The 61,826-nt window shown below is 38.9% G+C and overlaps 2 protein-coding genes and 1 pseudogene across 8 annotated transcripts; 1 reads left to right on the plus strand and 2 right to left on the minus strand.

Moving 5' to 3' along the window:
* The first annotated feature begins 1,673 nt into the window (after window positions 1–1,673).
* Window positions 1,674–20,305, plus strand: LOC121309611 (annotated as a pseudogene).
* Window positions 20,306–21,372: 1,067 nt separating this feature from the next.
* On the minus strand, window positions 21,373–30,916 carry LOC121313658 (shugoshin 1-like). 2 transcript variants are annotated; one of them, XM_041246421.1, is made up of 9 exons: window positions 30,774–30,916; window positions 30,178–30,335; window positions 28,472–28,665; window positions 25,602–25,675; window positions 25,064–25,140; window positions 23,928–24,827; window positions 23,277–23,423; window positions 22,628–22,808; window positions 21,373–22,466 (listed from the first exon to the last, which is right to left on the minus strand). In XM_041246421.1, exons 2-9 carry the CDS (start codon window positions 30,323–30,325, stop codon window positions 22,328–22,330), a joined length of 1,860 nt encoding a protein of 619 aa, XP_041102355.1. In that variant the 5' UTR covers window positions 30,326–30,335; window positions 30,774–30,916; the 3' UTR covers window positions 21,373–22,327. The 2 variants fall into 2 exon arrangements, with proteins under 2 accessions (XP_041102355.1, XP_041102354.1); XM_041246420.1 differs by having other exon boundaries at window positions 22,628–22,811.
* An 872-nt stretch (window positions 30,917–31,788) lies between these two features.
* LOC121313659 (polypeptide N-acetylgalactosaminyltransferase 4-like) lies at window positions 31,789–58,575 on the minus strand. Of its 6 annotated transcripts, none has more exons than XM_041246422.1 (11): window positions 58,416–58,566; window positions 54,083–54,487; window positions 51,148–51,317; window positions 50,355–50,544; window positions 49,870–50,055; window positions 49,534–49,651; window positions 46,225–46,401; window positions 36,731–36,862; window positions 36,509–36,619; window positions 36,139–36,291; window positions 31,789–33,126 (listed from the first exon to the last, which is right to left on the minus strand). In XM_041246422.1, the coding sequence occupies exons 1-11, from the start codon at window positions 58,511–58,513 to the stop codon at window positions 32,998–33,000; spliced, it is 1,869 nt and encodes a 622-aa protein (XP_041102356.1). In that variant the 5' UTR covers window positions 58,514–58,566; the 3' UTR covers window positions 31,789–32,997. The 6 variants fall into 6 exon arrangements, with proteins under 6 accessions (XP_041102356.1, XP_041102357.1, XP_041102358.1 ...); XM_041246423.1 differs by having other exon boundaries at window positions 58,411–58,566; XM_041246424.1 differs by lacking the exon at window positions 58,416–58,566 and adding an exon at window positions 58,255–58,340.
* Between the last annotated feature and the right edge of the window lie 3,251 nt (window positions 58,576–61,826).

Genomic DNA, 61,826 nt, shown 5'->3' on the forward strand with positions numbered 1-61,826 from the left:
ATAAACGGAAGGAGTAACGATACTGCTTTGATTTGTTAAAACTTCCAATCGAATGAGTCTGTGTGAGCTTCTTGATTATTAAAAGTCATCTGGATACGTTGCAAGCTGGGCATCTGGAAGACCCACACCACCCCGCTCCACCCCCAAACTGATGGACTGGTGGAGCAATTCAACCAGACGATCTCCACCCATCTGGCCATCACCACCAGAATCCATGAAAAGGACGGACCTCCAACTCTCCTCATCCTAATGGCATACAGGAGTGCCAACCAGGAGTCCACGGGTTGCACGCCAGTCCTCCTCATGATCAAAAGAGATCTCCAGACCCCAGCTGAACTCCTATACGGCTGCCCCCCTGACCAGCAGCACCCATTACCTGGGCCCAAGTATGCCAGGCAACTACAGGACCGGCTGGACGCTGCGCACAGCTTCGCCAGGACCCAATTGCAAGCCGCTGGGATAAAACAAAAGAGGAACTACGACCTGGAAGGAAAAGAATCCCCCTGTCAAGCAGGAAAGCAAGTATGGGTCTAGAGCCCCAAGAGTAGGTGGAAGCACTGCTGCACGTCGATGACGGTGAACTCCAGCCCAGCACACTCGAGTTCCAGCCCCAGCCAAGCTCATTCTAACCATCACCTGTCACCGCCATGGTTTCCCACCGACAATGCATTGCATCATCCTCAAGCAACGGCCCTGCTCCTGTGGACCAGAGGACAGATCCCATGGCAAGTAGGTGACCCCAGCGTCAGTGACGTTTGCCCCTGTGTTTTCGGACCCAGGTCAGTTCTTCCCAGGCCGGGAAGTGTGTTACTGGGGGACAGTGTAAGCCTGGGTCAAACGGGCGCGAGCCCTGGAACTATCGGGACTGGTTTCAGGACTATCAGGGGGACTGGCGTTATTGGTTGATTTGTAAATTATTGATTATTGTGTTGGTTTATGTGTTGTGCAACTTGTAACCTGTTTTGCTGTGAATGTTTGATTGACTGATGTCAGAGCGAGGCGCCGCTCCTGACAGAATCCAGCAAATGAGATGAGAATTTAAACCTGCATGCTAATTGGTCCCCTATGATCTGGCGGGCAGCCCCCCTATAAAAGGACGGGCAGTCCCACTATCTAGGAGAGAGAGTTGTGCCGAGCGAGCTGCAGTATCGGAGAGAGACAGAGATGGTTTGTGAGTCCAGCGTCTGGTAATGCGAGCAGAGAACAAGTCCAACGGCGAAAGAGAGAGAGAGTGCAGAGCCCTACACTACCTCCGGAGACTGCCACACCCGCTGCTGACTGTGTACAGACAGCTGTCTACCTGCCTACCCAGAGACAGCGACCTTTCGACCCAACAGAGAGAGAGAGAGAGAGAGAGAGAGAGAGAGAGAGAGAGAGAGCAGCATGCCAATCCCGCTCTGTGACTGCGAGAACTAGTATCCATTTTCCCAAGAGCTGGAGATCCTATCCTAAAACAGCTGAAAATAAACAGTGGTTTTAACTGCCTTCAACTAGAAATCTGCCTACAGTGCCTTTCATTCTACACCTGCTGAGAACCCACACACACAACTCTTACACTAATAACAGTTTTCATATATTAAAATATGTTACAAACACAGTAGATGGATGTATACCCTAATAGTACCCAAACAGCAAAAGGCGCATCTTGCGAATAGAGTCCGTTTGGGCTCGGTACCCAGAATGTCTGAGGGCAGCGGGCTGCATCAGGGCTCCCCGGCGATGGGGGCAGCGGGCTTGGCCCCTGGTGCTCCCGGGGGAGGAGGAGGCGAAAAGGCGCATAGGTGCCGCTGCGGGATCAGATCTTTTTGCCGTGAAGAAAGCGCAGCTCCGCTCTGCTGCATGGCCAAAGAAACTGGAGAAGCTGGGAGTAGATTCTTCCTGTAAGGTACAGCGATCAAGGTGTGTTATTATTACTGCACAAGAAGAAGAAGAAGAAGAAGAAGAAGAAGAAGAAGAAGAAGAAGAAGAAGAAAATGGACATATACTCAAATAATGATATTAATAATGTGGGTTTGCCTTTTTACTATAAAAAGTAAACAAGCAGACATAATTTATTGTTTGAAGGAGAAAACTGGATGTAAACACAAATGTGGAATGATGCCAAATATGCAACATTATTATTTGTTCACAGTTTTATACTGGAGAGAAATCCCCTCCTTTTGTAATGTAAGTAATTCAGTGTCGTTGTTTCTGTCATTTTCTTTTTCGGGTTGTTGTGGAATGTGTAATTGTGTGTGGTTTGTCGGGTTGGTGTGGAATGTGTAATTGAGTGTGGTTTTTCGGGTTGGTGTGGAATGTGTAATTGAGTGTGGTTTTTCGGGTTGGTGTGGAATGTGTAATTGAGTGTGGTTTTTAGGGTTGGTGTGGAATGTGTCATTGAGTGTGGTTTGTCGGGTTGGTGTGGAATGTGTCATTGAGTGTGGTTTGTCGGGTTGGTGTGGAATGTGTAATTGAGTGTGGTTTGTCGGGTTGGTGTGGAATGTGTCATTGAGTGTGGTTTGTCGGGTTGTCGTGGAACGTGTCATCGAGTGTGGTTTGTCGGGTTGGTGGAATGTGTCATTGTTTGTCGGGTTGGTGTGGAATGTGTGTTTGTCGGGTTGGGGTGGAACGTGTCATCGAGTGTGGTTTGTCGGGTTGGGGTGGAACGTGTCATCGAGTGTGGTTTGTCGGGTTGGTCGTGGAATGTGTCATCGAGTGTGGTTTGTCGGGTTGGTGTGGAATGTGTCATTGAGTGTAATTGAGTGTGGTTTGTCGGGTTGGTGTGGAATGTGTCATTGAGTGTGGTTTGTCGGGTTGGTGTGGAATGTGTCATTGAGTGCGGTTTGTCGGGTTGGTGTGGAATGTGTCATTGAGTGCGGTTTGTCGGGTTGGTGTGGAATGTGTCATTGAGTGCGGTTTGTCGGGTTGGTGTGGAATGTGTCATTGAGTGCGGTTTGTCGGGTTGGTGTGGAATGTGTCATTGAGTGTGGTTTGTCGGGTTGGTGTGGAATGTGTCATTGAGTGTGGTTTGTCGGGTTGGTGTGGAATGTGTCATTGAGTGCGGTTTGTCGGGTTGGTGTGGAATGTGTCATTGAGTGCGGTTTGTCGGGTTGGTGTGGAATGTGTCATTGAGTGTGGTTTGTCGGGTTGGTGTGGAATGTGTCATTGAGTGCGGTTTGTCGGGTTGGTGTGGAATGTGTCATTGAGTGCGGTTTGTCGGGTTGGTGTGGAATGTGTCATTGAGTGCGGTTTGTCGGGTTGGTGTGGAATGTGTCATTGAGTGCGGTTTGTCGGGTTGGTGTGGAATGTGTCATTGAGTGCGGTTTGTCGGGTTGGTGTGGAATGTGTCATTGAGTGTGGTTTGTCGGGTTGGTGGTGGAATGTGTCATTGAGTGTGGTTTGTCGGGTTGGTGTGGAATGTGTCATTGAGTGCGGTTTGTCGGGTGTCGGGTTGACGTGGAACGTGTCATCGAGTGTGGTTTGTCGGGTTGGCGTGGAATGTGTCATTGAGTGTGGTTTGTCGGGTTGGTGTGGAATGTGTAATTGAGTGTGGTTTGTCGGGTTGGTGTGGAATGTGTCATTGAGTGTGGTTTGTCGGGTTGGTGTGGAACGTGTCATTGAGTGTGGTTTGTCGGGTTGGTGGTGGAACGTGTCATCGAGTGTGGTTTGTCGGGTTGGTGTGGAGGGTGGAACGTGTCATCGAGTGCGGTTTGTCGGGTTGGTGTGGAATGTGTAATTGAGTGTGGTTTGTCGGGTTGGTGTGGAATGTGTCATTGAGTGCGGTTTGTCGGGTTGGTGTGGAATGTGTCATTGAGTGCGGTTTGTCGGGTTGGTGTGGAATGTGTCATTGAGTGCGGTTTGTCGGGTTGGTGTGGAATGTGTCATTGAGTGTGGTTTGTCGGGTTGGTGTGGAATGTGTCATTGAGTGTGGTTTGTCGGGTTGGTGTGGAATGTGTCATTGAGTGTGGTTTGTCGGGTTGGTGTGGAATGTGTCATTGAGTGTGGTTTGTCGGGTTGGTGTGGAATGTGTCATTGAGTGCGGTTTGTCGGGTTGGTGTGGAATGTGTCATTGAGTGCGGTTTGTCGGGTTGGTGTGGAATGTGTCATTGAGTGCGGTTTGTCGGGTTGGTGTGGAATGTGTCATTGAGTGCGGTTTGTCGGGTTGGTGTGGAATGTGTCATTGAGTGTGGTTTGTCGGGTTGGTGTGGAATGTGTCATTGAGTGTGGTTTGTCGGGTTGGTGTGGAATGTGTCATTGAGTGTGGTTTGTCGGGTTGGTGTGGAATGTGTCATTGAGTGCGGTTTGTCGGGTTGGTGTGGAATGTGTCATTGAGTGCGGTTTGTCGGGTTGGTGTGGAATGTGTCATTGAGTGTGGTTTGTCGGGTTGGTGTGGAATGTGTCATTGAGTGTGGTTTGTCGGGTTGGTGTGGAATGTGTCATTGAGTGTGGTTTGTCGGGTTGGTGTGGAATGTGTCATTGAGTGTGGTTTGTCGGGTTGGTGTGGAATGTGTCATTGAGTGTGGTTTGTCGGGTTGGTGTGGAATGTGTCATTGAGTGCGGTTTGTCGGGTTGGTGTGGAATGTGTCATTGAGTGCGGTTTGTCGGGTTGGTGTGGAATGTGTCATTGAGTGCGGTTTGTCGGGTTGGGGTGGAACGTGTCATCGAGTGTGGTTTGTCGGGTTGGGGTGGAACGTGTCATCGAGTGTGGTTTGTCGGGTTGGGGTGGAACGTGTCATCGAGTGCGGTTTGTCGGGTTGGTGTGGAACGTGTCATTGAGTGCGGTTTGTCGGGTTGGTGGTGTCATTGAGTGCGGTTTGTCGGGTTGGTGTGGAATGTGTCATTGAGTGCGGTTTGTCGGGTTGGTGTGGAATGTGTCATTGAGTGCGGTTTGTCGGTTTGTGGAATGTGTATTGAGTGTGGTTTGTCGGGTTGGGTGGAATTGTCATTGAGTGTGGTTTGTCGGGTTGGGGTGGAACGTGTCATCGAGTGCGGTTTGTCGGGTTGGGGTGGAATGTGTCATTGAGTGCGGTTTGTCGGGTTGGTGTGGAATGTGAAGTGTGGTTTGTCATTGAGTGTTTGTCGGGTTGGTGTGGAATGTGTAATTGAGTGTGGTTTGTCGGGTTGGTGTGGAATGTGTCATCGAGTGCGGTTTGTCGGGTTGGTGTGGAATGTGTCATTGAGTGTGGTTTGTCGGGTTGGTGTGGAATGTGTCATTGAGTGTGGTTTGTCGGGTTGGTGTGGAATGTGTCATTGAGTGTCGGTTTTGGAATGTGTCGGGTTCGGGTTGGTGTGGAATGTGTCATTGAGTGCGGTTTGTCGGGTTGGTGTGGAATGTGTCATTGAGTGCGGTTTGTCGGGTTGGTGTGGAATGTGTCATTGAGTGCGGTTTGTCGGGTTGGTGTGGAATGTGTAACTGAGTGTGGTTTGTCGGGTTGGTGTGGAATGTGTAACTCAGTGTGGTTTGTCGGGTTGGTGTGGAATGGAACGTGTCATTGAGTGTGGTTTGTCGGGTTGGTGTGGAACGTGTCATTGAGTGTGGTTTGTCGGGTTGGTGTGGATGTGTAATTGAGTGTGGTTTGTCGGGTTGGTGTGGAATGTGTCATTGAGTGTGGTTTGTCGGGTTGGTGTGGAACGTGTCATTGAGTGTGGTTTGTCGGGTTGGGGTGGAACGTGTCATTGAGTGTGGTTTGTCGGGTTGGGGTGGAACGTGTCATTGAGTGTGGTTTGTCGGGTTGGTGTGGAATGTGTCATTGAGTGTGGTTTGTCGGGTTGGTGTGGAATGTGTAATTGAGTGTGGTCGGGTTGGTGTGGAATGTGATTGAGTGTGGTTTGTCGGGTTGGTGTGGAATGTGTCATTGAGTGTGGTTTGTCGGGTTGGTGTGGAATGTGTCATTGAGTGTGGTTTGTCGGGTTGGTGTGGAATGTGTCATTGAGTGTGGTTTGTCGGGTTGGTGTGGAATGTGTCATTGAGTGTGGTTTGTCGGGTTGGTGTGGAATGTGTCATTGAGTGTGGTTTGTCGGGTTGGTGTGGAATGTGTAACTGAGTGTGGTTTGTCGGGTTGGTGTGGAATGTGTCATTGAGTGCGGTTTGTCGGGTTGGTGGTGGAACGTGTCATCGAGTGTGGTTTGTAGGGTTGGGTGTGGAACGTGTCATTGAGTGTGGTTTGTCGGGTTGGTGTGGAATGTGTCATTGAGTGCGGTTTGTCGGGTTGGTGTGGAATGTGTCATTGAGTGTGGTTTGTCGGGTTGGGGTGGAACGTGTCATCGAGTGTGGTCGGGTTCAGTGTGGTTTGTCGGGTTGGTGTGGAATGTGTCATTGAGTGTGGTTTGTCGGGTTGGTGTGGAATGTGTCATTGAGTGTGGTTTGTCGGGTTGGTGTGGAATGTGTCATTGAGTGCGGTTTGTCGGGTTGGTGTGGAATGTGTCATTGAGTGTGGTTTGTCGGGTTGGTGTGGAATGTGTCATTGAGTGTGGTTTGTCGGGTTGGTGTGGAATGTGTAACTGAGTGTGGTTTGTCGGGTTGGTGTGGAATGTGTCATTGAGTGCGGTTTGTCGGGTTGGTGTGGAATGTGTCATTGAGTGCGGTTTGTCGGGTTGGTGTGGAATGTGTCATTGAGTGCGGTTTGTCGGGTTGGTGTGGAATGTGTCATTGAGTGCGGTTTGTCGGGTTGGTGTGGAATGTGTCATTGAGTGTGGTTTGTCGGGTTGGTGTGGAACGTGTCATTGAGTGTGGTTTGTCGGGTTGGTGTGGAATGTGTCATTGAGTGCGGGGTTTGTCGGGTTGGTGTGGAATGTGTCATTGAGTGTGGTTTGTCGGGTTGGTGTGGAATGTGTCATTGAGTGTGGTTTGTCGGGTTGGTGTGGAACGTGTCATTGAGTGTGGTTTGTCGGGTTGGTGTGGAACGTGTCATTGAGTGTGGTGTCGGGGTTTGTCGGGTTGGTGTGGAATGTGTCATTGAGTGTGGTTTGTCGGGTTGGTGTGGAATGTGTCATTGAGTGTGGTTTGTCGGGTTGGTGTGGAATGTGTCATTGAGTGTGGTTTGTCGGGTTGGTGTGGAATGTGAATTGAGTGTGGTTTGTCGGGTTGGTGTGGAATGTGTCATTGAGTGTGGTTTGTCGGGTTGGTGTGGAATGTGTCATTGAGTGCGGTTTGTCGGGTTGGTGTGGAATGTGTCATTGAGTGTGGTTTGTCGGGTTGGTGTGGAATGTGTCATTGAGTGTGGTTTGTCGGGTTGGTGTGGAATGTGTCATTGAGTGTGGTTTGTCGGGTTGGTGTGGAATGTGTCATTGAGTGTCGGGTTTTGTCGGGTTCGGGGTGTGGAATGTGTCATTGAGTGCGGTTTGTCGGGTTGGGGTGGAATGTGTCATTGAGTGTGGTTTGTCGGGTTGGTGTGGAATGTGTCATTGAGTGTGGTTTGTCGGGTTGGGTGTGGAATGTGTCATTGAGTGTGGTTTGTCGGGTTGGTGTGGAATGTGTGTTGAGTGTGGTTTGAGTTGTGGGTTTGTCGGGTTGGTGTGGAATGTGTCATTGAGTGTGGTTTGTCGGGTTGGTGTGGAATGTGTCATTGAGTGTGGTTTGTCGGGTTGGCGTGGAATGTGTCATTGAGTGTGGTTTGTCGGGTTGGTGTGGAATGTGTCATTGAGTGTGGTTTGTCGGGTTTGTGGAATGTGTCATTGAGTGTGGTTTGTCGGGTTGGTGTGGAATGTGTCATTGAGTGTGGTTTGTCGGGTTTGTGGAATGTGTCATTGAGTGGGTTTTCGGGTTGGTGTGGAATGTGTCATTGAGTGTGGTTTGTCGGGTTGGTGTGGAATGTGTCATTGAGTGTGGTTTGTCGGGTTGGTGTGGAATGTGTCATTGAGTGTGGTTTGTCGGGTTGGTGTGGAATGTGTCATTGAGTGTGGTTTGTCGGGTTGGTGTGGAATGTGTAACTGAGTGTGGTTTGTCGGGTTGGTGTGGAATGTGTCATTGAGTGTGGTTTGTCGGGTTGGTGTGGAATGTGTCATTGAGTGTGGTTTGTCGGGTTGGTGTGGAATGTGTCATTGAGTGTGGTTTGTCGGGTTGGGGTGGAACGTGTCATTGAGTGTGGTTTGTCGGGTTGTCGTGGAATGTGTCATCGAGTGTGGTTTGTAGGGTTGGGGTGGAACGTGTCATTGAGTGTGGTTTGTCGGGTTGGGGTGGAACGTGTCATCGAGTGTGGTTTGTCATGTGTCATTGAGTGTGGTTTGTCGGGTTGGTGGTGGATCGGGTGTGTCATTGAGTGCGGTTTGTCGGGTTGTTGGTGTGGAATGTGTCATTGAGTGCGGTTTGTCGGGTTGGGGTGGAATGTGTCATTGAGTGCGGTTTGTCGGGTTGGGGTGGAATGTGTCATTGAGTGCGGTTTGTCGGGTTGGGGTGGAATGTGTCATTGAGTGCGGTTTGTCGGGTTGGGGTGGAATGTGTCATTGAGTGCGGTTTGTCGGGTTGGTGTGGAATGTGTCATTGAGTGCGGTTTGTCGGGTTGGTGTGGAATGTGTCATTGAGTGGTGGTTTGAGCCGTGGTTTTTCGGGTGCTTTGGTGTGGATAGCACAGAATTGCAGTACATGTGACTATGTCATAGCGGTGGGATGATCATATATATATATAAATATAAATATATTCTATATTATCTAATCTATCAGGATTGCCAATGATACGCCCTTCTTCAATCTATTTTTTTTTAGCCAAAATATCAACCACAATCAGTGTGGTTTACGGGTACGTTACCTTTTTCTTTGATTTTATATATATGGCTCCTGTGAGCCAGTATATGTACCGTGGTTTGTCGGGTTGGTGTAACACACACAAGGCATTCCGTTGGTTTGTATACAATCTATGCCGATGTCTTTTGAAAACAAGACAGCCCCATAAACATTGTACTTTTTAACTATTGGACGAAATATTTACAGAATACTTAAAAACTGCTGCTACAACCAAGATTAATTTATTAGCGTTTTAATTAAATTATACCAAATCATGTTTTTATTTTCAATGAAGGGAACATACACTGTCGATCAAATGCTTATTATGAAAACATGTATTATGTTTTCCTTTCATTGTAAATAAAAACGTGATTTGGTATAATTTAATTAAAACCCAATTAATAATACTACGTAGAAAACGCGTAATTAATTTACATTTATTTAGAACTTGTAGTATTTTATGTATCCTGATTAGTCCAAATGAATACCTGTGCTAGGTATGCCTTTTTGACCCGTGTGGCCTTCCATAGCTCAGTGGTAATAAGAAGTATGGCACGCTGCACCTCAAGTCCTGAGTTTTGTGTATTAAGTCAGGCTGTTGGGAGTGGTAGTCGTGCTGTTGTGAGAACTGTTTTTTCACACTTTTTTGTTTTCCTTTTGAGACTTTTTTCAGTGTAAGATTGTTTCAGCATGGTCTCTTTCTTGGAGATTTGAGTATCTTTTTTATTAGTTCCATGGTGCTTATGTTTTCATAGCCTAGCCATCAAAAATGTAGCTGAGCATGTTCCAGGAATATAGAAACATACCTTATTGAATGCTGTGGACCATGTATCAGTAAATTACAAAATGCAAAGAGTTCAGTACATTTAGGTACAATTGTTATATAAGACATCTGTGATTCAACTAACCCATTATTTTACTCCAAAATTCGAGGGCCATTCATTGAACATGATATGTCTGTTACACATGTGAAAAAAGTCTAGGACTTGACAGTGGCCTAGGTCAGTTATCAAACCTTAACCACCCAGCTGCTGATTTATTTTGGCAATTTCCAGGAAAAAAATGATCTTGATGGCTTATCCATGTAACACAAGGTACATTTCCATGGACTCATCTTCCATCCCACCAGACAAAAACAGTTTCATGCAATTATATTTTGAGATATTAATTAGAGCTACAAAATGAGTTAATTCTGAAGAGGCCACACCTTTTTTTTTTTTTTATTTCGCAGACCTGCACAATCATAACAGGCTTGTCCACTAGGGGAGATCGTCAGCCAGTGGAAGCAGTTGTATCTCATTGCTGTGTTGGAATTGCAAATGCATGCAGTCCAGTGAAAAAAGAAATGATGCTGAATATGTTTCTGTTATTGCAGGCTGAAGAATCCTGAAAGTGTAATAGGTGAAAGAGCCAAACCCCGCCTCCTACTCCACCCAGGGTAGATTTACAGCAGAGCACAATTAGCCTGAGTGAACCCTGCCTCAGCTGCAGTCATTCGCTGGGTAAGTATCTACATATGAAGCAGTTATTACCTTAACTGATACAGTATGATCTGTGATCACAAGGCTAGTCATGTTGACACCACGCTGAACATTACATTTTGTTGCTTGGACTTGTTTCATTTCTTTACAAATGCAGTCAATTCTCATGAAGATGAACTGGAGTTATTATTATTATTTTTTTTTTTACAGGATCCCAGACAAATTAGCAGTTTGCTTATTGTAAATTACTTCTTAGAAGACAAATTTCCTGTTTGTACAAATTATTTTATAGCCCCCCTCAGGGAAGAAACAAATAAATAAAACAAATTGGGAAAAGGACATTGGGAAATGTATTAACTTGCATACAGATTAGTGCCTCTCTGCTGTATATTATTGCTGTTCTGGGCCTGATGATCCTATGATGCATTTCAAGTTGCCATAGTGCTCATGCATGAATGCCATTTCCATGAAGCATAGAAATAAGTGACAAGCACAAAAATATGCAAGTGTTGAAAGTGGTGGATAATGCACCATCATACAAGAAAAAGAAGGATGTAGCTGCAGATTTTCACATTTCCTCAAACACTTTCTCAACTATTCTGAAAACCAATACTAGCTGATGAACAGCAAAACTGTGGCTGCAGTGTGTCCGATCTGCTCAGTACCCTGGTGTAGAGGACACCTTACTTTTGTGGGTTAAAAATGCCCGTGATCAGAACGGGACATGCTGATTTCAAGCTGCAGCGTATAGTTTTTAAACATTGAAATAAAATGCATGCTCCTTTTAAATTGATAATACCTTTTATTCTTCTGTAATTGAAATTTGAGTTGGAAGTGGCTTAAACTACACTTTGCTTCAGTGTTACTATTAGACAATTACTAAAAGTATAATTTAGTAAACTTGCTGACAACAGTTTGTAATAATGGACTAAGTTGCACAGCTTCATCTTGATCCAGCTGCTAAGGTTCCCACTTTTTTTTTTATTTTGTAACCATTATCCAACATTTGGGGAAGAAACAGTACTTTGTGTTTAGTAGTAAGCAGTACATAATATACTTTTCCAGTAAGAAATGAAAATGTAATTTCTTAAAGAAAAGTGATTTCATTGCACGTGCTTCTGACCTATACAGAGCATTTGAAAAAGCGAATATCAATACACTACTGCACAATGTTAAGCACTGACCAACTGCCAGTTTTCCTTTCATTAATAACTCTACCATACTGCAAAATGATGCCGATCAGCAGAACTAACAATAACCACGACTGTCAAATACTATTTTGACAAAAAATTGCTAGATTTAGATTTTTAATTTTTTAACAAACAAAATGTTTTTGTATATGTTATTATGTGACAGGCTTTATATCATTATACATGAATTGTAGTATTTCTATGTTTTTTGCAGGTGGCTGTGCTACTGTAATGTCCCTCAGATTTGTGACAGCCTACCTTGCCACGAGACCACCCAGGTTTTTGGGAGAACACTACTTCGATCAGTATTTACAGTCTTGAGAAGGCAGTTACTGGAACAGGCCAAGCAAGAAATAGACAAGCTGGATGAAGAGTTTATGGCATCATCATCTAGGGATGGTCAGTTAGGGATACAGGCAGGTAAGTGACATCATTGTTCTCATTTAAACAGTATGCTTTGTTAGACACTCGCCAAGTTTAATAATAATAATAATAATAATAATAATAATAATAATAATAATAATAATACAAACAACTTCAGAGAGAAACAACACAGATTCACTTATTTGTATCAAGACAGTATAATGGTTAAGATATGACTTGACAGCAGTTTCATACAAAATGATCAAATCTTTAGATGATACTGTATTTGTCTTATTGTTAGCTTTGTTTGCTTCCATTTGTACAGATTTGTTTTTGTTATGTGTTTACTTCAGCATAGTGTTTTGTGTATGTTGTTTTTCTTCAGTGTAGTTGAATATCTTTTTCTCAATTTAATGTAGTTTTGTTTTGTTTTTTGTTTAAATATCCCCTTCTGTTGACAAATTACACAGATATCAAAAAAAAAAAAATTTAAACAAAAGATTAAAGTGTACTGCTAAATTAAAGCCTATAGATAACATTATGTAACACAATTTTTGTTCCTGGGTAGTAAGTGTTATTTCCTAATTGCTTATGCCTCAAAAGTATAGAAAATGGCTATTATTCCCCACAAACTTTGCTTTTGTGACCAGGACAGTGATATTTTGAAACGTACCTATTTCCAATGAGAAAACGGTCTTTTCGTTCACATAAAGTCAGAAAAAAACAACATATGAATCCAAATTAGCATGTATTTATACTAAAGTAATACAAAAATGACTACAAAAGATTTAGAAGTGAGTAGTTTTTCGGGATTTACGATTATACTGTAAATCACTTTCACGAATCAGCCCCCAAATGTAATTTACTCAGCACTGAATCTATCTGGAATGTTCTGGAAAATAGGTAAATTTCAAAATATCACTGTCTTGGTCACAAAAGCAAAGCAAACCAAATTGATGATTAATATTGTAGCGTGAACGGTGGAAGGCAGCAGGGCTGGTAGGTGATGTAATCACATACAAAGACATAAGCCCAATATACTCTTCTTGCAACGGAGCCGGCGCTTTTGTACAGCGGTATCGGCGCTATGCTGCAGACTTTTATAGCATACATTTACGAGTAAGAATATGCACAGAACAAAACATTAAATAGTTGAACAGAACTAACTTGCACTTATTATCCAGAGTCTGAGTTCCTCCCTCTCCTGCTTCAGCACAGCTGGACTCGCAGTCACTGGAAGGTAAGGCAGACGGGCCCGCTTCGTCCTGCCACGTAGAATTCATCTGTCAGTCAGGGGACTGTGCACAATATTCATTAAGTGTTTTCCTCTTGCGCACCATTTTCAAATGAAACTAGTAACTGTCACCGTATATGCCTATAGCTAAAGCTTATCTACACCTTAACCAGGTAATTTCAAAGTAGGCGCTTTGAATGACAGGCACTGCAGCTGGCAAATGACGGTGCAGGTCTTGGTGATTGATAGTAATTTAAACGAATGAGAACATTCTAGCGTTGCTTCAGTCATGATGTCAGAACAGGGTGAAAGTGACAGTGACAGTGAAGCTACAGTACTAACAGATCACTGAGATGACTGACAGCGACCCCTAGCCATTACCGATATTACCGATTTAATATCGAAAAGTAGCACACCTACTTATATAGCATTATTCTCATACGGGGTGTAGTGCTATATTTAGAGGTGAGGGGTCGCGATTATCAACCCTCAGCCCCACCCTCTGCCACGCCACTTGCCGCTTCCGTTTTCCCATACACTCAACAGAACCGCAGTGTATCACTCTACAGTAGTTATCATATTTGAAAGGGTTAACAAGTGTACCAATTCATTACAAATCCAGACAATCGGATATTGAGGTATTATTGTCAAGCAATAATACAAGCAAGGCACTAGACTTGCAGCTATTTATATTAAAGATAAATAAATACATAAATACAAAATTTCATAACCAGTTTCATACACTAATACACACATGATTAAAACAGTCATTATTATTATTATTATTATTATTATTATTATTATTAGTAGTAGTATTAGTATTATTATTATATATTGAATGGTTTCGTCCAGAATCAGCTTGTTTCACTGTCCTATTGCTGCTGATAAAGAGCGAATGAGACTGAGGTTTTGAAACAGAAGTGCATCCGTTTGCAAAAATAAAAATTGTGTAAGGCCCCAGGTACCTTTTATCTGTTTGTTGCGATTGAGTTTTGTCTTTTAGATAAATGTTTAGCTTATTTTATCTATTGATTTGTGATATATGGGTCTAAAAATAAGACCTGGTCCAATTATTACATCTAATTGTAAAACGCTGACACCTCAGCACAGCGCTGATACAGGTTCCCTTCACCTCTATTACTAATCATTCCAGACCAGGTGCGCTGTATTCAAACTGTTTCATTATTTATCTCTCAAGAGTTTGTTACAATTATTGTATTCTTTGCTTATTTGTATGGGTTATACACACATGTATATCTCAATATATTCTACACGTGAAGCACAGGAGCGGGGCTCCCTGCTGACCCTGCAGCTCTGCACCCATTCACATGTATTGCTGTTCCCTTGTTAGTCATTTAATAAAAGTGACCAACAAAAAATAAATCCCTGTAGGCCTTATGCCAAGAAAATGTGGTGGTACAATCAATGGTCCCTTTAATAGCTAAAAAGGCATATTTTTGTGTTGCAATAAGAGTATATAATAGAACCTTGATGAAACTAATCTGATACCATCACACATGAATCTTCAGATATACGTCTACTGTTTAAGCCACTTATTTCAATAGGTTTTATGAAATAATTGCGTAAGTTTTACCCTTATATTTTTATTGAAAAATATGTCTGGTATCGTAAGTTTAAAAAAAAAAACCTGTTTGAATGCCTTCCTTTAATGTCTTCAATAACAGAAATGTGTGTGCATGCCTGAGTAGTAATGACTAGGCTTTACTAGCTCAGCAAACCCAAGTGGCAAGTTCGTAGATGTAAACAACCCCATTGAAGTTTAAGTATGAATACTCATTCCACTCATTTGAAGCTGTCAGAAACGCTACCCTTCTCTGTGTAATTGCTGTGTTTGTGTCTCCTTGATAAAGACCAGTTTTCTGTCTGCACACTCAGCCAGAGAAGCTGCCGGGCTGGAAGAGAGACGGGGGGGGATGATTGAATTTCATGTTGTGGGAAACTCCCTAACCCAGAAGCCAAACAAAAACATCATGATCTGGCTGGTCGGTCTACAGAACGTGTTTTCACATCAACTTCCAAGAATGCCCAAGGAGTATATTACATGGCTTGTGTTTGACCCGTAGGTTTTATTTACTGCTGTCTGTGCATTTCATAGAAGGCCATTGGTGGGGGAGGTGTGGTGTGACATCATAATGAAATGGATAGATTATGACTAGAGGTCTTTGCAGGAACTTAGTTATTTTCTTGATTCCCCGCCACATCAATCCGAGCTCTATATCAGAAGTGTACTAAAAAAAAATTAAAAGAGTAAAATGCAGTTTATGCTATAAGTTGTGTATGTTATAGAACTTTAAACAATACTGCAATAAAAACGGGAGGACACGTTTGCCACAAGCAAGCTGTACACAAAACATAATGTGGTATTCAGTGGAAAGTGACGGAGATTCTAAAGATGATGCCCTAGCTGTGATTACATCTCCTTTCACAAGAAGCACCAAACCCTTGCACTGGTTAAAGATGGCCGTGTGATTGGAGGGATCTGTTTCAGAATGTTTCCTTCACAAGGCTTTACTGAAATTGTTTTCTGTGCCCTCACCCCAAATGAACAAGTTAAAGATGTGTTAATCAGTCCAGGAGTTACATGTTATACTCGCGAGTTTTCAATTCAGTAGCATTACACAATTGCAAGTGATTTACAAAAGTCAGTATTAGTGTAATGCCCCATGGTTTGTGGTGACTCTAAAGGCAGCCCAGACTTATCCTGTTGCCAGCTTGCACTGGAAATTCAGAAATAAGAAACTGCTTAGTCAATTACTATAACATTTCTTATTGACATGAAATTACAACAAAGTAGGGATTTTTTTATATAACATAAAAATGGCTACATTTTGGGCTCATCTTAACATTATAATTATTTTTTATTAAGGGCTATGGAACTCATCTAATGAATCACCTGAAGGAATACCACATCAAGCATAGTATTCTGAACTTTCTAACATATGCAGATGAATATGCCATTGGATACTTCAAAAAACAGGTACGTCTTTGTTATACAATGATAAGCAGCAATGAATTACAACATACATCTGAATACATCTTTTTTTATTATAATATAACTGGCAGCACAGTGGCTGAAAGCCACTCTTTCTGATATTTTTTACCATATAGTGTAAGTGAGTCTGCTACTCTGCTAGCAAAAGGCATTAAATATTGAACTTGATGACATGTTTACTTGTATTACTGATGGTGTGTGTGTGTGTGTGTGTGTGTATATATATATATATATATTTTTTTTTTTTATTTTTTTTATTTTTTATTTTTTTTGCAGTGATTTTCTAAGGACATAAAAGTACCAAAAGCAAAATATGTTGGTTATATCAAGGATTATGAATGTGCCACATTAATGGGTTGTGAACTGAATCCAAGAATCCCATACACAGAATTTTCTGTCATCGTAAAGAAACAAAAAGAGGTACCATCAATATGAGAGGTGTCATCGCTTGCAGTGTGGGGTGAGCTACAGGCTGCATAAACTGTGTCTCTTATCATGAAGCTAAACCCATTATAAACTTTAGAATTTCTTATAGGCGATTTACAGTATAATTGAATAAACTTCCCACATTACGTTTGTCATTGACATGGCATATACACATGTAAACCATTGAGGATTTGATTGCTTGAAATTGATGATGCAAGCACAGAGCTTTTGTATCAAGACTGCACAGATTACTCGTGTTACTCATGAAACAACATACAAGTGATAACTCTCTACTGGTAGAACTAATAAGACACAGTTCTCATTCTTTCACTAAGATACTTGTTAATATTTATTATGACTGTTAAAATATCGTGGCTGATTACTGTATGTACCAAGCTGAAGAACAAACTGCTGTAGTAATTTTATTAATTTTACTACGATCAATTAGTAGTAGTCTATCAGCAGCAAACTGATAATGTTTTGGTTATGAAACACCAGTTTAAAGCTGCATATTCTAATGGCACTATATCAGGAATTCAAAGTTATAGTAATATGTGGCACCATTTCTTGGCTGTGCCGATCCACTAAAAATCAACTGTTCTTCACAGATTATTAAAAAGCTGATTGAAAGGAAGCAAGCACAGATTCAAAATGTACATGCTGGACTATCCTGTTTTAAAGGAGGTGTGAGGCAGATCCCTATTGAGATCATTCCCGGCATAAGTATGTACGTTGTTAGGAATCAACCTATACATATGTAAAATATTGAATTTGATGTGTAGTAACAACATCTATTTTACATTGTGGTATGCAAAATGCAGTTCAAATTGCATGATGATCAGAAGATCTGACAAATTCTCTGCTGTTTTACATTTAAATTATTTATTTGGGTCTCTCATTGTTAACCAGTACATGTTACAGTACCTCAACACGCAGATTATTGATGTTATACAATTACTTAGTCTGACAATAAATAGTTATTTGTAACCCTAATGGGATTTCTCCTTTCTGCCCACAGGAGAAACTGGATGGAAACCTATTGCAAAAGGGTACATTTTTTTGACACGCTTTCTGTTTTTTTTTTTTTTTTTTTTTTTTTCGTGAGATGAAAAGTGGATTAAACGTAGTGGCTTCCTTTAAGCGTGCAACTTTCATTCTGGGATCTTCTGTTTTGAGCCATTGAGCAGCTCTATAGCATCCTAGAGTATACTCCAATTCTGAAGATTAAACACTGGTAAAATGGGGGGTTGGTTTAAAAGAAGAACAAAAAAATGATTATTACATTTAGTTTGTTATTAAAATTTGAAATTTCAGGAAGGAGCCTAAAGACCCTGATCAACTTTACAGCACCATAAAAAATATCCTGCACCAAGTGAAGGTGAGTGAATAACTGGAAAGCGATTAAACTTGCCATTTTCTAATGGTGTAGTTCACAGAACTCTTACAATTCTTTTTTAGAGCTATCAGAATGCATGGCCGTTCATGGAACCAGTCAAAAAAACAGAGGCTCCTGGGTATTATCAAGTGATACGCTTCCCCATGGGCACATACACATTGTCTTCTGATCAGATTACCTTCAACTAGCACACCATATTGGCGGTTTATGGATTAGTATAGTTGACATAGTATAAAGCAATATACTGTATCAACAAACACACTTGCAACACACTTACTTCTCGTAACACTATATCCAGCGCTCCAGGTAAGCTGCGTGTATGGTGTTTTACACATTGAACAAATATGATTTAAGTATGATATTTCAACTGAATGTGTAAGCCATGCAGTAGCTAGGGAATGAATTGTAGAAATGCTGGAACAGCTAATTGGAGTAGTCTGTCTGGGAATTGCCAGAAACATGTGACCAATAAGTCCAGTTTTACGATAAAAAAAAAAAAAAAATTAGTAAAAACATGAGTTTGAATCCACTCACTTGCAATTCGTGTTTGCGACTGGTAAACAAGCAATTGGATTCTTGATCGTTAGGATTTCTCAGCACCGTATTAGTCCCCCTCAACCTAACCTACAAATTTACTCTCAACCAGATTTTTGGAAGGTAAATCATATAATACAATATTCTGTATTTGGAGAGAAAATAAGGAATGCAATATTATAATTTCTTATTTGCATAGTGTAATATCGGTACAATATTATACATTTTTGGACATTTGTTTTTAATTTTTAGTGAAGCATGTCTGTCGACTAGGAAAGGGAGGGCAAAAGGAAGGAAGATTTATAGAAAACAGGAAACTGTTACAGACTGCATCTAGAGTAGAAGCTTCCCCTCTAATAATAATATTATTGTTATTAAAAGGCAAGACTAAATTGCAGCAAAAAAAGACATTGTTGGATTTTATTCAGGTAGAAAATAAGGAAAGCCATACATTGATTGAAAGGACTCATGACTTTGAGGTTATATTGCATTTTACTAACGTAGGGTGTAGATTGGAGAGTAATTTCCTCTGTGACCCAAAACCTTATCTGGAGCCCTGAGTAGAACTATCATAACTGATTCAGGACTAAGTATAATGACTACCTTAGAAGTAGTTTGTGTCTTATGATATAGACAGATAGATCTATGTATATACACAGTACCAGTCAAAAGTTTGAGTACGCATGCTGGAAACTAGGTTTTTTTCATAATTGACAATGTTTTACGTCATATATGTTTCTGTATATACTTGAAAATGAAAACACATGCTACAATATACAAAACAAAACCTAAGGAGTATTAAAGCAATGTTCAAGAAAATTGTCTCTAAATCTTGGATTCCTCAAACGCGCCACCCTTTGCCTTAATAACAGCCTCACAAACACGAGGCATTCGGTTAACAAGTTTCAGCAGGAAATCACCAGACATGTCTTCCCAGGTCTTCTGCAGCAATTCTTTTGCTTTGCCTCTTCTGTCCAGTTCGTCCCATACAAGTTCTATGGGATTAAGGTCTGGAGACTTGGTAGGCCAGGTCATTAGATTGAGTTGTCCTTCACTTTCCTTCTTCGCTAGATAGTTCTTGCACAATTTTGAGGTGTGTTTCAGGTCATTAGCTTGCTGAAGAATGAAGGACTGCCCAACTAGCCGTAATCCTGATGGAATGGCATGCCTCTGAAGTATGCTATGATAGCCATGCTGGTTGAGCTTGCCATGGACTTGGTAAAGATCACCAACTCTGTCACCAGCAAAGCAACCCCAGACCATGACACTGCCTCCTCCATGCTTGACAGTGTGAACTACACATGCAGAACTCATGCGCTCAGCCTCTCTGTGTTTTACAAATACTCAGCGGTTGGACCCAAATATTTCAAATTTTGACTCATCGGTCCATAAGACCGACTTCCACTCCTCAAACGTCCAGTTTCTGTGTTTTTTGGCCCAGGCAAGTCTCTTCCTCTTATTCTACACTCTTAACAATGGTTTCTTTGCAGCAATTCTTCCAGTTAGGCCAGCTTCACACAATCTCCTCTGAACAGTTGATGTTGAAACATCTGTACTTCTAGTAGCATTTAGCTGAGCTTGTATTTCAGGGGCAGTTAATCACCGGATTTGCAGACTTGTGACTGGAATGAACTTGTTCTCCGATTCTGAGGTCACCCTTGGCCTGCCTGACCTTGTTCGGTCCTCATGAGTGCCAGTTTCTTCAAATCGTTTGATGGTCTTGGCCACAGCAGCTACAGACACTTGCAAAATTCTTGCTATTTGTCTTAAAGATTGACCTTCATTTCTTAAAGTAATTACAGATCGTAACAAAAATCGGTACTGTTCGTCAAAGAAGCTGTTTGTGGCAGACATGGAACGGATCTTTACGAACTGTAGAGAGTACAATCCTCCAGAGAGTGAATACTACAAGTGTGCAAACATACGAGAAATGTTTTTATATTAAAATACAAGAAGCTGGTTTAACTGACAAATTAAGAAATAATAATAATAATAATAATAATAATAATAATAATAAATAATAATAATAATAATAAATGTGCCTCAGACAGACAAATAAATAAATAAATAAATCGAAAGAATCACTGGCACAAGATATAATCTCTTTATTTATTTAAAAATATATTTCACTCAGGTCAATATTTCTATAAAACAGGACTGCAACTGAAATACCAATGCTTAAAAAGATAAAGCCACACTAATACCAGGACTAAGGGCTCTCTCTCTCTCTCTCTCTCTCTCTATATATATATATATACACATACACACACACAAACACACTTTTTTTAGAATCCAATTTATCAAATGTTCAGTTTTGGAGAAATGGGCATTTTCTTACGCTTTGTGTCTGCATGGACATTTTGTACATAAAAACCATCTGTTACATGCTGATACTGATTTGGCATACATCTGTAATATATTGGCGAGTCTGTAAAAGCTGACCAAGCAGTGTTAAAAAAAAAAAAAAAAAAAAAAGAAAAAAAAACCCAGAAAGGAGCAAGTATCCATCCATTGTTTGCACATAGATCAAATACTATTCTAACTATTTAAGGGACAATACAGAATTTCCCCCACAAAATATATATTTTATCAAAAAAAAATTCCCTGTAGCATTGGACCCCAAAGGGATAAAAACCTGCATTTAATTATTCTACAGTACTTGCAAAACATTGCATAAATTAAAACGGGAGATAAGAGCATGTTTTACATTGTTTCAAGCTTACTGGTAATAAAACATGTTTCTAACTTAATTTAATCATCTAGACATTGCTGATGAATGTGTGATGTTATTTCAAGGGTTAGTATGTTAAAGTTGTGAAAGAGGTCTTAAATGTACTACTGTTTATGTTGGTGAATTTCAAGTTACTGTCTGCCTAATCTTATATATATATATATATATATATATATATATATATATATATATATATATATATATATATAGACATTTCTTTTTGATAAAGATGTGTACTAGAGTATTTTTGTAGTTTTGTAAAATGTTTGTATTTTTAAATAAAATATGGATTTTGATGCTATTTATACATTTGCTTTAAAATGTTTGCAGATTTTATAGTATGGTTTATTAGAATAATCAGAACAATACATTCTTGTTAACAGACTACATTTATAAATGGTATTGTTTTGCTTTTTTACTCTTATTATTTTACACATTGAGAAAGGAGTCAATATCTTGTATAATTTTAGTAAAATCTCTGAAAGTCAGCATATGTAATAACCACGCTTGTAATTTGCCCCAATCATTTTGTTAACACTATGCATGGTCATTGCTGTGGGAGGCAGTTCTATGCTACATGCTGTGAGAGTACAGGAAGCTTGGGGATTAAACAGAAAGGGTGCAAAAGGTATTGTACACTGAAATACCTTGCCACAGGTTATCACTGTCCACTATGGCCAATAGTGAGCACAGTGCTTCCCTAATATACAATAATAAACCAAGACAGGACCCGTATAAGCTACTGAGAGCACATCATTTAAGCAGTCTACATATCAATGAAATGGATTTCTGGAGCTCATAATTTAAACATTTTAACTCCACCCACGACTATATAACAGCAGCACCTTGTTCTCTGGAATGCAGCTACAGAAGGAATCGTTCACCACTTCAAAACAACCAAACAAATATACAAACAATTCAGTATTTTAGAGCTACCTTTGTCTACCTCCAATAGTCAAATATAAACTACACTACAACCTCACTCCCAATCCATTATTTGAAACATACAAGGGTAAGATCATCATTACTACAGAATACACTGCTTAATATTGTATTGGGTGGAGATAAATTTAATCTGTGGAATTACTCTCCAAAAGAAAATACCAATATGCCAACCTTTCCTTTCATTTAAAAATAATTCATATTTTCTACAGTCTATTATGGGGACAGTTTGAGTATGACAAGTTAATTCTGTACAGAAAAAAAAACAATGAATTCTTTGAAATGGCTTAAAAAAAAAAAAAAAAAAAAACACATAACATTAAGGGCGGCAGCCAACAAATGATTCGTTATATTTCACAAACTTCTCTGATTTTATGGATTTCCTCTTACATTCCTGTTTGAAGATTGGTGAATGTAAAAATTCAGTATCAGTGAATTTGTCCCCTCTGCGCAGTTTCCTATAAAATAAAATAAATATAGTTCAAGTTAGGATTAGTAAGGGGTTCTGTAAATATATACATAAAAAAGTCAATGAACCACTAAAGCAAAAAGCCCCTGATCTTAGTGATGATGCCTTTTAATTCTGGGATGGCAAGCCTGCTCTTCTGAAGATACTTACGCATTTAGAGTGGGTTCCTTGTAGGACACAGCAAGTGTGCATCTGCGCTTCCGAACAGGTGTGGCAGGCTTTACAGTCTTGCTGTTTAGGGGAGTGCTGAGTATCTTAAATTCTTTTTCACAGAAAGCAGAGGTAGTATTTGTGAAATCACAAAGGCTGGTTGGCAAAGAAAGGGCTTCACCTGCTGAAGAAAAGTTAATTGGAAAACGACATGGCACATTCCATCCAAGAGAAAATACTTCAGTGCAAGCTTACAATAGGATCTGGTCACTTTTCACTAGCCATTTGTTTTTACACTATTAAAAGCAAAATATGCAGCTTGCTGTTGCTCACTGGCAAGACAACATGGTCCTCTCTACTGTGCTGAATTAGTGTCTCCTGTGCATAACAAGCAAATTTAGAATTTGAGCAGGTATGAATTTTATTGGAACATGACAATGTCTTCTCACTGGAATGTTCAAGAGGTCAAAGGAAGATGTGAGAAACTTGATAATCATATGTAAACATGTACATGTAATTACTCCATCATCGTGGGCATACCAAAAGCTCCCCACACCATTAAATATGTAAACTAAAGCACTGCTTGAAATGAAAAAAAAATATGCAGCTTTTTATAGTCATCGTACTCTACAAATATCAGAATTCTTACCTGGACATTTTTCAGTCTCTTCAGTTCCATATATAGGTTTCTCTGTTTTTTGGCGTACATCCATAGAAAAGTTCACATCACGGCAGCAATCAGCTTTCATTTTGGGAGCTTGGGTTGCTGTAATCTTTAGCTTTTTGTGTCCTTTATCTGTTATAAAAAACACAGAAAATGGGATCAATTTCTTTTGATATTATTTAACGAGCCAAATGGGTTAATCTGCCTTAAGATAAGAGCCATGTAATAATAATAATAATAATAATAATAATAATAATAATAATAATAATAATAATAATAATAATAATAACTGAATGTGATATTTTTTTCCTCCACAAGAATGCAGTGTTGTGCAAAAAGTAATTTTCTCCAAAAATTAAAAATGACCCTGCGGGTTCCAAAAGAAAAGATGATCATACAAAACATGCTTTTTTTTAAAATTAGACAGATAGAAAGAATTAGAAAGAAAGCATACACATCCAACTGTCCAGTACTTTAAACTACAGCAGGTTTTGTTTTTAAAAAAAATGCATAAACAAGATATTATAGGGCAACATTAACCCAACAATAATGCAGTTGTATAAACTACATTATATGAATCTTGAGATCTTTGTCCTGTGTTTTTGACATGTCACAGAGAGACCAACACAAACATACCGACAGAAGATATTACTTCATTTGACCCAGCATCTATGTTTTCTTTTCCAGACCTCTGCCAGGACTGCACAATAGAGCTCCTTTTGGACCTGGGCCTTCTGGGAGGAATTTCTGCTTTCTCTGTGAGGTGGCTTGAATCTTGCCTGTTCTTCCTTCCCTTTCTGCTGCCAGGTTCGTAGACGCTGCAGTCTAAATCCTCTGAGGAACTGCTCTCAGAGTCACTCCTCTCTTCAGAAGCCCAGCCAGGGTCAGCCTCACTCACTGCAGTATCTTCCTCATCCTCCTTAGGCTTGTTACTGGGCCGGAAAGGTGTTGTGTGAATGACCTCCTCACAATTGAAGTCATAGGCATCATTTGATCCAATTGATACATTTATTTGGTCATTGGGCAGATTCTTAGGTTTAGTTTGAGTTCTATCTCTACTTTTAGACCTGGCTCTGGGTTGTTTAGTATCCCATGGCTTTTTCAAAAGAATTCTACTATCAGCTTTGTCTTTTCTGCCTCTTCCAGTCTTGGGATCTTGTTTTTCCTTGGATACAGAGACCTTGCCATGAAGCTCAGGTGTTGAATGTTTGGCATCACGTGGCTCAATGGATAACAGTTCCAGATCAAAGTCTTCCTGTAACATTGTCTCCTTGGCTTCATTCTCTCTTTCTGGAGTTCTCGTTTCATGGTTAACATTAACTTTTTCTTCTACACTGGCTCCTGAGGTTTTTCCTTCACAAGCTTTTCCAATTACAGGAGCAACTTCATGAAGTGTCTCATCTACACTCTCTCTAACGGCAGACGCATCTCTTCGACAGTCAGGCCCTCGTCGCCTGGACGTCACGTTTCTTAACAGAAGCGCACCCTTTACACTCCTATCATTACTCTCAGCACAATGTACATCATTGGACATTTCTGTAAAATAAAAACACATATCAAAATTTCATCAGATCAAATTGTTTTATAATACTAGTTATCATAAGCAAGCAGGTCCCTTTATTATACCCCACCCCCCCCCACCCCGTACAGTTACATTTTGCCCACAAGTTTTAGCCATATATAGTTTTTGTAAAATAGTTTTGAACAACATGCTAACAATAATAATTTGCATTTTAATACTGACTTTAAACATGGGCTTTGGTTGATCTTACCTCTATTTGCAGGACAATGACTTTGTAATCCATCTGTGGGACTTTTTGGATCAGTGGAATCAGTTACAGTAACCCACCTGGGAAGACACACAGAAAGTAAAATTCACCACATTATTACACATTATCTTTCTTAAAAAAAACAAAAAACAAAAACAAACAGTTAAAAATTATAAATCATCTAAACTTTAGCAGGTACCTACAGAATTTATAACACAATGTGATCTTACGTTGCTTAATGGTATAGTTACACATCTTTTGTATTTCAGATGTTTCAGCAGCAAGACAAAGCTGTCAATCAATAAGCACCATGCAATTTTACAAAGACGAGTGCATCATATCCAGTTAAAGTTTATTATACTGAAAAATACATTAAAATAGCCATAGATCATCTTATTACAAGTATATTAGATTTAATGATTCAAGTCTTGTACAAAGTGATTTTGTTCTACTACAACTTTGGCCTAAACTTAATGTTTGGTTTCGTCACAAATGTATCTGATTTACTGAAAGGGACAAAAAATATTTCTACAAAACTCACCTAAGCAGAGGCTTTGACGAAGGAGAATTGTGCAATTCCTTGTCAGTTTGGGTTGTGTCAGGTTTAGGACCGCTCTAAAACAGTCAAAGGGTTAGTTGTATTATTAAAATAGTTTACATTTACTGAATGCTTTTCTTTCAGAACATATTCCCACATTAAGACTCTTTCAGAAATGCATACAATTGAATGAATAAATAAATAAATAAATATATATATATATATATATATATATATATATATATATATATATATATATATATATATATATATATATATATATATATATATATATATATATACACAATACACACACATAATATATATATGTACACACACACACACACACAATCACATATATAACAGTACCAGTCAAAGGTTTGAGTACACCTGCTTGAAACCAGGTTTTTCATGATTATCTATGCTTTTAACTGTATAAACTTGTCTATAAACACTTAATATTTCATTATATGATACGTGTATTTACATAAGCTGATAATCATAAGTGAATTGCATTCAAAAATGTAATTTTTAAATGAAAATGTAAATCTTGTCAATTTCAATGAAATGGTCACCCAAAGCAAGGGGATTTCAGTCTGAACCCAAGTCAGTTAAAAGTCTGAAATGTGTATAACAGTGTTAGAACACTGGCCTAAGTATAAAAGTGTCTTTGATAGATGTTCTCTGAGTTAACTAGCATGTAATTACTTTAGGAAATGAAGGTCAATCTTTAAGACAAATCGCAAGAACTTTGCAAGTGTCTGGAACTGCTGTGGCCAAGACCAAACGATTTGAAGAAACTGGCACTCATGAGGACCGAACAAAGTCAGGCAAGCCAAGGGTGACCTCAGAATCAGAGAACAAGTTCATTCCAGTCACAAGTCTGCAAAACTGACAATTAACTGCCCCTGAAATACAAGCTCAGCTAAATTGCAAGAACTATCTGGCGAAGAAGGAAAGTGAAGGACAACTCAATATAATGACCTGGCCTGCCAAGTCTCCAGACCTCAATCCCATAGAACTTGTATGGGACGAACTAGACAGAAGAGTCAAAGCAAAGCTACCCACAAGTGCCCTACATCTCTGGGAATTGCTGCAGAAGAGCTGGGAAGACATGTCAGGTGATTTCCTGCTGAAACTTGATAACCGAATGCCTCGTGTTTGTGACGCTTATTAAGGCAAAGGGTGGCTATTTTGAGGAATCCAAGGTTTAGAGACAATTTTTAATTTTCTTGAACATTGCTTTGATACTCCTTATGTTTTGTTTTGTATATTGTAACATGTGTTTTCATTTTCAAGTATTTACAGAAACGTATACGACGTAAAACATTGTCAATTATGAAAAAAAAAACGAGTTTCCAGCAAGTGTACTCAAACTTTTGACTGGCACTGTATGTGTGTGTGTGTGTATATATATATATATATATATATATATATATATATATATATATATATATATATACACACACACACACACACACACACACACACACACACACACACACTCCGAGTGTACAAAACATTAGAAACACCTTCCTAATATTTAGTTGCACCCCCTTTTTGCCCTCAGAATAGCCTCAATTCGTCAGAGCATGGACTCTACAAGGTGTCAAAAGCATTCCACAGGAATGCTGGCCCATGTTGACTCCAATACTTCCCACAGTTGTGTCAAGTTGGCTGGTAGTGGATCTCTTCTCCGAATAGCTTGTTCCATCTCATCCCACAGATGCTCAATTGGATTGAGATCTGGTGACTGGACAGGACACTGCAGTAAGCTGAATTCACAGTCATGTTCGTGGAACCATTCCTGGACAATCCTAACCTTGTGGCACGAGGCATTATCCTGCTGAAAAAATCAATTTGCAGATGGATACACTTCTGCCATGAAGGGATACACCTGATTGGCAATGATTTTCAGATATCCTGTGACATTCAAACGTTGCTCCACTTTTATCAAGGGACCCAATGTGTGCCATGAAAACACACCATCACACCACCACCACCAGCCTGCAATGTTGACATACGGCATGATGGTTTTCTCCATACCCTAGTGATCCCATCAGTGTAAAACAGCAGGAACCGGGACTCATCAGACCTGGCAATGTTTTTCCAATTCTCCAGTGCCCAGTGTTTTCGTTCCTTAGCCCACTGCAACCAGAGTTTCTTGTGTTTTGCTGAAAAAAGTGGAACTCTGTTAGGTCATCGGCTACCATACCCCATTTGTGTCAAGGTACTGCAAGTTGTGCATTCTTTTATGGATCTTTCGGCACCAACGTTGTACTGGACTGTCAGTTGACTAACTGTAGCCCGTCTGTTGCTCTGCACAATTCGTGTCAGCCTCCTTTGGCCTCGTTCATCAATGAGCCGTTTTCGACCACTGGCCTGCCGTTGGCTGGATGTTCTTTGGGTGGTGGACTATCTTTGATACACATAGGAAACTACTGAACATGAAAAACCCAACAACGTTGCAGTTCTTGACACACTCAAACCGGCGCGCCTGGCACCTACTACCATACCCTGTTCATCTTTTGTCTTGCCCATTTACCCTCTGAATGGCACACATACATAATCCATGTCTCAATTGTGTCAAGGCTTAAGAATACATCTTTAACCTGTCCCCCCTTCATCTACACTGATTGAAGTGGATTTAACAGGTTACATCAATAAGGGATCATAGCTTTCACCTGGATTCACCTTGTCAGTCTATTTCATGGAAAGAGCAGGTGTTCCTAATGTTTTGTACACTCAGTGTATATCAAATGTTCATGCACTATTTAGTTGTTATTAAATGTAACCTTACTGTAAAGTAGTTATTCAAGTTTTAACTGCTTTACATTAAGGTTACAAAAATGTAGAAGCTGTGCGTATAATACCTGTACACTGTCCAGAGCTTCTTGAGCTTTGAGTTTTCTTTTCAACATCAGTATGTGAAATATCATAGCCTGCTGCTCCTTCTTCATATGCAATATGAGATCTTGAGCTTGTCTCACTTTTTCTTTCTCTGTTTGCACAGCCAACGCCAATGCCTTATTGTTAGTCTGAACTTTCAGCATGAATGAAGAGGTATCTGGGGGAGAAGTGTGTCTTATTGTACAGGATAGCTCATTTGACATTTACTCATCAACTTAGTGTTAATGTTCTACAGCCATTGTCAACTGACAGAATTTTAGCTTGAATTAAAAAAAAAAAAAGCACTTGGGTCTGTCACAGACAAAAAGTATTGTCACCCTATGACTATTACTATACCTAATTCAAGATAACAGATTAAGCATTTAGTAAATGTTAACCACTTTTTGATAAAACAAAAAGCAAAATACAGACTGTCTAGTAATTCAACAAATAGTCCAATCTTCATATATTTATATCTTTAAAAAAATCATTTAAAGTATTTTGTGTGGCCTCCTTTTGTGTTTATTACAGCTTTCAGGCATTTATGATCATTCTTAATTAGTATGTTACATCTTGTTGGTAAAATCTGAGCCCATTCTTTCTTGTTAGATCTGGTGATTGCAAAGGCCATTCAAGAGCTTTTATCTTCATTTTCTTCAAGAATTCCAGAGTTGACTTAGCTGTATGCTTTCAAACCACCTCCATGTTTAACTGTAGGCACCAAACATACTGTGGTCTATTTTTAGCAAAAGTTTTATTTTAGTCTTATTGGACCAGACACTTTCGTTGCAGAATGCTTCAGATTCCTGCTGATAATTCTTTGCAAATTTGAAACTGCTTGTTTTATGAATTTTCTTTAAAAGTGATTTGCAATGAGCGCTACATGTATACAGCTCTTCTGTGTTCAGATGTTTTTGTACAGTTCTTATGCCTGATGCTTCTAAATCTTTCTTTAAGTCCTTGGCTGTTAATCTTCTATCTGCTGTACTCGTAATGTTCTTTGGTTGTCCACTTCTTTCAAGCGTTTCAGCTGGATTTGTTGTGTGGTACTTCTTGATTATTGCTCCGATTGTGGATTTTGGAATTCCATATTTCTTTGATACTGCTCTGTAGCCATTTCCTTTGTTGTAGTTTGTCTATCAAATGTGAATCCAACTCACTTGTCTTGACCATCATCTGCTGTGTTTCCAAAATGTTAATCTCTAACAGATGCTGGAAATAATTACCTCTTTCTGGCTATTGACTTGATAATGTCTTTCAATCAATTAATAAATGTAATTAGTTATACTGCATTTGTACACACACCATAAATGTGTCACTACTTGAAATTATTTAAGTGCTTTTATCCTTTTTTTTTTTTAATAACGATGTTTGTCATATTAATTAGTTGGCTAATGTTCACTAAATGCTTGTATTGAACATGTTTTCTTCAATTACATTACATTAAGTGGCGTGCCAATATAAATATCCGAATTCTGACAGTATCAGACATCGGCATCAGTTATTTAAAGCTATCATGAAAAATTAATTCCATTGAAACACTGACTATTTTTTAATGTACTGAAATATTAAGAACATGCACCATTAGATCTGTATATTAAAATAACTTCTTATTACTCGCTTGCTCTAAAGTTTTATTGACTTAAGAAAACAAATGTAATGAATATAGCAGTACAGAAAGGTGTCTTACTTATGATCTGGGTTTTAAGCATGGCTGCTATTGCTTTTTTCCCCGTGGTAGCGCTGGCCAGTCGCTTGTTTCTTTTCTCCTTCATCTTCTCCTTGATGTCCGCCAGGCTCTCCTGGAAGGACTTCTTCTCCACCCTCTCTCGGACCATGGCTGCTTAACTTTACAGGCATTCATTTAAAGGACATTTTCCAAATCACTTCAGCACACAATTCAACTAGAGTTTATTTGAAACAATATACTGAACATTTAAAAAATGAATGTGACAGCTATTCTGTTACACCACACGGCTAAACCCGATCACGCTGACCCGATCGCCCACCCTCAGGTATGGCAAGCAAGTGTACATTTTTAAGTACTAAACGCTAAATGCAAACTGCAATACCTCACAGTACAGATGATGAAATTGATATACGTGAAAAATATAAACAGTATGGGACAATGCATATATAACTTAGCTAAACCCCTACAACTATGCCGTCTAAAAATAGATTAACACAATTCAGAAAACTGAACATTGACTGAAAAAAGCCATCTTGACGAAAAAAAGATAAGTTATGTACTTAATTGGGAGGAAAAACATTGGTATCAATTCCTACCTGTGAAAATACTATTATTCTTCTCGTTTCTGATCGCTCTTAATTACTCCTTTATTAAAAATCCCCAATGTATTTTCTCTGTCCAGTAGCGGTTTAAAACACAACAGCGAAGCATCACTACGTTTCACAACACCGCTTTTACGTTTCAATTCGAATCCCGTGTTCTGGGCTATGATTGGTTTTACAGAACGAGAACCGGCATGACTAATAAATTCGTCACCATCAGCGCCACGCCCAACCCCGAGTAAATATCGTATCTGTGAAAAAAGGAGTCGCGGTGCGGTGTGGGAAACAGGAAGACTAGAGACTGGGGGCTATTGCGTAAGTGTATTTGGCTCATTACACGGATAAAGTATGAGTTAACTACAAAATAAATAAATAAACAATCTTAACGTGTATATATATAGGAGCCTCGCAGCTGGCCAATCACTTTAATGGATGTTAAATGCATATTCATGAGTGTAAGGCCAGAACACAAACAGCCAAACTGAATAGTCAAGCGAAAAGCTCGAGCTGCAACACTGAGTGGTTATGATGATGTGCTTACAACTCTGCAGCTGAACTGTCTCCATTATGTCAACCCGTTTAAGCTCATATTATTGCTAGTGAATGTGATTTTATAATTAATTTCACATAAACGGTATGTATGCAAGCACTCTTGTCTTCTCAGTATTTGAATAATGACATGACTGTTAAAATTAAAGTCTGACAGATTGGGGTATAAAACGAAGTACAGTGTGGACAACAAATATTCTGGCATTGCTGCGTGTCCTACTTTGGGGCGTTCTCCTCGAGCCCTGTGACTGTCAGCTAAGATCAGCCCTACGCGCTATTTAACAAATAGGGTTGCTGTTCATTCTATTTTCTAAATAAAAAAAGCTACTATTTTGTGAGCTATATTTATTATTTGATTCTTACCGCCGCTACTATATATATAGACACACACACACACACACAAACGCACGCAGTTACGATCAGAGATCGCTCTGTGAAGGAAGACTCGGGGAGACCAGATTGACCAGTTTATTTATTTATTTTTTAAACAAGTAGAACAAGTCTCTGTTTAGGGCCGGTGTTCACGGCAAAGTAATACAAAGTTCCGACTCCCTCACTTATGCTGTCCTCTTTCCCTCACATGCACTCCCCTTTCTTCATCATGCACTCTCGTTTTCTGCTCTTCCCACTAGCTGTGGGTTCTTTCACTGCTTTATAGCTCAATACCTTCTCAATGTCCCTCAGTCAAAAAATGCAAACACAATTTTTACACAATCCCATTCAAGCCCCTTTACACTATAATAAACCATTTAGATTTAGCCCAAGGTATTGGATAAATCTTGCCATTACAGGTAATATGTAAACCTATTAGTCCACATGGAAGACAACAGTGCAGTTAAACTAGTCATTGTGAAGTAGAATTTTTTATTTTTTTAAAAAGCTCGGAAGAACATCCAAGATCATCAATCAATTAATTTGAGGTTGTCTTCCACACAGTAGTGCAGCTGTCATAACCAATGCTCCAGTCAGTCAGCAGCTGAACTGCAGTTAAAACCCAAATTGCCCACCCCACTGTAAAAATATATAGTATGATGTGAGAAATTTACACAGAGTGGCAATTCCACTGAATTTCTCAAACCATGCATATGTACTTGTTTTATTGTTCTTTAAGTCAAGCACAATCAATGAAAGTTTGCTTTATTTCTGTGTGTAAATCTGTGAGTGAGCAGTGATGTTGTAAATAGCACTTTACATGAATATTGGTCCACTTTTGTGTGAACTCTTTTGTGGCTAACTGCCTTCTATTATGATGGAGGAGTGCTGTCTGCTGGGTAAAGCCTCTCAATATTATATTACTTGACTCAAATAACTTGGCACTCTGGACTTAATTACAGTAAACACCAAAGTGTATTCACAATTCAAAACCATGAAACAGTCGTGCAACATTCTTTAACATTGTAACTGAACTAGCAGTGTATGTGTTCAAACTTCAGTCCAGCTGTGTTGGGAGAGGGTGATGGGCAGTCTGCAGAAACAGACCAGGCACAATCTTTTGTTTACTACCACAGGCACAAAGGTGACGGCACAAATACATTTTCACAGAAGACTTTCATTAGGAATGTAAGGACTCTGTGCTTGATGGTTTGCTGGTATAATTTTAATTTCTCCTCAATAGTCTGTCACAATATTTGCACTTCTCTCAGGCACTTGGTCACAGCAGAATATCCTTTTACTCAAAACTCCAGATCTGATTTGTGTCCTTCGGGTTGCAGAGTCTCATCTCAACGCCGGTCCTTCCATCTGAAGTGTGATGGGAGGTGATGCACATGTTGGAGTGAGGGTGATAGATAGTTCCATCCTAGGATGAAATACAGTAACAAATCAAAAAATTACTTTATTTTTATTTTTTATCATTTGATCAATATCTTGTCAATGTCAAATTCATTCCAGAGATACACAATGGGGGAAAAAAAACCTGCAATTTTATTTACATATGCAGAGTGATACAACTAGGGCTCCTGCTTTTCATTTTTAACTGATAAACAACAATAAAACACCCATGATACCAAAATTAAATAAATAAATGAAATCAGGGTATAGCCAATAAGCATTGGAAACACAGAACAACAAATGGAAATAGTTAATCAATTCGTGTTGACTTCATCCCTTTCCCATTAAAAAAAACCCCAAAAAACTACTGGTACAAAAAAAGCCCACATAAGCACGTCGCATCTCGAAGGCTTTCACACCGTCCGCTTAGCGTAAAACAGATAGCATCTTTCTCTGTGCTCATCCTGCCGTAATATAATTATTTTTATATATATATAGTGGAAAAGTAGTAGATGGGAGATACATTAGTGCAAGAGTCCAGATTCCAAATTTCCCCTTTAACTGGAGGCAGAGGAGAATGTAGTCCTGGGGATCTACTTAAAAACCATGACTACATTTATTAGCATGCACTGTACCAAGAGGCAGGTGAAGCCCCTGGGTCTCATGAGTTCCTGGGTAAAAGCAAGGGAAACCCTGATGGTATTGTCAGTGCTTAGGCGAGGCCTCATGGTGTAAAGGAATGAGACTCTGTGAATCAGAAGGTATTGTTTATGTTTTGATTAAGTTTGGGTTGAAAGTGCAGTGGGTGTTCTATGTTTTGATTCAGTTTGGGTTGAAAGTGCAGCAGCGTGTTCTATGTTTTGATTCAGTTTGGGTCGAAAGTGCAAGTGGGGTGTTATATGTTTTGCCACTGGTAAGCAGCCTAGCTGTCCAGTATTGATTGTAAGGAAACTAGAACTGTTTAGTTTAGGCTCGGGTACAAGCTAGGTTTTGTTTTGTCTTTTGTTAATTTATTTGTGAAAACCCTGCAAATAATAAAATATCCAGGTACTGCCCTGGTTTAAACTATTCCTGGGTGGACATCTACTGTTTTACGCACAAGAAGACAGTAAGCGAGTCCTGACTTCACTGTAAGAATCCCCTCTTCTTACCATATATACATATGTCCAAGGAACGGTGATCAGAAAGCTTAGTGAAAAAAGTTGAGAACTGATAAACCTCTCGTTTATCTACAAAGAAAAAAGATGTTCAACGACAGTGTGAAGAATTTTGTTCAGTGATGTTTAGTTTTGGAGAAAGTGAGTACTTATTTTCAACTAACTGGGTACTCTGCATTGTGTGCAAAAAGTTTCAATAAATAAAACAAGTGAGCACAATCAAGCGCCATGTGTTTATGATCTGTAAATGATCTGTGTTCAGAATTAATAGGTAGAAAGCAAGTGTTCAGACAGTTTTATAATTAATTATAAAATCAAGTCATTTTTGTGTGTGTGTCTGTGTGTGAAATGGGAAGGCACTTAATACACTGAAGACGTACAGTAAAGAGACTGCTTTTCGCACTTGAAACGGGAGGCTAACCAAATATCCATAACATATTCCCATTTGTATTTAATTTTTTTCTGCAAAAGACCCCATTTTAGTTTTCATGAGATAGTATTTATATTACAGTGGTTAGTGCTAAAGGGCACACGGATATTTAATGACAGGGCTTCAGATTGATTGATGCCTCTGGTATGAAACACCTTCACAAATCTGCCGGACCCTGATGCTGTGACGCGACAGTGAAAAGACCGTCATCGAAAACAATAATTTCATAGTATATAAAAAGCAAAAGCACGAGAGAAAAAAAAAAGTTTTACATAAACTCGAAAAATGAGCACCGAAAAATTAAATTAACAAAAACTAAAAAACAGAGGTCTTGATATAACACAACTCAATTAAAGTACATATTGGTGTTTATACATACATATAAGGTGCCTATAGAAAGTCTACACCCCCCTTCAAAATTTTCACCTTTTGTTGCCTTACAGCCTGGAATTAAAATGCATTAAAATAGTTTTTTAATGTGTAATCTGGCCTGTATGGTAGGGTGGCAAAAAGGAAGCCATTACTCAAAAAAGCCCACCTTAAATCCTGTTTGAAGTATGCACTCAGGAGATTCTGTAGCCATATGGCAAAAAGTTTTGTGGTCTGACGAAAATACAATGGAACTTTTTGGCATAAATGCAAAGAGTTATGTTTGGCACAAACCCAATGTCCTTGCAGGCCCAGTCAGATCCCCGGCCTAAATCCAATCGAACATTTGTGGCATGACTTGAAGATTGCTGTTCATCAACCCTCCCCAAGGAACTTGACAGAGGTTGAACAGTTTTGTAAAGAAGAATTGTCAAATATTGTCAAATAGGTGTGCAAAGTTGGTAGAGATCTATCACAAAAGACTCACAGCTGTAATTGCTGCCAAAGGCGCTTCTACCAAGCATTAACTCAGGGGGCTGGAGACTTATCCAATTATGATCTTTCAGTTTTGTATTTTTAATATATAATTTTTTTCTCAATAAAAATTTTTTTCCCCTTAACAGTGTGGAGTATGGTGTGTAGACAAGTGGAAAAAAATCCTCATTTAAATGCATGAAACGCTGAGGCACTGACACAACAAAATGTGAAAAAGTTCAAGGGGGTGTAGACTTTCTATAGGCACTTTCTATATATATATATGGAGGTTCTATAGCACTACCTGCTGGCTTCAATCTAGTAAGTATCTCTGCTTGGACTGCTAAAGTGGAATCTCTGCTTTGTGACTGAGTCATGGTTTGCATTTTATTCAAATTACCTCTAAAAGGATGGTGCCTCAGTAAACCACTGTACTGAAGAAGACTGTGACACTACAGTGCAATACTTCAGCCCAGAGCAGTCCAAGTTTTATATCACACACATGAATCTTAAATGTAACCTTAGTATTATTAATATTCTTAACTAAAAAAGTAGTAATAATCTGAATTTGAAGATCAGAATAAAAACGAAAACAGAGTTGTATTCTTACATTTCTGAACTCCCAGATGATGTTCTCAGGCACTGCAGTTCCATCTCGTGGACAATAGCTCACTGTAATGTATTTCTGTCTGTCTGGTACCTCCGCACAGATCTCCGTCACAGAGTTAAAACGGATTTCTTTTTTTGACGTGTACTCAAAGTACTACAAAAACAGAAAAAAAGTTGTTCAGCTTGGCAGTTTAGCACCCACGCTATATTGACATAATTGTTTGTCTAAAGGAAATAATCTGTTTTAAGAGTAATATTTCTGTTTGGTAATGATGGCTTTGTTTTAAGCACCCGTTACAAGTTTTCCACATCAAGCCTGATTATCTGACAGAATATCACGGAAATAAAAAGGCTATGAAAAAAATAAATACCTGGTTGCCTCCTTGCCCGTGGCATCCAAACAGAGACAGATGTGCTCCTGTGGGGTTGTGGTCCGGAGTGTTGTAATCCAGGCACTCTGTGTGAATCCCAGAGCTTCGCACCTACAAATAAACAATAAAAACACGATATCCAGGCAGTTCCTGAATTAGCTCACAAGGAAATAAATGACAAATGAAACAATAAAGTGGCAACTCAACAAAGAGATCACTTACTGCACCATGCCAGCCATGCCGATCCTCAGGAACATGCAGATCAGGATATACGTTTTTCAAATACCACTCAAAACTCTGGCACTTCAGTCTCTCCCGGATGAGTTTCCGTTCTGAAATGTCACCATACTTTTCCTAAAATAGGGAACATATAAAAAACAACAACAAATAAAAAAATTAGTACCTTCCAAAAAAACTGAACTTTAAATGTAGGCTTGATACCTGCCACACTGGCTGTCTACGTTCAAAGATCAGTTCTCTTTCTAATCATGAAGCCACCATTTTTCATTGATTTTGTATTGAAAACTACAGAACAATAGTCATTATATATATATATATATATATATATATATATATATATATATATATATATATATATATATATATACAGTGCCTATAGTAAGTATCCACTACCCTTGGATGTCGTCACAGTTTGTGTTACAACCTGAAATCTTGATGCTTTTAAATGGGATTTTTTTTCCTTTTGATTTACACAACCTACTCAAAAGTATTCACCCCCTTGGACTTTTCCACATTTTACTGTGTTACAAGATGGAATCAAAATTGATTTAATTAGGAGTTTTTGCCACTGATCAACACAAAAAAAGTCCATAATGTCAAAGTGAAAAATAAAATCTACAAATTGTTCTAAATAAATTACAAATATAAAAAGGAAAATAACTGATTGTGTAAGTATTCACCCCCTTTGCTATGACACACCTAAATAAGCTCTGGTGCAACCAATTGTCTTTAGAAGTCGCATAATTAGTTGAATGGAGTTAAGGTGCTATTAAGGTGTTTCACATGATTTCAGGTTAAATACACCTGTCTCTGGGAGGTCCCACAGTTGATTAGTACATTTCCTAATAAAGACTACATCATGAAGATGAAGGAACATTCAAATCAAATCCAGAATAAGGTTCTTCCAAAGCATCAATCAGGGGTAGGATATAAGAGCATTTCCAAGGCATTGAATATCCCCCGGAACACAGTAAAGTCCATTATTAGAAATGGAGAGAATATGGCACAACTTTGAATCTGTCTAGAACAGGCCGTCCTCAAAAACTAAGTATCTGGGCGAGAAGGGCACTAGTCAGGAAGGCCACCAAGACGCCTATGGCAACTCTAAAGGAGTTACAGTCTTCCACGGCTGAGCTGGGAGGCATTGTGCATACGGCAACAATATTACATCAACAAAAAAACAGAAGGGAGACCGCATCAAAACAAGAACAACAACTCAGGTAAGACAACCATTAAATGTATTTATCTAAATGCTAGAAGTATCAGAAACAAAATTCTAGAACTTGAAGCTACTGCACTAACAGGTAACTATGATGTGATAGGTGTTACAGAAACGTGGTTGTCTGAGAGTGATGGGGACGAATTTAATATTTGTGGGTATACACTGTATAGGAAAGACAGGCAGGACAGAAGAGGAGGAGGGGTAGCGCTATACATAAGAAACAGTCTTGAAGCCCAGGTGTTAAACCTGGACAAAGAAAATAAAACCGAATCAATATGGGTCAGAATAACAGACAAAAATTCAAAAGGCATAATAATAGGAGCATGCTATAGACCGCCAGATTCAGATGGTGAGCACAATAATCTGTTATACAATGACATTAGAAATGTGTGTAGCAAAGGAGAAGCCATACTAATGGGGGATTTCAACTTCCCCCAAATAAAATGGGAAAACCCGGTGGGTAGCGCGAAGGATGAAATAGAAATGGTGGAAATGACAAATGACTGCTTCCTAACACAATTTGTGAAGGCACCGACTAGAGGGGAGGCATGCCTTGATTTAGTCTTTTCAAATAACAAAGATAGAATAACTAAAACAGAGGTCAGAGAACCACTGGCAAACTCAGACCACAACATGGTCTCATTTGAAGTGTTTTTTAAATCCCCAAAAGTAAAGACTAAAGCTAAGGTTTACAATTTTAGAAAAGCAAACTATGAAGGTATGAAACAGAGACTAACAGAAGTAGATTGGAGTAAAATAGAGAAAACACCCACAGAAGAAGGATGGTTGTTCTTCAAAAATGTAGTACTAGAGGCACAAAACAATTATATCCCTAAAGTAGACAAATCTAAATGTAAAACTAAATTGCCAAAATGGTTTAATAGATCAATTAAAAAAAATATTCAGCGAAAAAAGGCACTTTACAGAGCATTAAAAAAGGACCAAAAAGAAAGTACGCAGAAAGAGTACACAGAACTGCAAACGCAAGTCAAAAAGGAAGTTAGAAAGGCCAAGAGAGAAATAGAAATAAACATTGCTAAGGGAGCTAAAACCAATTCCAAAATGTTTTTCCAATATTACAACAGCAAGAGAACATTCAAAGAGGAGATTAAATGTTTAAGAGATACAAATGGCAAAATTGTAGATGAAGAAAAAAAAATAGCAAATATGTTAAATGATTACTTTTCACAAGTTTTTACAAAGGAAGATACTGACAACATGCCCCACATGTCATCCAGTTCCTGTCCAGTTTTAAATAACTTTAGCATAACTGAGGCAGAAGTGTTAAAGGGACTAGGAGCTCTTAAAATAAACAAATCCCCTGGGCCGGATGAGATCCTCCCAGTAGTACTCAAAGAAATGAAAGAAGTAATTTACAAACCGCTAACCAAGATCATGCAGCAGTCTCTTGACACAGGGGTGGTACCGACAGACTGGAAAATTGCAAACGTAATACCGATCCACAAAAAGGGAAACAAAACTGAACCAGGTAACTACAGACCAGTAAGCCTGACTTCTATTATATGCAAACTTATGGAAACTATAATAAGATCCAAAATGGAAAATTACCTATATGGTAACAGGGTACTGGGAGACAGTCAACATGGTTTTAGGAAAGGGAGATCGTGCCTAACTAACTTGCTTGATTTTTTTGAGGATGCAACATCCATAATGGATAATTGCAAAGCATATGACATGGTTTATTTAGATTTCCAGAAAGCTTTTGACAAAGTCCCGCACAAAAGATTAATTCTCAAACTGAACGCAGTTGGGATTCAAGGAAACACATGTACATGGATTAGGGAGTGGTTAACATGTAGAAAACAGAAAGTACTGATTAGAGGAAAAACCTCAGAATGGAGTGTGGTAACCAGCGGTGTACCACAGGGATCAGTATTAGGTCCTCTGCTATTCCTAATCTACATTAATGATTTAGATTCTGGTATAGTAAGCAAACTTGTTAAATTTGCAGACGACACAAAAGTAGGAGGAGTGGCAAACACTGTTGCAGCAGCAAAGGTCATTCAAAATGATCTAGACAAGATTCAGAACTGGGCAGACACATGGCAAATGACATTTAATAGAGAAAAGTGTAAGGTACTGCACGCAGGAAATAAAAATGTACATTATAAATATCATATGGGAGATATTGAAATTGGAGAAGGAATCTATGAAAAAGACCTAGGAGTTTTTGTTGACTCAGAAATGTCTTCATCTAGACAATGTGGGGAAGCTATAAAAAAGGCTAACAAGATGCTCGGATACATTGTGAAAAGTGTTGAATTTAAATCAAGGGAAGTAATGTTAAAACTGTACAATGCACTAGTAAGACCTCATCTTGAATATTGTGTTCAGTTCTGGTCACCTCGCTATAAAAAAGATATTGCTGCTCTAGAAAGAGTGCAAAGAAGAGCAACCAGAATTATTCCGGGCTTAAAAGGCATGTCATATGCAGACAGGCTAAAAGAATTGAATCTGTTCAGTCTTGAACAAAGAAGACTACGTGGCGACCTAATTCAAGCATTCAAAATTCTAAAAGGTATTGACAGTGTCGACCCAAGGGACTTTTTCAGCCTGAAAAAAGAAACAAGGACCAGGGGTCACAAATGGAGTTTAGAAAAAGGGGCATTCAGAACAGAAAATAGGAGACACTTTTTTACACAGAGAATTGTGAGGGTCTGGAATCAACTCCCCAGTAATATTGTTGAAGCTGACACCCTGGGATCCTTCAAGAAGCTGCTTGATGAGATTTTGGGATCAATAAGCTACTAACAACCAAACGAGCAAGATGGGCCGAATGGCCTCCTCTCGTTTGTAAACTTTCTTATGTTCTTATGTTCTTAATAGCCCGGGTGATTCACAAAACTGGCCTTTATGGGAGAGTGGCAAAAAGAAAGCCATTGTTGAAAAAAACTCACATCAAATCTTGGCTTGAGTTTGCCAGAAGGCATGTGGGAGACTGTGAGACCAAGTGGAGGAAGATTCTATGGTCTGATGAGACCAAAATAGAGCTTTTTGGCCTCAACGCTAAGTGCTATGTTTGGTGCAAGTCTAACACCGCACATCATCCTGAGAACACCATCCCTACTGTGAAGCATGGTGGTGGCAGCATCATGCTATGGAAATGTTTCTCTGCATCAGGGCCTGGAAAGCTTGTGAAGATAGAGGGCAAAATAGATGCAGCAACGTACAGAGAAATCCTGGAGGAAAACATGCTGAAGTCTGCAAGAGACCTGGGACTTGGGAGAAGATTCATCTTCCAGCAGGACAATGACGCCAACCATACAGCCAAAGCCACACTGGAGTGGCTTAAAAACAAAAAGGTCAATATCCTGGAGTGGCCCAGTCAAAGCCCAGACCTCAATCCAATTGAGAATATGTGGAAAGAGTTGAAAATTGCTGTTATAGTTTGGGAAATAGTTTGGGAACTGGAATCAGACTAAAAATACCAGGTTCCAAAGACAGATACCCGGCTCGGACCCAATTCCAAAAATCTCCTCAGATGCACATCATAGTTTTACTAGTTGTGGGCGTCACTGATTGTACTTACATCAACTGAGGTGGTCATCCAACAGGAAATGCAGACGGAGCATGCAGCCCGGTTTGAAAAATACATTGAAAAAAACTATATTATTTCCAGGTTTAACAGTTCATTCTGAAACTTCAAAGAAGCGCAAACTGTATACAGTCAGTGTTCTTCCATGTGCACAATTTATTTACATGTTGTTTGCCAGGAATACTAGCCTGTCGAACTGCTCTGGATCCGAGGCAGCGCAATTTTTGTTTACACAGAGGGCATGTACTTACGAAGTAGTGATAAACTTAAATAATGTTATTAACTATGCGCGTTACAAAAATGTAATTATTTAATCGATTATCCAGAATTTGGGTAAGGTTTTGGGTGTACCGTACCCTCTAATTTGAACACTGAGAGTAAAATGTATTTTCTGGTGGTAAAACGCAAAATTACCTTTAAGTCACGAGTAATCTTGGTTAAATAATATACAATCTTCAATGGTAATGGGGTAGGCATTAAAAAAGATCCTTCCATTGTAACTGAAATAATACTTTGAACTACTGTACACCACCATATGTGTGTTCTACAAGGTTCTTTATCGGCTCAGTGCATTTTTTTTCGAGGTATCACACTGACTGCAAATGAATTACGTTACTTATATTTTAACATTCCATTCTTAAACTCAGTGAACATGTTAAAACATCAATATAAAGCCATACAGATGAATACAATAAATAAATGCATTAATAAGCTATGAAACAGTTAGTTCAATATTAGGCATCTTTTTTTAGTGGTTGCCTGTGACGATGGTTCCAGTTGGATTTGTAGCTGGACTGGGTGTTTACACTTCAACCTGTGTAGCTTTGAATTTTTCGTATTCTTACAGTGATTGGCTACAAAGACAACAGTGCTAGCCAGAGATTGGGTAATGATTGCTGGGTTGGGTTTTCTTGTGTACAGTTTCCTAGAAACTAAAGACATTGTATTCTGGGAGATGTAGTTGTTAGTGGAAGTTTTAGGGAGGTGGGAGGGGAGGCAAACAAGCCGTGCAACAAAATTTCTATGCATATTTTTACGCATTAAATTTAAATGTAGTGCCTAGTTCAGTTTTTCTTATAGATATTAAAATTAACGCATAGGTTTTTTTTGGAGATAATTTTTTTTTTAACGTGTGTTAATCGCATTGTTGTGTCATGAGCCTTTTGACACACTGTACTTCAATCCTGGCCGCGGCAACATTGGATTGAGTGTCTCAGTGCAGTTATTTGTTAAACAGAAAGTTAGACACTGAACCGTGTTAAGCAGCAAAACACTAAAAATGAATGGGAGTTTATTTTTATTTTTTTTATGCCTCGACGGCTCACTGGACAGAAAGACACTTACTTTTCTACTGTCAAAGTGAGTTCCACTATCACACACAAGTACAGCTAGTCTGCTTTGTGCTGAATACGCCTTCACTCAAAATACAATAGCAGCTCTTCTGCTACAGACAATAAAAATACAATAACAAATTAAACCCACAGTTCTGACTGAAATTCAAGAGAGCTGCAAGTCCATGAATCAAGTATGATAACACTTAGACTAATAATAATAATAATAATAATAATAATAATAATAATAATAATAATAATAATAATAATAATAATAATAATAATAATAATAATAAAAAATATTTATTTCAGTCCACAATCACATTTAAAAATAGTTAATGAGGCAGGAGCCAGACCTGCGTAAAGGGATTACTAGAATAAAGACAAAGTGCTTGTGACTTTAGCAACAGAACAGGGGTTTCCCCTTGACTGATCTCTTTTAGAAATGCAAAGAAAAATGAGATAGTGAGAGTCAGGAATGAGAGAGAGGTTGCAGGAACGAATGCCCAGAGATGGAAAACTTGAGGGGGAGGGGACAACAAACTCAGAACAGCGAAGAAAACCAAACAATGCAGAAAGACAAAGGGATTCCATGAATATATCGTCAAAAGGAGAAAAGCAATCCTGGCGTAGAATTGAGATGAGGCGATAGAGAATATCTGAAGTGATAGGGAGAAGGGAACTTTTTTGTCATTTCCCTAAGTGGAAGGCAAATAGCAGGGATAGATGAGTAAGGCTATGGATTTTTTGATTTCTGGAGGTCAGGAATCTGAGAACCACTGATTAAGAAAAATAAAAATCCACCAAAACCGATAGAAGAAGCATCCATATGGAGTGGGAGGTCGTGGGGGGCAGAAATGAAGTCATAGTAAAACAGAGAAAGACCGTTCCAGTGCTGAAGGAGAGAGGACCACATCCTAACGTCTTTCCAGGCTTCAGATGTAATATTAATGTGAGAGTTGAGATTTTTATTTGTCGTAGACAGAGCAAGAAGACAATAAATAATGTCCTACCTTGAGGAATGATGCAAATTGCAAAATTGAAATGTCCCAGGAGAGAAAGATTCTGTTTAGAAATTGAATGGTTGATCTCAAGGATTGAATGAGAGAGCGAATGTGTTCCAGTTTATCAGGAGGCAGTTAGTCTTCAAATTGGACAGTATCCAAAGTATAAAGTATATATATAGTAAGATGGCAGGGAGAGGGTTAAAATCCTTCCCTGCAGAAAACATGTAAGAATGCATATTTGGGTGTTAATGGGTTAATTGTTTTATTGTTTAGTAATCCCCTGCACCTGGTGTTAATTGTAAATTAGAGCCAGGTGCAGGGTATTTAAAGAAAGCAGACAGTCTGTTCTGGGCTGCTGAGAGGTAGGAAGCTGAAGGTGTGCTCTGTTTCTGAGCAGCCAAGAGCACGGTACGGTGTTTGTGTTTTGTGACAGATAAATGGCTTAGCCGTCCTGCGTGTTAGTCAGGGACCTGTTGGTGTATAGTCAGAGCTCCAAAACGGAGTTAGGTTTTGTTTCTGTTTTGTTTATTTGATTTGTGTTTATTAAAAGTGTGCGCAAGCGCCATAAAAATCAATTTCTGTTTCCTGGGTCTGCTTTTAAAGGGGCAACGAACCATCAAAGTGCAAGGTTCTTTCACTATATATATATATATATACAGTGGCTTGCAAAAGTATTCAGACCCCTAACCAATTCTCTCATATTACTGAATTACAAATGGTACATTGAAATTTCGTTCTGTTCAATATTTTATTTTAAAACACTTAAACTCAAAATCAATTACTGTAAGGTGACATTGGTTTTATGTTGGGAAATATTTTTAAGAAAAATAAAAAACTGAAATATCTTGCTTGCATAAGTATTCAACCCCCACACATTAATATTTGGTAGAGCCACCTTTCGCTGCAATAACAGCGTTAGGTCTTTTGGGGTAAGTATGTACCAGCTTTGCACACAGTGTCGGAGTGATTTTGTCCCATTCTTCTTGGCAGATTTGCTCCAGGTTGGTCAGGTTGGTTGGATGACGTTTGTGGACCGCAATTTTCAAATAGTGCCACAGATTCTCAATGGGATTGAGATCAGGACTTTGACTGGGTCACTGTAGGACATTCACCTGTTTGTTCTTGAGCCACTCCAATGTTGCTTTGGCCTTGTGCTTGGGATCATTGTCCTGCTGAAAGGTGAATTTCCTCCCAAGCTTCAGTTTTTTAGCGGACTGAAGCAGATTCTTTTGCAGTATTTTCCTGTATTTTGCTCCATCCATTCTTCCTTCAATTGTAACAAGATACCAAATCCTGCTGATGAGAAGCATCCCCACAGCATGATGCTGCCACCACCATACTTCACTGTAGGGATGGTGTGTCTTGAGGCATGGGCAGTGTTAGGTTTGCGCCACATATAGTGCTTTGGGTTTTGGCCAGAAAGCTCTATCTTGGTCTCATCTGACCACAAAACCTTTTCCCACATCGCAGCTGGGTCACTCTCATGCTTTCTGGCAAACTGTAGACGTGCTTTCAGAAGGTACTTTTTGAGCTCTTGATATGGTTGACTGGTGCACCATTACGCCACTCCCAGCCACTGAATTCTGTAGCTCCTTCAAAGTGATTGTTGGCCTCTCTATCGCTTCTCTCACAAGTCTCCTTCTTGTTTGAGCGCTGAGTTTTCAGGGACGGCCTTTTTTTGGCAGTGCCTGGGTGGTGTGATGCAGCTTCCACTTCCTGATTATTGACCCAATTGTGCTCACTGGGATATCCAAACACTTGGATATTATTTTGTACCCTTTCCCTATTCTATGCTTTTGTATTGCTTTATCTCTAACTTCTGTAGAATGCTCTCTGGTCTTCGTTTTCCTTCACATTCATAGCCTTACCAATGATCCTTTAACAGTGGGGTTTTTATCCAGAAAATGTGACAGCAACTTTAATGGTTCACAGGTGGAGGCCAATGGTAAGGTAATTGTGCCCTCGTTAGGGCAATTTCTTTCATCGGTGCAAACTGGGAGCTTCCACAGCACAGGGGTTGAATACTTATGCAAGCAAGATATTTCAGTTTTTTATTTTTCTTAAAAATATTTCCCACCATAAAACCAATATCACCTTATAATAATTGATTCTGAGTTTCAGTGTTTAAAAATAAAATATCAAACAGAATGAAATTTCAGTGTACCATTTGTAATTCGGTAATATGAGAGAATTGGTCAGGGGTCTGAATACTTTTGCAAGCCACTGTGTATGTGTGTATATATATATATATATATATATATATATATATATATATATATATATATATATATATATATATATATATATATCCCAGTGTTTTTACTTTAGGTAGCTTTGCCACTGGTAAATTGTTAGGTTACCTTACGTGCTGAAGGGTTTCGGTTGTAGAAATGTCGTTTGTAATCATCCATCCAAACCTCTGCTGTGCGCACTGTGTTCTGGAGGAAGTTAGGCCTGGCGTATGGGGCTTTCTTTGGAAAAACATGGCCTACATGGGAGCAGGGATGGATCTCCAATGTTCCTCCACACTGCCATACCTGACCAAAAACAAAACAGCAAAATAAAAACAACTGTTTGAAGTTTGAAAGTTCGGTACTTGTTTTTTTTAATGTCCCCATTCTGTTTAACACAATGTGCACCTATACAACTTACAGTCAGATACACAAACTGTCAGAAGATTAGAGGACCTTCTCATTCTGAGCACAGGAAGCTGCTGTGTTTTATTTATTTATAGTATTTTGCACAAAAAAAAACCTGCTGCCAAAGTTTCAAGTGTGTGTGTATTTGAAAACAGAATACTTATGTAGGTGCTTGATGTCATAGTAACTATTTTTGTTTATTTGAACTTGAAGATGCCACTGAGTTATATTGCTCTTGTTATATTTATCTACTGGAACATCTGGGCCTTGCATAGCTTTTGAAAAGTTAAACCTCGACCCATATTTTAAAACTCATTTTGATTTTTTATCACAGTTTCTAAATTGTAAACCTATCCACAGAACTTAAAAATGGATGGAAGTTTGAAACCAGCAGTGTTTGATTTCTTCATGCAAAAGACATGACTTAATCAGATACATTTATTGAAAATATCTGTGGGATGTGCCCCAGCATAAAAAAAAAAACTACTATAGGGATGTGTGTCCCAGCATAGGATAATAAATATTAGAGCCCTGTGTTTTCGTTTACACTTTAAGATACATATTAATAAACAAATAAAATATATAAATAATAGTACAGTATAAATCATGTTTTAACTACATACATATTTTTTATTAAACATTATCCTTTTTTTTTTTTTTTTAAAAAACACTTTGACATAAAAAGGAAAAAAAAATGTAATTACCATAATTTCTCATTAGCGGCAGTAAAGGTAACGTACAGTCTCCCACTCTAATTAACTGCCTATTTACAGTAAATACATGTATACAAACAAAAAAGGTCTCAATAAAGATCAAAATACTTTTATCGCTGTTGGCAAAGGCTTGCAAATTACTTATTAAAACCACTCGGTGTGCAGCTACAGTGCCGAGAAAAGGTTTGTGAACCCCTTAGGATTTCCACATATTTCAAACCTAAAATGTTATTAAATCTTAATCTAAGTCCTAATAATAGATGAAGATCACCTGATTAAACAAATGACACAAAAGCATGGCTCTTGTTCAACATTTATGATTCAACATTTAATATCCATGTGTGAAAAAGTATGTGAACCTTTAGATTCAGTAACTGGTGGCACCCCCTTGAGCAGCAATGACTTCAACTAAGCATTTCCTGTAACTGTTGGTCAGTCTCTCACATCGGTTTTGAGGAATTTTTGCCCATTCCTCCTTATGGAACTGCTTCAACTTGGTGACATTTGAGGGCTTCCTTGCATGGACAGCTCGCTTCATGTCCAGCCACAACATGTCGATGGGGTTTACGGTCTGGACTTTGACTAGGCCATTCTAAAACACGGAATTTCTTCTTCTGCAGCCATTCTTTTGTAGATCTGCTTGTATGTTTAGGATCACTGTCTTGCTGCATGACCCACTTTCGGTTCACCTTCAGCTCACGGATGGATGGCCTGACATTCTCCTCTAGAATCTTCTGATACAATGCAGAATTCATGGTTGTGTCAATGATGGCAAGATGCCAGGTCTGGATGCAGCAAAGCAGCCCCAAACTGTCACATTCCCACCATCATGCTTGATGGTTGGGATGAGGTTCTTCTGTTTGAACGCTGTGTTTGTTTTCGCCAAACATACCGCATCTTATGGAGGCCAAAAAGTTCTACCTTTGACTCGGCTGTCCAGTTAACATTGTTCCAGAAGTCTTGTGGATCATCTATGTGCTCTTTGGCGAACAGACAGGCATCAATGTTCTTTTTAGAGAGCAGAGGTTTCCTCCTGGCTATCCTTCCATGAACACCATTCTTGTATTTTTCTGATAGTTGAGTCATGAACATTCACATTAGCCAAGGCGAGAGTGGCCTGCAGATCCTCTAGGGTTCTTTGTGTCTGACAGTGGATTGGTGGAGTCCCAAATTTTTAGAAATGGTTTTGTAACCATTTCTAGACTGACAAGCATCAACAACTGTTTTTCTGAGGTACTCAGAGATTTCTTTTGATCATGGCATGACGTGTTTCCACACACCTGTATGGTGAAGACCAAATTTACAAAGTTTCTGATCTTTATATAGGGTGGGACCTCCCAAACTCACCCCTGAAGATCTACCTAATTATTTAAACACCTGATTCTAATTATCCCCTTAATTGAGCTGATAAAACCAGGGGTTCTTACTTTTTCACATACCCTGAATCTTAATTACTCCTTGTTTGTCTAATTCATACATCACTTTGTTTCAAAAGACATGGAATTGGTTAATAAACCCTGGTTTTGATTCAAGAAGGCTATCATGGTAAAACTATGGAATTTCCTTAATTATCATTGGGGTTCACAAACCTTTTGTCGGCACTGTATCTGTTTATATGCTGCTTTTTGTTTTTAACAATCAAATGCAATGCGCATTAATAAGTAATTTCCAGTGGTCATGTTCTTATAAACAGAAATTTACCCATTAAAAAAAGATAGGATTTGTATTTCAATCCCATTGCACTGCAGCAGGGCTCCAGGATACAACTAGCTTGGGGTTTCTCAGTATTTAAACACTAAGCAAAGCAAATTCATTCACTGAAATTCAGTCAAATCAAAACAGCATTTGCTTCAGTGCAAAGTTTGCACCACTTGAAATAAAACAAAGAATTAGTATATTAATACAAAATACAGATGAACCTGTTTTATATAACCTCGCTTAATATCATAAGCTAAATCTATAGACGAAAAAGTAACAAGTAATTATCTGAATAGGCTTTCCTGTCAGACCAGTTCTTAAAAGGAAAAATGGCACCGAGATCTGTGTGAGCAGTCTTTCTTGTACCCTCGGGGACAGGCATGACTGTGCTACAGATTCGGCTGAACAGTTTTGTTATATCTTATTCGGGTTTCGAGTCTTTAGGAGGTAAATACCCATTCGGTAATGGTTACATTTTGTACTTGAAAGGGGACAAATATTCCTTTACTTACGTGACGAATAAACTGAAATGTAGTTCTGTTAGTTAGTTAGTTTATTTTTAATTAAAATGCTACTAGGGGTTGTTGCAAAAGAAGCATCACAATGTTGACAGACTTACCCTGAATGACAGTTCAAGGTTCTCGCCCCCCCAGACTTCCATTCCCATATCGTAAGTGCCAAGGTAGTGAAAGTACTCCTTGCTTACAGCAAACAAGCCTCCTGCCATCGTCGGAGACCTGGCAGAGAACCGAACAGAATCTAAAGTACAGGCACATGCTTTAAAACGGCTTGCTTCTGTTGTACTTACACGTACATGCTTGCACTCGAAATATGAAAACTCACACGTTCTAAACACATGTCACTATAAAAGAAACAACACCATTTTTCAAATACAGACACCTATAGACACATACAGACAGAACAGGCACATTCCCAATGTTCCATCACATCCTACCTGATGGGGTCAATTTTGGATTTCCGTCTGCGGTGCTCCTGCTCAGGCACAGAATGCCACTGAAAAGTGAGCCGCCAGTCAAATCCACCGATCATGGGCTCATCTCTCTGCATGTAATACTCAAAGGTATTCCAGTTGATGGTGTCAATCACTGGACACACAATAGCTGTCTTATTTTCTCCAATTCTGTAATAAAGAGTGCCATCCTGTATGTTTTTGGTGTCATACTGGTACTGTACGATGTTTATGGGTTTATGAACAACAGGCAGAAACGCTTTACAAAGTTTTATAAAAACAGCACAAATCAAGATTTGAAACATACACGTTGATTGATGAACACTGGTTGGAAGCAACTATTGCAGTATTTACAGTACAGCAAAATTAAGGCTTTAAAAATGATTTAAACAAACAACAGATTAATCCAAAATATGAAGCAAAAGAAAGGGTTAAAATCTTTCCTGTCCAATTAGCAGATTCAGACCTACCTCTCCAGCAGTGGTTCAATCCAGCCAGGAACGCACTCACAATGACAGTCCAGGAAGGTGAGCACGTCTCCAGTTGAATAGGTGGCTCCGATGAGACGGCCGCGGACCAGCCCTTCACGCTTGTTGGTCCTGATGAGCCGAACCCGGTCTAGGTTACTGATGTACTCCTCAAGCTGAGATTTCAGGTAGGCTGCAAGTCAAGTGGGTCAATTAGGTTAGTGTCAAGTAAACTAAAGTATTCAATTAGTTTGTCTTTTCACTCGAAAGAAAATACAGTAATAACTTAAAGATACTTCTAAAGAGTTTATACCATTGCTAGAGATATTAAAAAATAACTACTTGCAGGGTGGAAAATAGTCTAATCAATTGTTCTAAGGTTAATTTTAAATATATGTTTAGATGTTGCTGATGTTTACTTGTGCTCCACGCTGGTCAGTGGCATGCACTCGTGACCCTTTTAGTCCATTATTTAATTGAACACCTGTCTGGAAACAGTAACTGAATTGCCCTACATACAATCCAGGACACATCCAAGTGAAGCAGATAGAGACTGTTTCTGTGATTCATTTTTCAGTAAAATAATGCGCTCCACTATCCCCGAATGACCCTGAGGCGTTGGCAAGTAACCCTAAAGAAACTTTCCTTTTACCATTTGAAAAGTGAAACTCTCAAGCGATCGCTAATACAAACATTATCCCTTTACAATAACAACTTCCAGCACCTTATAAATGCTAAACTTCCAAGTTCTTTGTGCTATCATTAGTTTTGCTTGTGTTTATGCCAAATCACGTACCTCTATCGCTGAAGTCATCTATTAGAATGATTTCTTTCAGCAGTACAGCAGGGGTGGTCTCCAGGACGCTGTGTATGGTCCTCAGTAAAGTGGACCAGGCCTCATTGTAGAAGGAAATGATCACAGAAGTAGTAGGCAATTTCTGGTAATCAAATACCTTGGATCTACATCTGGAATGAGGTATAGGAATATAAACCGAGTTGATGACTGTACTCTCAGAAGAGATTCATTAATATATTTGTGTAGGATATGGATTTATTCTGACAACACAGTATAATACAAAACATATTTATTTACTGTTACATCAATTCAATGAACCTGCACTACTCTCTATAATATTGTACTGTACAGAGCAGCTAGGGTTAGCAGAATCTCATGCTCAAAGCTGCAGAATGGACATTTATAGAGAACTCAGAACAGTGTTTAAATGTTTTTTAAAGCCCCAGATAAATGCATGGGGGAAAAAAAAGACAGTGAAGGCACACTGAATTAAATGCAACTTTCAGAGGTATTCATTAACTATAAGGTAATAGGTTGTGTGTACAGTAGAGTATTGTATAAGGAGATTTATGAAAGCGGAAATAGGTGTGGTGTTCTATGCATGGGATCGCATGTGTGCACAAGATAAGCCTACTGTATTGGAATTTTGTCAAATACTTTACTGGATGGATTTTCTGATATGTGATTTATAATGTAGTCGTAAAGATCAAATCTATTGGAAGAAAAAAAAAAAAACACCAAACATTTTGTTTTGCTATGGGCCTCAATCTACACCCATTTTCTTAACTGAACAGTAGGCTCTATGGCGATGGAATGTCAATGACGCCCTGGTGTTCCAATGAGCAGGTGAAATCTCACGTGCAGTGTGCTGTTGAGCAAAGCCAGGAATCTATTTCTGCATCTATTTCTATTGCCAGGCTGTCCTCCCAATCCAAGTTTGGCACCAGGCAATACAATTAAAGGATCATAAAACTGCACTGAAAATGGGTTATAGTAGCACAGCTGATTACACCCATGGAGATTCTGTTTACTGTATGACTTCAAAGAGGTTCTTTGCAATTTAGCACAGATGCTTAGGAAGGATGCTCACCCACTTTGTCCAAATGTTTCCCCCTTTATTGTGGTGAATAGGAAAAACTACATTCCTGCGTAATATAGCACTACACATCCCCACGTTGCTACAACTGTTGAATTAATGTACCTGTAATTTTTTTTTCATTGTTAATGTCCTGACAACTTTTTACACTTATAACTTTAAAGTCTGTCTCAAAGCTCTTTTCAAAATGTCCTCTCTAGTGCACCAACATTGTAAGGATTATTGCCGAAACTTTTTACATGCTGTATCACAAATTCTATATTTAAAATCAGTCTAGAAATCGTTTTTTATACTTGGTGAATGACCATTTAGCTGACACGTTAAATCTGGGTTTCTAACAAATAAATCTATGAATTTAAATATTTGTATTTATGTATATATATATATATATATATATATATATATATATATATATATATATATATAAAATCAACATTTAGCTAACATTTCTAACAAATAAATCAGTGATAAAATTTGAATTTAAATCTTTTTTTTTTACACTTGGTGATTCAACATTTACCTAAAAAACATTATCATATGCTTGATGTGTTTAGTATTCTATTTCAGTAGAGATCCAGTCAGACTGGAGGTGAAAGAGCCTTATTTTTCTTTTAAAGATTGGAAATGACAGTATAAAAATCTCCAGTGCCAAGTTTAAGCCTTGTTGTTACAGTGGAAGTTAAATCACCAGAGACAGACATTCTGTAGCAACTTTAGTCTAATCTGACAGGTCTTTCTGCAAAATATTATTATTCTTTTATTTTTTTACACACTTCCAACAGATTTGATCTTTACTACTACATTATAAATCACATATCAGAAACTCCACCAATCACAGTAAAGTATTTGAAAAAATTCTAGTACAGTAGGCTACATCTTGTGCACACATGACATCCCATGCATAGAACACCACACCTAATTCATAAATCTCTTTATACAGTAAGAGACACCCTACTGTACATTAACTTGAAGTAACCAGTTAGAAATTACATGTTAAGAATGTACTTATTTATTCAAGAATTTCTCATGCCCATCAAAGAAACAAAAGCATGCAGACTTGTAAAACTATATCGCGCAAGACTGTATTGTGACAAAATAAAGAAGCAATGGCGAGGCTTAGCAGAATAAAGAACTAGATATTTCATTAAGAATGATAAGACACATTCCCAGGGACAACACTGCTACTGCACTGCCTTTTCAGATCTTTTCTATCTGATCTCTCTCAGCAGGCTATCATTTACATAGAAAATGCAAGTGCATAGCTACTAGCTCCAAAAACAGAATGGGTTGCAGCCAACTGCTAGAGAAACGTTACCAAACACCCACAATCAAACTTGACCTTTAGAATCACAGAATACAGTTGTGTATGAAGTATATTCCAGACCACTGCAGGAGATTCAATGCAACAATTGATGCAACAACCAAAAAGTCCTTGTAAACAAATATAGAATAGGCTGGGTATCCCTAAACCACTGTGGAATGGGTCTAAACCAGGGGTGTTCAATCACGGTCTCAGAACCACAACGGATGTTTCGATATATTCCTCATTTAATTTGCAGATGCTTGCTCAGGTGACACAGTTGCACTTTCTTTTTTTTTGTTTTGAGAATTTAAAATACTGCTTTATGAAGAAAAAACATGTTGTATTTTGATAATGCCAATCCAAGGTCGTGATATTTCTGAAAAGTGAAACACAGGGAAACTTCTGTCCTACGTTTGCAGGCCCATTGACATGTTAAGATAACTACTGTATATATATTGTATATATATATTAAACTTAGAGGACACCAAAAACATCAACATCTGTCAGTGGCAGAGCAAAAGCCAGGGATTACTCACTCATACATCCGTCTGTCCACAATGTGCCGATGCAAGGAGATCTTGTCGCTTAGGTGAATGTTAATGGCATATCTCTCTATGCTCTCCTCCTCTTCCTTCTTCTGCTCTGGGTCCAACTGCAGCCGGGCAGCCTTGCCCCACTCCCCAGGGGCATTGGAATCGGGAGGAGGCTTCTGGTAGACAGGCTGGGAAAGCTGCTCTTTACCCAGGGTCTTGTTGGAGAATTGTCTCTCGAGCAGGTTCCTCCCAGCTCCTTCCCCATTCGAATCCTGATAGGACGATGTCGACATCTCCAGGATGAGGTAGGCCACCCACAAGAGAGACAGCAGAAAGCAGGTCTTAGCCAATAAGCCCAGCTTCCGTGACCAGCGCACCCTCATGACCTCTGCAGCGGTAACGTTGAGTCTGTGTGGAAACAAGAAAGAAAAGAAGAAGTCCAAAGTGTAGTTTATTTTTACGATACTGTGATACTGCTCAAACTGTATATCGGTTTGTAGTTATGACATGCTAAAACAAAGCCACAAATGTCCAGCTGCAAGTGTTGTACTGGCAGACAACCAAACAATCTGGGAATTCAAACAAACAAAAGACCATGTTATCAAAATTTAGCAAACAGTCATAAACCAGATGAAACACCAACTACGGCCATGATTTTCATTACATGAAAGCAGCCGTTATTTACTTCATGCTTATATTGGACTCGGCTTTCGCCAAGACACAATGAGTTAGTAGTGGAGGGGACCGACCAAGGCGTTGCTTTGCTGTAATATATGAGCCTTCGGTGCTTTTCCTCCAGGTAAGGTGGTTTTCCTATTGGCCCAGTGTTAATGTCTGACATGTAATGCTGGCTCCAGGGATCAGACTATTTGAAGCCTCCCTAGCACTTCAGTGCACACAACAACAGCAATGCTGGCTCCAGGGATCAACCAAAGTGCAGCCTCCCTAGTGCCTCTGAATGGCAACCTGCTAGAATGTGCTGGGTGGGGCACTTCGCAGGGGTCATCAAGTGGGCACCTCCTGTCTTCAGTGTTTCATCGACTAGCCCAAGACACCTCAGGAAGGCTTGACATTGATCGCCTACACCGTGTGCAAAATGGTTTCCACCTTAACGGATTCTATATTTACCTTTGCATATCTGCAGTATACCATATGATTTATATAGCCAGCTGAGCACTGACAGCAATCCAGATTCTGCACATACAGTAGCATTGTACAGTAGTAGTAGTAACACTAGTAATAGTGCACTGTACACAACGTGCCATGAATGAAAGTCAGGGATTTAATCTGCATAACAGACACTGTATACAAACACAAGTCGTAGAAAATGTCCTCCTTATACTGTAATTCAACAGATATGTTTCTCTTTCACATGATTTTGAGCAGTTGGAACTTGCAATTAAATTATCATGAAAAACCTGCCAAATTGCCCTTGGATCTTTCAGGGGGAGAAATCAGTGGATACCGTTTGGATAAATAACTCAAAGGTTTACAGGCTGGCCAGTATTTGGCTGGTGTAGCAGGCTTTTCAATGACACTGAGCTGCTGCACTGTAGATGTTCTTTGACATACAAACCTACAAGAAGAATACTCAGCTGCAAAAGCTGTAAGTTGAAGAGCAGATATTGCACAGTGCTTTACATCTTTTGAGAACTCTGTTTTATCATTTTTAGTTTCTGTGTGCCAATGAACCTGCCTGTTTACATCCCTAAATTGAAGTTTCTGACAGCTCTTCCACTAGTTCCCTTGCAGTGGTCCTAACAGTCCTATACTTTGTGAGAACTGTTAGATAAATCATACAGTGCAACATATTATGTAAAATAATCTTAAATGTAAGATTTTCTATTCTTTTTTTGTCTACTTGACTGTTTATTTCACTTTTCCACTACAGCACGACAGTACTGTACCTCAATGTGAATTTGAATTTGTTACAATGTTGCATACCAAGTACCCCTCCATGCTTGTCTGTACTGTGTATTTAGTGTATGTTACAGCAATTCTATGTGCACTAAAGAATTTTCTCTTTTTTTTTTTTTGGTGACCTGGGAAGGGAGCCAGACTCTTTAAATCCCGATATTTCAGGTAAAAACTTGTAAATAAAAATACTATTTATTAGGATCTGTGGCAGCAGCATGCTTCATTGTAAATGTGACCGTATGTGGATAGGCTTTCAAATCTCAAGAGTCATTTTAGTGAAGGCAGCTGTACACAGTACAGTACAGTACAATTCTTTCAGTCACATGACTGCTGTACTCTGCACAACACAAGCAATTCCTTGATGTGCTCCCCAAAACCACATCACAGGCGTCTTTTCTACCTGCCCACAATGGGGTGACTAACTGCTATGACACAGCAGCACCCTGAGAGAGGAGTGCTTCCAGTTACTGTACTGTAAAAGTCATTGCTGTCCAGTATCTGAAGAGGCTGCTGGCAAGACGTTTGCAGCACTGTCATTAATGATGGGAGGAGAAACACCTGCAGCCAGCTCTGTTTTGTAGTGACATCATGTAGCTGGGAAAGTTTTTGCACTCTGACATTAACCCACTAGACTGTGCCACCTGCAGTACTCCTACACTAACGTAACATGAACAAATGATACAGGCTACATGTACTGTAATGCCATTCAGATGCATTCCGGCATGATGATGAGGCAGACTGCATTTTATTAGGATACAAAGAGAGCAATAAATAATTGGATAAAACTGCCTGTGCTCATTCTGTGCCACATAAAGTAGCACACAATATTAATCAAAGTATCCCTTTGCACTAGCCACGTACAGTAGCACACAATATTAATCAAAGTATCCCTCTGCACTAGCCATGTACAGTAGCACACAATATTAATCAAAGTATCCCTTCGCACTGACCACGTACAGTAGCACACAATATTAGTCAATTAATCAAAGTATCGCTTTGCACTAGCCACGTACAGTAGCACACAATATTAATCAAAGTATCGCTTTGCACTAGCCACATAAAGTAGCTCTCAATATTAATCAAAGTATCCCTTCGCATTAGCCACGTACAGTAGCACACAATATTAATCAAAGTATCCCTTTGCACTAGCCACGTACAGTAGCACACAATATTAATCAAGTTTGTAATCCAGATCTGTCAGAGCACCAACAGCATTTACTGTTGCACAATCAGTTGCTTCACTGATTAAGGCCAATGACTGAAGAAGCTTAGTTTTAGAAAGTAGCCCCCAAGTTGCATACAGTAGCAGGGAAGGAAGCATTACTTCTGCAACAAACATCATAGGTGTTTGTAAAGCAAGCAGAAAGTGTACAAGTACAATGTACAAACCTTGTAGAAAACTGGCGATATCAGAGCTTGTAGATCATAGGCTATACACCATCAAAGACTGATATACTGTACTTTAGCTGAAAGAAGATTTCAGGGTGGAGCAAGTTACAGTAGTGTCCCGTACAGACCGAATTGCCTTTGCAGGTTGTTAAAAACTGGTGCGACAGGTGTAGTTTCTGATGATGCTGAGAACACAGTTCAAGAAACTACAACAAACATCAACAAATAATTTAACCGGTGAACACGCACTACAGCTTGAGAGCGATTGTTTCAGTTAAAAGAAAAACATACATACAAAAGAACCAGAAAATCATGGTATTTTCCACATTTAACACATAATTTCTTAAGACTCCTCCTCCGACTTCTAAATCGTTCCTTACTGTTGACCTCAACCTATGGAAAATGCCAGTTTAAAGTGTAACATAATATTTAGGTGCACGTGACGGCAGCTCGTATTTACTGCTTACGTCACAGAACATTTTTCAACTGTAAGTGATGAGTACTGAAGGGTTACCTGCTATACAAAACAGAATGTACCAGGTGTACTTTAGTACTCGCATCTGTTTTATTAATACCGCGTAATAATAATAATAATAATAATAATAATAATAATAATAATAATAATAATAATAATAATAATAGACATTGTTGTGTAACAAGTGTGTGGCATTGAACGACTATTTTAAAAATAGTTTCAGTAGTACAGCATTGTCTTAAAATAAAATTTGGAATAATCCAAGCATATTTACCAAAGTAACCTACACAGGTAAGCACTGCATTATTTTAAATAAAAATAAACGTGCTAACACAATTAAACCAGATCAATAGATCGATATCATATGAATGATATGACATAACTTCATATTTACTTGTTTGACAAAGAATGCAAGATTGCTTTCAAACGCCTTCAACTTGTTTCCTGCAACTGTCTTACAAGTAATCCACCTTGTTGTTGCGCAAGTAAGCTGTAACTGAGCACGGTTTTGTGTAGAAATTACGTAAATGTACCGTAATAGCCTCCTTACCTTACCTGGGCACATCCCCGACCCTATGTCCTGGAGACAGTGTCGGTGGTGTGTGTGTGTGTGTGTGTGTGTGTGTGTGTGTGTGTGTGATTGCTGCCAACATCAAAGACACTAACTCTCGAGTCTCGCAATGCCATCAGCAGCTACATGCCCATGGCTACGTTCATTTAAGAAATACAACTTTTTTTTTTTTTTTCCTTAAGCAAATAGCTGTTCTGTTTGCTTAAGTTACTGATCCCCGTATCCTGTTCCCGGTATTACAGACAATGTATTGGTACACGAAAGTCAGTTGATGAACAGAAAGCGTTATCGTACTGAACTTTCTTTAACCCATGATTGTCAGGTGTGATTGTCGCTTTTTCTCTTCTTTCCCGAGGCTCTGCCCACTTGGTCTGCAGGAAGTTTAGCGTTCCACTAATTTTAAACTCGAGGATTATGGGATAGCTAAAGAAACATTAATTTGCAAAGCTGAGACACGTGCCCATTGTCAAGAACAACGTGAAACTGAAGATTGTGTTATAAAAATCACTCAAAGGTAGGGAAATATAAACATACGGTTATAACATACAGCATTAAATTATAATTTGTTCAGTATCGGGAGTCATGAGAATGGCTTATGTAGTAATTGTGGTGAACAAGAAACAGGTGAACATACAGTACCAGTCAAAAGTTTGAGTACACTTGCAGGAAACTAGTTTTTTTTTTTTTTTTTTTCATAATTGACAATGTTTTACGTCTTATACTTTTCTGTAAATACTTGAAAATGAAAACACATGTTACAATATACAAAACAAAACATAAGGAGTATCAAAGCAATGTTCAAGAAAATTGAAAATTGTCTCTAAATCTTGGATTCCTCAAAATACCCACCCTTTGCCTTAATAACAGCCTCACAAACACAAGACATTCGGTTAAGAAGTTTCAGCAGGAAATCACTCAACATGTCTTCCCAGCTCTTCTGCAGCAATTCCCAGAGATGTAGAGCACTCGTGGGTAGCTTTGCTTTGACTCATCTGTCCAGTTCGTCCCATGCAAATTCTATGGATTGAGGTCTGGAGACTGGGCAGGCCAGGTCATTAGATTGAGTTGTCCTTCACTTTTCTTCTTCACCAGATAGTTCTTGCACAACTTTGAGGTGTGTTTCGGGTCATTATCTTGCTGAAGAATGAAGGACTGCCCAACTAGCCGTAATCCTGATGGAATGGCATGCCTCTGAAGTATGCTATGATAGCCATGCTGGTTGAGCTTGCCATGGACTTGGTAAAGATCACCAACTCTGTCACCAGCAAAGCAACCCAAGACCATGACACTGCCTCCTCCATGCTTGACAGTGGGAACCACACATGCAGAACTCATGCACTCAGCCTCTCTGCGTCTTACAAATATTCGGCAGTTGGATCCAAATATTTCAAATTTGGACTCATCGATCCATAAGACCGACTTCCACTCCTCAAACGTCCAGTTTCTGTGTTTTTTGGCCCAGGCAAGTCTCTTCCTCTTATTCTGCACTCTTAACAATGGTTTCTTTGCAGCAATTCTTCCAGTTAGGCCAGCTTCACCAATCTCCTCTGAACAGTTGATGTTGAAACATCTGTACTTCTAGTAGCATTTAGCTGAGCTTGTATTTCAGGGGCAGTTAATCGCCGGTTTTGCAGACTTGTGACTGGAATGAACTTGTTCTCTGATTCTGAGGTCACTCTTGGCCTGCCTGACCTTGTTCGGTCCTCATGAGTGCCAGTTTCTTCAAATCGTTTGATGGTCTTGGCCATTTTCTGCTCACTTACATTCAGGAATGACAAACTTGTGCCTATGCTACCTATATTTATAGTAATCATGGACCCTCACCTGTAAACAACCATTGGTGACAAAAGGTTAATTAGGTACCATGCTAGTTAACTCAGAGAACATCTAACAAAGACACTTTTATACTTAGGCCAGTGTTCTAACACCGTGTTATACACATTTCAGACTTTTACTGACTTGGGCTTCAGACTGAAATCCCCTTGCTTTGGGGTGACCATTTCATTGAAATTGACAAGATTTACATTTTCATTTAAAAATTACATTTTTGAATGCAATTCACTTATGATTATCAGCATACATAAGTTCACATATCATATAATGAAATATTAAGTGTTTATAGACAAGTTTATACAGTTAAAAGCATAGATAATCATGAAAAACCTGGTTTCAAGCAGGTGTACTCAAACTTTTGACTGGTACTGTATATTCATAAAATGTCATACATATAATCAACAAAGAAACAGATTAAACAGAAAGTTAAGGGATATAGATAAAGTAGCATCAGTAAATGATATTCTGAATGTAGAAGGGAGAGAACAACAAATGGAGAAAAAATGTTTAGTACAATTCGTAAAAAGCATAGGGAAATGGGAGAAGCCACAAGGAAAGAACTGCAATATATATATATATATATATATATATATATAAGTAGAGGGTGTTCAGCATCTCCATTTGGATAACCCCTTAAAAGAAGACAGCGCATTTAAGCTTGTTCAGTTCTTAATAGCTAATCTTTGAAGAGTTGTGTAAAGGACCCTGCAAGTTGTTGTGCAATGTCACACACAAAAGCCACAAACAGCCAAGGTAGGGAATTGACACACATTAGCTGGTTTAGAAAACCTGCACAGCTATACATGAAGAAATTCATTTAGAAGTGTGTTTTTAGTTATTTATTTATTATATGGGTACCAGCAACGTGATATATAATGTTGTCAGCTGAGCCAAGCCTAAGTCGATAAACAGACTTTAATTTCATTTGACACTTTTCAATTTTCATGAACCATCAGAAGCTATTCAATCAACATGTATAGTTATTTAGCGTAGCCACAGCCAGCTTTAAATCCAGCTGAGAGGAGGTATAACTGCAGTCTACAAAAATTTAAAAAGTACAAATTTGGATGTACACAAAAGTTTTAAATTATTTTTAAAAAATCATTTATTTCAGGACATTTTGGATAACAGCCCTTCTTCAGCATTGTAGAAGAAAAGTAAACAGTGTAGACATAAATAACAAGTTTACTGCGCTGCGCTTGCTTTTCTTTCTACACACCTGAAGAAGGGCTTTTCTCAAAAACATCCTGAAATACATGATTTTTTAATTATTTAAACCTTTAGTGTACAATTTATTGAAATGTATTTTATATTTATAAAACCAGAGAGTGTATTATATTAGTTCTACAGTTCTCCCTTGTTTAAATGGTTAAGCAGGATGTTTACAGTAAGTTTTAGCCAAACACAGCAGTCTTTCCATGTGAAGTGTACAGGAGTGACGGACCAACCCTTATGGATCACTAGAAATACTTCAATGAACTGTTTTCAAGTGCTTGTTATAAGGTTTGAATTGCTGACTGACCCACCTCCTGCAATAGAGCCGTGCCTCACAAGGTAGTAGA

Source organism: Polyodon spathula, chromosome 3, assembly GCF_017654505.1.
Source record: "Polyodon spathula isolate WHYD16114869_AA chromosome 3, ASM1765450v1, whole genome shotgun sequence".
Taxonomy (NCBI): Eukaryota; Metazoa; Chordata; class Actinopteri; order Acipenseriformes; family Polyodontidae; genus Polyodon; species Polyodon spathula.

Bases quoted from the DNA above. Each gene is read 5' to 3' on its own strand.
- LOC121313658 (XM_041246420.1), bottom strand. From the start codon at position 30,325: ATGGTCCGAGAGAGGGTGGAGAAGAAGTCCTTCCAGGAGAGCCTGGCG. The intron at 28,666-30,177 runs GTAAGACACCTT...CTTCTCCCCCAG, and splicing joins GCTTAAAACCCAGATCATAA to ATACCTCTTCATTCATGCTG. The intron at 22,812-23,276 runs GTAAGAATTCTG...ACTTTTCTTCAG, and splicing joins AGAGACTGAAAAATGTCCAG to CAGGTGAAGCCCTTTCTTTG.
- LOC121313659 (XM_041246422.1), bottom strand. From the start codon at position 58,513: ATGTTGGCAGCAATCACACACACACACACACACACACACACACACACA. The intron at 54,488-58,415 runs GTAAGGTAAGGA...GTTTCCACACAG, and splicing joins AGGGTCGGGGATGTGCCCAG to ACTCAACGTTACCGCTGCAG. The intron at 51,318-54,082 runs GTGAGTAATCCC...ACCTCATTCCAG, and splicing joins GTGGACAGACGGATGTATGA to ATGTAGATCCAAGGTATTTG.